The following is a 72,089-nucleotide window of genomic DNA, read 5'->3' as shown; positions in this document are numbered from 1 at the left end:
CCCCAATACCACCAACTCCCCTACCACCTCCTCCTGGTACTCCTGCCCCAAACTCAAATCCCTTAGCTACTACAACCATTTCCCTCCCATCTTACCCTGACTCAGCTACACCCCCAGTTCCTCCCTTAGCCCCTCCACTAATCCCTTCCACTATAATATCCCCCTCTACAAGCTTAGTTTCTGCTCCTTCACCAATGGTCATTCCCTCACTTCCTTCCAATTTGGAGTTAAGTCTGTCTCCATCAGATAGCAGCTCATCTTCCAGTAGCCAACAAACCTCTATTCTTTTGCAGGATAAGAATTTAGTGGAAGGGCCCTATTGTAATACCAGGTCCAAGGCTTCCAAAGCAGGAAGGTTATCTCCCCTCAGGGAGGTTCCTATGGGAGGGATGGTTGGAGGAGTTGGCTTTGTAAATGCCTCATCTGAGGTTCGGGGATTTAAGAAGGAGATAGAAAATTTGGTAGAGGACCCACTGGGCACATCCAACCAAGCAGACCAATTCCTAGGCCCTAATATCTATAGCTGGGGAGAACTGAACTCCACCATTAACATACTATTTAGCCCAGAAGAAGTCCACATGATTCAGAATGCCAGCTTGCAGTTATGGGAAAGGAAGAATAGGTAAGAACCACCTGGTGGTCCTAAACTGCCCCTCGTTGTCCCTAACCAAGAGGAGGGGAGGAAAAATATGAGAGATTACTGATCCCTAATGGTTAGGGGAATAAGGGAGTCTATCCCCCAAGGCAGTAACACCAAATTCGCATTTGATGGCACAGAAGAAAAAGATGAAACCTCGGCAACATGGCTCAACTGATTAAGAAGGAACTTCTAACTATATTTAAACATAGATCCTGATAGCCCTGTGTAGAGGAAATTATGGCTGAACAGGGGCATAATATCCTCATTGAGACTAAAATGCACAACCCTGCATCTTGCTGGTAGAATGGTGACATTGAGCTATTCATGAATGAGATATATGAGAAAGAACCATGAAGTAACAACAGTAAGCAGATGGGAAAGAATCAGAGTAGCAGCAGCAAGGAGATGAGAAGGTACATTAAAGTAGCAAATAAGTAAGTAGACGTGCAGGGAAAGTACAGTAAAGTAGCAAATAGGTAGAAAGGACATGACTGAATCAGGGTGCTAGACTGCTTGGGTCAAGGGGTGGGGAAGATGCCGTAAAAGCGCATGAACCAATCAATAAGTAACAAGTAATATGTGGATAATGCTTACTAACCAATGGTATGCTTGCTAGATTTGCATGATCATTGTAACAAACCCTATAAAAATGTATGCTTTAATGTAATAAAGAGGTCTGACAGGCATTCCTATATCTCTGTGAGGATTCTGTGAATGCTCTGTGAAGATTTCCTGCTGTCCGGATCAGGTTTTTCCCCAAGAGCCCTGAAGGCCAAGTACTGTTAAAAGTGCAATTCATCACCAAATCTTGGCTTGACATTAGGAGGAAACTAGAGAAAATAGAAGATTGGCAAGAAAAAGGAGTTAATGAGTTGCTGAGGGAAGCTCTGAAGGTACACTTAAGAAGGGAAGAAGAAAAAGCAAGGGTGAAGGCAAAGATCATGGTAGCCATAGCCAGGGAGAGCCTAGGAGCAGACAGGGATTGGTCAGGGTGGTCATCCAGACCAAGTGGGGAAAAACCTAAACCCTCATTAGGGGAATCTAAAGAGAAATCTGTGGTATCTTGGACTAATGAAACCAGTAATAATACCAGGTAATTGGGAATGCCACAGGACAAAAGGAAGTGTTACTATTGCGGAGGTGTGGGACACATCAAGAGAAATTTTAAGAAACTTTCGTTTGATAAGGCCATCGCCTGGGAACAGGAGGCCTTAGAAAAACTTCTAAAAGGTGATGATTAGGGGTGTCAAGGGCTCTATCCATTAGGGGACCCAATCAGTCATCAAGAAGAGCCCTTGGTAAATTTTGATGTAGGTCCCCAAAACGAAGAATTCGAATTCCTGGTTGATAGAGGAATAGATCAGTCCAGCTTGAAAGAACTTCCATCAGAGGTCACTATAGGAAGAAAAACCTGTGAAGTAATAGGGGCAGAAGGGAAAACCATTCAGAGCCTCCATAGCTGAAAAGGTTGAAATAAAAGGGAACTCTAGGCAGTGTGATGGTGACCTGATTTACTTACCTCATTTGGAAAGCAAATTATTAGGAAGGGACCTACAAGTCCAACTAGGGGTAAGAATTATCCTGAGGAATGAAAAGATGATAGCCCAGATTATGAGATTAACTGAAGGGGATGTGGAAGAGATCAAGCCCAAAGTGTGGGCAGAGGAAGGAAAGAGTGGCTATCTAGACATCCCACCAATACAGATACAAATGCAAGAAGGGACACTTCCCATCAGAGTGAAACAGTATCCAATATCCCCAGAGGGCAGAGGATTGGCACCAGTCATTGAACATCTACTGGCAGAAGGTATCTGCCAATATACATACCATGCATGTCTCCCAATAAGACTCCCATACTGGCAGTTAAAAAAGCAGAAGAAAAATACAGATTAGTTCAGAGAAATTAACACAAGAACCATCACCAGGCATCCTGTAGTGTCTAATCCTTATAATATCTTAAGTAGAATCCCGGAATACGCTTGGTTTACCACCATAGACTTAAAGGATGCATATTGCATGCCCTTTAGCAAAGAAATGCAGAGACTGGCTTGCCTTTGAGTGGGAACACCCGGATAAGAAAAGGAAACAATAGCTAAGGTGGACATGCCTACCCCAGGGATTTACAGAATCTCCAAATCTTTTTGGGCTGGCATTGGAAGGGTTATTGGAGCAGTTCACCCCATAGGACAAAGTACAACAGTATGTAGATGATCTACTAATACTGGGGGAGGAACAGAGCCAAGAGAGGGCAACCAGTATTAAACTCCTAAACTTTTTAGGAACAAAGGGCCTAAAGGTGTCCCGAGGCAAATTACAATTTGTTGAATCATAAGTCACCTATGTCAGCCATATAATTGGAAAAGGGTATAAAAAATTAGGCATCCTATCTATACCAGCACCTAAAACTAAAAAGTATATAAGGATACTCTTAGGCCTTTTTGGGTACTGTAAACTCTGGTTAGATAAGTATTCCCAAAGTGTCAAATTTCTCTATGATAAGTTAGTAGATCCTGAACCTGTAAGATGGACAGCTGAAGATGAGAAACAGTTAAAAGATCTAAAAGAAAAGTTATGTTCAGCACCTGTCCTAAGCCTGCCTGATCTTAAAAAGGAATTTGACTTGTTTACCAATACAGAAAGGGGAATTGCTTATGGGGTGTTAATCAAAGAGTGGGGGGGTTGCCGAAAACCAATAGCCTACCTCTCAAGGCTATTAGATCCAGTCACTAAAGGATGGCCCACCGGTCTTCAGGCAATTGCTATTCTAATAGAAGACACCCAAAAATTAACCCTGCAGGGAAAAATTAAGGTCCATACACCACACGACCTTAAAACAATCCTAAGTCAAGGAGCTCAGCAGTGGTTGACAGACACCAGAATATTAAAATATGCAATCATACTAAAGAATACCACATCCTAGAATTGGTCACCTCCAAAAGTATAAATTCAGCCCAGTTTCTCTCTGGAGAACCTTTACATGAGTTAGAACGTAACTGTCTGGAACTTATAAATTTACAGACTAAAGTAAGGGAAGATCTAGGGAGTATACCACTACCCTACGCAAAGGTATTATTTATTGATGGGTCCTTGAGAGTAATAGATGGAAAGAGGGTCTCAGGATATGCTGTTGTCACAATAACAGAAAATAAAAACATGGAAACCTTAGAGAGAGGAAAATTGCCTGCTAACTGGTCTGCCAAATGCTGTGAGACCTATGCCCTAAAAAGAGGATTAGATTTACTGGAAGGAGAACAAGGAACTATTTATACTGACACGTGGTATGCTTTTGGAATAGTCTACATGTTTGGTAAAATCTGGGAAGAGCGTGGGTACTTGAATTCGAAGGGAAAGATATAACACATAAGGAATTAATAAAGTCAGTATTAGAATCCCTACTTAAAGCAGCAGAAATAGCAGTGGTTCATATAAGTGGGCATCAAAGAGGGGACACTTTTGAGGTGAAAGGAAATCAGCTAACCAACTGAGTAGCAAAAGAAGCAGCTTTAGATACGGGGCAGCCAGTGAAAATCCTTAAGCTTGATGAAACACCTGGAGAAGAAGGGGGAAGAGAAGGACCAACATTTAGTGAGAAAGAACTAAAGGCAATACAAGAACTACAGATGCATCAAGGAAAGCAACGGGAGTGGTTGACACCTGATGGGCGCAAATTTTTAAATAAGGCTTTAGCCCGAAAGATGCTATCAGAAATACACAAATTAACCCACTGGGGAATCCAGGGATTATGTGACCACTTTCTCAGGGAGAATCTCTGTATTGGGATATATGATTTAGCAAAGGCAGTAACAAAAGGATTTTAATTTGTCAAAAAGTAAATCAGAAAGTAATGAGAAAGACCAAACCAGGGGGAAGAGAACTAGTCCTAAAACCATTCCAAAATATCCAAATAGACTTCACCGAAATGCCCCCCGTACAAAAATACAAACATTTACAAGTCAATGTAGATCATCTCACCCATTGGGTAGAGGTTTTCCCAACAGTAAAAGAAACAGCAGATGTTGTCATAAAAATAATTATAGAAGAAATGATTCCCTGGAATGGATTAGTTAATAACATAGATTCTGATAGAGGCCCACATTTCACCTCCCAAATTCTACACAGGGTCATTGAGGCACTGGGGATGAAATGGAGGTTAACATACTCCATGGCACGCCCAGAGTGCTGGAAAAGTAGAAAGAGTGAAAAAAACTTTGAAGAATATGTTAACCAAATTAACTGAAGAAACGCAGATGAATTGGCTTAGGTGTTTACCCCTTGCTCTTTTACACATCAGGACAAGGCCTCGCTCTGACATAGGAGTTTCCCCTTATGAAACGATGCCTGGGGTCCGCTTCCTAATAACCCCCTTCAGCTCAGGAGACTACTTAGAAGGAGAAGCTGCCATCCAGGAATATTTGAAAGCCATTGGGAAAACATTAGAGGGTCTCAGAAGAAAAGGATATCTTCCTCAGACCTCTCTACTCAACACAGACACTCACCAGATTAGCCCAGGGGATTAGGTTTTTATTAAATCTTGGAACAACACTCCCTTAACGCCTATATTTGAAGGTCACTTCCAGGTACAGCTCACCACACACACCGCAGTGAGAACATAGGAAAGATGATGGACTCACATCTCCAGAATAAAAGGACCAGTACCACCCCCTGATAACAGACCAAACGCTGCAGAGCGACTGCTATCCAAGACCCCAAGAACCTCAGAATAACTTTAAAAAGAAAACCAAAGGACAGTTAAGGAATTCCTATAAAAGACTGACTGGACAAGTTTTTAAAGGAAAGTTCACGTGCAAGTTGGTATTATGTTCCTACTTGTTTGATATTGTTGTTGTTTAAGTAACTTGAAGTTAAAGTCACAAAAGTTGGCAAAGTTTAGTGTTACTGTTTGCATGTCTCTCCTCATAATTGAGTAAGGTGTTAAAGAGTTTATATATTATTCTCTGAGTTTTAAGGCACTGCTTGGTTCTCTCAATTAACTTTAGCCTTCAAACCAGCACTTCTTACAAATCAGAAGGAGGTTCCAATCTTACTCTAAGAACGATTTTCCTACAGAGTATTTTCTAAGAGCTACTAAATTAACAAAAACTAGGGGTAAAATGAAGGGACTCTGGGAAAATGCTGTCCACCCTGCAGTTAGCCACAACCGTACGGAAGATCTCAGGATGTACGAGGAGGCAGGGCCCCTCCCCCTCCATTGAGTTGCTAAGTTACGTAACTGTAAAAGGAAGTGACGTAGGCACACCGCGGTTATATAAGCGGGTGCCCACAGGAAATAAACCGCATTTCGCCATTCATCATATTGGTGTGATGTGCGATTTGTCCGGGAAGGTAGTAAGTGCGCCGTGGTCCCGATCCTAACCAGGTCGCACTAGCCTGAACTACAGGCAACACCACCCTGAAGGAATTCCCATCCGCAAGAGGCAAGACTGGGTGAGACCAAAAATGGTTCATACTGGACTCTTGGGAGAGCTGATGCTGGCCCTGCTCATGAATAATCTTGTGGAGGGTGAAGAAACCACATGCACTAAGTGTTACCACCCCCTCTATGATGTGGAAAGCCTTGGATCTCTAATAAGAGTCCATACCACTAGAAACCCCATTTGTTTTAACCACTCTCAAATAACCACCTGCCAAAAGGATAGGAAAGTTTATTGGATCGCAAGAAACACTGCCTCATTTTGGCAGTGCTTACTTGGGGAGATCCCTGTAGGAGAAAGCTGGTTTTGTTTTGAGCATGAGCCAAGTTAAAGAGAACTAACAGACCTAATAAAAGCAAAGCAATTGGTTGTAGCAACTAAGAAAGTAAATGAGCTAGAGATACTCCTGGGAAAGAATCTATTCATAGATTTGGTTGAAAGAATCAGCAAAGAATTAAATATAACCAATTGTTGGGTTTGTGAGAATACCCAAATGTCAGCGATTTGGCCTTGGGAAGGAATTAGTTTAAGACCCCTGGAAATCTTAAAATGGAAACAAACAGGGCAAACACTTCAGATACCAGGACAAAGAAGGAAAAAGGAACAGTGGAACTTAAAATCTAAGGTAATCAGAGAAGAATGTATTAGGGGAACAGGAAACAGATATAAGAGTTTCATAGGGAAAATGACTTGTAAAAGGTACTTAATAATAAAAATATCAGGTACGAAGTGGATACCCTAAACCCAACCGGTACTGGTCAATTAATAAAAAGGACAGAGGATGTATTTATCATGAAGGATATGACCTACATGAATGTGCTTAAAAAAAAAAATAAACCCCTTTTGAGGAATAAAAGAATTATCAAAATATTGGGAGTTTCCTACAGAGACAAAGGAACCATTTTGGGATGCCCCTGAACATTTATTTTGGATCTGTGGAGACACAACATGCACTAATCTTCCAGGAGATTGGACAGGGAGCTGCACCTAGGAGTTATTAAGCCTGCCTTCTTCCTACTCCCAAAAGAGTTAGGATCGAAGTCAGGAATTCCCCTATACGATGATTTGAAAAGAGGTGAACAGAAAAAGATAGGCATCATTGACATGGGAAGCACTCAGAAGTGGAAAGGGAAAGTCTGGACCCCAAAGGAAATAGTCAAAGTTTACGGACCAGCAACTTGGGCACAAGAGAGATCCTGGTGATATCATACCCCAATCTATATGTTAAATAGAATCATGCGACTCCAAGTAGTATTGGGAATTATATCAAATCAAACAGCCCTCACTCTAGATCACATCACTGACCAGTTAACCCAAACCAGAGCTTTAGTCTACCAAATTCAGCTTGCGGTAGATTACCTATTAGCAGATGAGGGCGGAATCTGTGGAAAATTTAATTCATCAGAATGCTACTTGGAAATAGATGACAAAAGCAAAGTAATAAGAAATATTTCTAAGGAAATACGTAAAATAGCATATGTGGCCACCCAGGAATGGACTCCTTTGGCAGACACCAGCTGGTGGGATGACTTCTGGTCTTTTAAGACACAATGGTGGAAAAAGGCAGTCCTCCTTGTAATAAGTGCAATCACAAGCTTTTATTCTTACCCTGCTTACTCCCTTGTCTAATCAGAATAATAACCTCCACGATCCAAACCAGCATCCCAGAAACAGCTAATCAAAGAAAAACCAAAATCATTATGATGGAAAGCCAGGGGCAAGAGCATAAGTCTGCAAAAGAAATTTATAATCAGTATCAAACATTAAGAAAGTTTTATTTTCAAGAATCCGAAACTTCAAATTGATGTCAGCTAAGCCCAATCAAAAAGAAAGAAGGGGGACTGTGAAGAATAAATCCTTCAGACAAAGTTTTCCTAAAAGATATCTATTTGATCAATTATAGTGGTTAGTGTTAGATGTTCTTAAAAATGTTCTTGGTTGTCTGTTCGGTCCTTTAAGCCTTACTTTGTCTCAGTTCTTAAGTAATGTTAATTGTTAATGTTAAGTTGTTGGCCTCACCCTGCTTTGGTTTCCAATTGTCTTAGCCATATCCCCTTCCCCTCTCGTCAGGTAAGGCCTCCGCTGCTCCCCCAAAATGGCGCCTGTGACTGGGAGAGGAGTGGCGTCAGCGAAGTAAATGCAAATAAAGAGGGACGCAAAGGATGCTGGGACACTATTCAAAGTTGAAACCCCTAAAACAACAAGACCAAATAACATCTGGAACTGAAAATAGTGTTCCCAGGTCGAGAAAACCAGTGGAGAAAATGAACTGGCCATCCTGAGCTGCTTTGTCCAGTCACCATCATCACAAGGCACCCAGTCAAAGTGACATCCCCAGATAATGAGGCACTTGTGCCTTCCTTGGGATTCCCACAAGGATGGAAGCCCCAGCTCTGCCTGCAAACAAAGCTGCACCCCTCCTCCTCCGACTCAGTGACTGGGAGCAGCAGAGGCAGCAGCGCGTTTGGCCCCTCGAGCTTTCCACCCAAAGCTGATCTTTTAATAAAGGCCTTGCAAAGGAGCTGGTCTCCTGACCCATTGAGCAAAAAAAGTTGCTCGACCAAGCCAGCAGGACTGGAGACATCCTTGAGTCCTGTTCTGAGGTGACGTGATGACAAAAGGAGAAAGTAAGGTGGGGACAACTCCCATAACAATCTCCAGAGACCCTTTTGAGACCATTTCCCAAACTGCATGTCCATACTCCACTTACAGGTGTACACCTCTGCAGATGTAAATGGCTTCTGAGAAGCAGAGGAGAATTCTGGGAATTTAGATGATTATGCATGCTTTGTATGGATGAGTGATAATCTTGCAACTTTGTGTGTTTTGTATACATTAGGAGTAGCAGAGCCCCACACAACTGACACCAAAGTAATGTCTGCTTCCTAATACTAAAATTACATCATTACAAAGTTTTATTCTTCCTTACATTTCAGTGACACGACAAGCACTGTTTCCCATATCTTGCTTTCCCAGACTGGTATTCAGAAATGCATTACACTGCTTCTTCATACATAAAGTGAGTTGCCATCTCATTTTACTCTAAGAAATGGGAATAAGAAGGTTCAGATGAGCATTCAGATGTTCTCTTGGTATCATCCTGCAGAGAATCCAAGCCTCAGGCAGCAGACACAGTGAAGCTGGGAAAGCCTGTTTGTTGGGGAGCTCCAAAGTGAGAAGCTGACACTATAGCAGGAGCTGGTTCCTGAATAGTTGCCATGACCTTTGGCAGCCTCTCCATCCAATCCACCCTTGGGATCCCTTTGGAAAACTGACCAGTCAGGGCTGCCACTGTGCCTGGCACAGGCTGGGCAACTCCTGGGCAAGGTCAAAAGGATTGTGGAGACATGGGGCCACCATGGGTAGCCCTTTATACTTCATGGGTCAAGATGGTGGCAGTTCTGTAAAAGACGTGCAAAGGAGAAGAAAACCATTGTGAAAAGGGCTGAGAAGTGTCTTGGATTGAAGGACAGTTATCTGCCAATAAAGGTAGAAGCTTCTCTTTAAATGGAGAATGTAAACCCCCTCCCTCCAAATTATAAATTTGAAAATAAGGGGCTCTCAGGCAGAGATATGGGGATTAGGAATAACAGTTCTTTACTGGGAAAATTAAAACAGAAATACAGTACTACAAAAAAAAAAAAAAAATCTCAGCCATGACAGAGTCAGAATACAACCCTGTCAGTCAGGGTATTGGTAGCAGTCCGATCAAATGGTGGCTACAAGCCCCCTGCAGTGGCAGGTGTGGTTCATCTGAAGCAGTGCTCCTGTAGAAGGGTGCAGTCTTCCTCCAAAAGTCCAGGGATGATGTAGAAAGGTCTGGCTTCCCCTCTGGAATCCAGTGGAAAGAAGGTACCTTGCTGTCCAACACCTCCGTTTTTATCTAGGTAGGAAAAGTGTGGTTCCTCCCCCTGGCTGGAGCATCTCCCAATGGGATGATGCAATTTTATCATTTATACAGTGGGACTTAATGGGCCAGCAGCAGATGATATCTTCCTGGAGGGAGGATGGGTTGTGGAAAAGATAAAGATGATTGCCCCATCCTGTCTTAAAGATGGACCATTAGCAGATGGTATGTGCCAAGGAGATAAGGAATCATTACCCCACCCCACTTCAATAGATGGTGATAGAATACACATTTCTGGCCACATCAACCCAACACAATTAGCCACAGGTGTGACTGGGAGGAATAACTGATGTTCCTGTGGGTCCCAATACTCCCTCCAGCTCCACAAGAGACATGGAGAGACAAGATGGATATTTGAAACATAGGGATCAGGAGTTCTGGTGGGTCCCTACAAGGACACAGGGACAAAGGGAACAGGTGAATCCCCACCTGGTGGTGGGGGAGGGGAATCCTGAGGGGGCTGGTAAGTCCCTCATGAGGATGCAGGGTCAAGGATGACTGCTGGATCCCCATGTGGACATGGAATTTGGGGCAGAAGGGGAGGACCCCTGGGTGAGAAACAGGGCCCCTAGCCATTGAGAGGCCTCATCTCAGAGAACTTTTTGGGATGTCAAAATCATGGCAACAAGCCCCGATCTGAGGCATGAAGAAACAGAAGAACAGGATGGCTGGGTGATGGTACATGTATTTTGGTGTGTCTTTGAGCTGAACAGGGGTGTTTCTGAGCTCAGGAACTCCTGAGCATCAGCCCCAAGCCTCACCAGGACTTGACACCTTCAGCAGGCACCACATCAGGACGGGCTGGGGCAAGGAGCATCCAAGGGAGATTTAAACAGCTCTAAGAAGTCAGAGTGGCCTAGAGTGAGGCAAAGAAGAGTGCATAACCCAGGGCATGGCATGGAATGGCATGGCAGTGAGGGCACGCCATGCCAGTCGGCACAGTGATTCACCCAGGCAGGACAAGCAGCAGAGCAAGCAGGAAGGACTCCTCTCTGATCATCTGACAGCAGCCAATAGAGAGGGCAAACATTCAGTAGCTGGTAAGAAAAAACACAAAGAGATCCTTTCATCCTCAGTCTTACTAGTGTACTACTGAAAGCCTCCTCAGTTATGGTACTGACACACCATAGAGCTCAATCTTCCATAGATTCCTTACAACTCACAGTATTTTGTGATTCTGCATGTCAAAGGTGCCATGTGCGGACAGATGGCATCAGGGGTTGCAATAGGCTGGGGGGAGATATTTGATGGGGGACAAGGGCAACCCTATGGGGCTGACAGTGGTTATAAGCGGCTTGAAAGTCCGTACGCAGCTGAGGGTGGGCTTTAAGAAATGTAGGGTGCCAGCTAAATTTGGGGGGACATGGGAGACTAGGGGAGCCATATGAGAGCAAGGCAATATATGGGGGAGGTAGCAGTGACCTTCAGGCTCAGTGTATCCCCTGGCGTCACCATGTATGTCCCCCATGTCTTTGACCCCATCAAGGCTATTCCTTTTCTTACCTTCATTTTCAGGAGTGTGACTCCATAGCAGTCCATCATCAACTGATGGGCCACCAGGCCCAACTCAGCCACCAGGCCAGGTGGTGAGTACTCCCCCAATGCCACCCCCCAGCAGCTGCCACCCCAAATCTGTTTTGGTGCTATGGGGCAGGACTAAAGTTCAGAAGGAGCAGGCAGCAAAAAGCATGGAGGTGTCCCAAAATGAGTACTGGTGGGGGTCCCTAGGTGGGTAACGGAACTCAGTAGGTGGCAGGAGTGCTGAACTGGGGGTGTCCCTAGGTTGGGTAGTGGTGTGTCTGAGATTTTTCCCCCAGTGCAGGTGGCGTGGGGTGCATTAGATGCCATTCCATGGATTGTTGAGTGGGGCATCATTCTGCCCATGAAGGCATAATTCAGAAGACTACATGCTTGTGAAGTTTCTGGTGCTGAGGATGCTGGGTGTCCTGGGTTGGTGTTTTGACTGACTCCTCACCCTGCCCCCCTTGGCCATGAAGCTGTCTGCTCCCGGGGGAGGGGCCGCCTGGGCTCGGCTCTGTGGACTGGCCTTGGTTTTTTTTTTTCTTTTTTTTCTTGCGGTGGCTCGCGGGGCTCTGGCTGCTGCTGCTGCTGCTGCTGCTGGCTTTTCGCTGCTGTGGTAGTAGTTCGTTGCCTGCTCGCTGTTGTTTAAGGCTTGCTGGCTGTTTTTTCTTTCCTTTTTCTCTCTCCCTTTCTCTCTCTCCCCCTCTCCCTTCCCCCCCCCCCTCACCTCCCGAGGATCAGCACCAGCTCGCTCCGGAGGAACCCTGCGGCTGCCTCTGGACACCGGCCAGAGAAGCATCTCGTCCTTCTGGTGAAGATCGAATCGTCCACGTCTCTTTTTTTCTCCCTCGGTGAAATTTTTTTTTTGCATCTGGATCTGTGCTGGGAAGTGTTTCCCTTGTATGTGTTAATAAATAGGTTTTTTCCACTTTTCCCCCTGAGTGAAGTATTTTTTTCTTAAGTCTAGTGGGATAAAGAATTGGGGGTTTATTCCCTGGGGAGCTCTTCTGGGGTTTTTTTCCCCTAAGTTTGTCCAAACTAGGACATTTCTTATTTGGTGGCCCGTACGGGGAAGGAGAAAGTGGAAAAAACTTTAATAACATCTTGTTTTTAATTTGCTTGTATTGATATCAGTATGTTTTTTGAAGCCATGATGTCTTTTGGATTGGAAGCCTGTCTGTATGTTTGCTCTTTAGAGTTTTTTGAAATCTTAATACCCCTGTGGTCTTTGGGCCTGTTCTCTTACTCAGAGATAGCCCCAGTGTTGTCTCTAGCACGTAGTTTTTTCATGAAAGGGGTATTAACCAAAATACTCATTGGGCTAGGCTTGGTTGTTATGATCTGCCAGAAGTTTATGAAGGTGTTAGAATCCACTTCAGGGATGTACAAGTCGTGGTTTGTGTTGTGCACTCAATTCATTAGAGGAGAAGCAAGCAAAGAGGATTTCTTGCCTTTATTTTCCTTCTTCTCCCCTGAATTATTTACATCTCTGTTAGAAAATGTTCAGCTCTCCCTGAGTGTAAAGGAAACCATCTTTCTGGTATTTAATTTAGTAAGTTTTTTCTATACTGTCTGCAGTTTATACAGAATGAAAGCTGAGATTTCTAGGGATGAAGGTGTTACAACCCCTGATTTGGTAGCAAAGCAGAGTGGGAAGAATTCTGAGTGGTGTGGCAAATGGGAGGAACTGGGCCAAATTCTAAAAGAGTTTTCTGAACCTATAATCTGGGATTTTTCATCTGAACAAATTCAAGACCCAGTCAAGATTGCAAAGTACTTAAAAGAAAAGTGTCAGGACAATTCTAAGGAAAAGAAAATCACTGCAGTGAGCTGGGCTCTGGCGTACGCTTATCGAACCCTGTTAGATAGTACAGGACAACAAACAAAGGAGAGGGAACAGGGAGATAACGTAGCCACTATTCCAGTTACTCAGACTGCAGTTAACTCCTCAGGCTCCAGGACAGGGGCAAAATTAGACAGCAAGCCTCAACCTATGGCTGTGGCTACCAGTACCAGGAGTAGAAAGTGCACAAAGAAAACAGATCGGCCGGGGGAGGATGAGGATGAGGAGGATGCAGGAGAAGGACCTTCAACTCCCCCTGATGTAAAATCTGAAGCTAAAGTGACTGATGGGAGATCAGAAACTAATAATGAGTCCCTTTCTCTGAAAGATCTTCGTGGTCTAAGAAAAGACTATACAAGGCGACCTGATGAATCCATAATTAGTTGGCTAGTTCGGCTTTGGGATGCGGCTGGTGAGGCAACCATCCTGGATGGCACGGAAGCGAGACATTTGGGATCCCTGTCTCAAGATCCAGTCATCGATCAAGGTATGATGAGGGGAGCTAATCCTCAGAGCCTCTGGTCACGTGTATTGGACAGTGTGGCACAAAGATATCTCTGCGCTGATGACCTGTACATGCAGCAGACCAAATGGAAAACCATCGAGCAGGGAGTCCAACGTTTGAGAGAGATGGCGGTGACAGAAATTATTTTCTCAGATGACGTAACAACTAGAAATCCAGATCTGGTACCATGCACACCGATTATGTGGAGGAAGCTTGTGAGGCTTGGACCATCTGAATATGCCTCAGCTCTTGCAATCATGAAACGAGAAGACATATACGAGACAGTGCTTGATATGGCAAAGAAGCTTCGGGCGTACGCTGATGCTGTGCATGGCCCAACGCATGCCAGGATTGCAGCCGTAGAAACACGTTTACAGAACTTGGAGGATAAGTTGGAGGAAAACCATAAGAAGCTGAGAGAGGAAATCAAGGAGGATCTCCTCCAAATCTCAGCTGTGCAAATCGGACGTCCTGGCAGTCAACGCAGACGCTCCTCTGCTGAGGAGAGAAGGTACACCCCACGTGCGGAGTTGTGGTTTTTCTTGCGTGACTGCGGAGAAAACATGAAGAGGTGGGATGGAAAGCCCACAGCCGTTCTGGCACGACGAGTGCGTGATTTGAAGGAAGACAAGGCTCAACAAGAAGGTTCCATCAGAAAGAGAGCAGCTCCAGTCGCCCGGAATCACAGTGCCACGTATGAGGAGGATGATGACGACATGTCTGATTCACTTGAAGGAACTTCTAAGACCTATGCCCCCGTCAAAAAAGGATAAACAGGCTTAGGGAGACCCTGCCTCTAGCCAGGGTGAGGCCAGGGAAAACCGAGTGTTTTGGACCGTGTGGATTCGGTGGCCTGGCACATTGAAACCACAGAAGTATAAAGCTTTAGTGGACACTGGATCGCAATGTACTATATTTCCATCAAAATGTGTCGGAAAAGAGACCGTTTCTATTGCTGGTGTAACAGGTGGATCACAGGACTTTACCATAGTGGAAGCGGAAGTGAGTCTAACTGGAGGAGAGTGGAAGAGATACTCGATTGTGACTGGCCCAGAGGCCCCGTGTATTTTGGGAATAGATTTCCTTCGAAGCGGGTATTTTAAGGACCCAAAAGGCTTCAAGTGGGCATTTGGGATAGCGGCTGTGATGGCAGAGAGAATCCAGCAATTGAACACCCTGCCCGGACTATGTGAGAATCCAATTGCCGTGGGACTCCTGAGGGTAGAGGAGCAGAGAGTACCGATTGCCACTTCAATAGTACATCGCCGGCAATATAGGACAACTCGGGATGCTGTGATCCCGATCCATGAGATGATCCGGGAGCTGGAGCGCCAAGGGGTGGTGAGCAAAACCCACTCACCCTTCAACAGTCCCATCTGGCCTGTGCGCAAGTCTGAAGGAGAATGGAGATTGACAGTAGACTACCGTGCATTGAATGAAGTCACCCCACCGCTGAGCGCTGCCGTGCCGGACATGCTGGAGCTGCAGTACGAGCTGGAGTCCAAGGCAGCAAGGTGGTATGCCACCATTGACATCGCCAATGCGTTTTTCTCCATTCCTTTGGCAGCAGAGTGCAGGCCGCAGTTTGCTTTCACCTGGAGGGGCGTGCAGTACACCTGGAACCGACTGCCCCAGGGGTGGAAACACAGCCCCACCATCTGCCATGGGCTGATCCAGGCTGCACTGGAAAAGGGTGAGGCTCCAGAACATTTGCAGTACATCGATGACATCATTGTGTGGGGAAACACAGCAGAAGAAGTGTTTGAGAAAGGAAAGGAAATTATCCGAATTCTCCTGGAAGCCGGTTTTGCCATCAAAAAGAATAAAGTTAAGGGACCTGCTCGTGAGATACAGTTCCTAGGAGTGAAGTGGCAAGATGGAAGACGTCAGATTCCTACTGATGTTATTAATAAAATCACAGCTATGTCTCCACCTACTAACAAGAAGGAGACACAAGCTTTCTTGGGTGCTATAGGCTTTTGGAGAATGCACATCCCCGAGTACAGTCAGATTGTGAGCCCTCTTTACCAGGTTACTCGGAAGAAGAATGATTTTCATTGGGGCCCAGAACAACAACAAGCCTTCATCCAGATTAAACAAGAGATCGCCCATGCAGTAGCTCTTGGTCCCGTCAGGACGGGGCCAGATGTGAAGAATGTGCTCTATTCTGCAGCTGGAAACCACGGTCTGTCTTGGAGTCTGTGGCAGAAGGTGTCAGGTGAGACCCGAGGCCGACCCCTGGGATTCTGGAGCAGAAGTTACAGAGGGTCTGAAGGTAATTATACCCCGACAGAAAAGGAAATCCTGGCTGCTTATGAGGGAGTCCAAGCTGCTTCAGAGGTGATTGGCACAGAAGCACAACTCTTTCTGGCACCCCGGTTGCCAGTGCTGGGGTGGATGTTCAGTGGGAAGGTTCCCTCCACCCACCATGCCACCAGTGCCACATGGAGCAAGTGGATAGCCCTCATTACGCAGCGCGCCCGGATCGGGAAATTAAATCGCCCAGGGATCTTAGAAATAATTACCAACTGGCCAGAGGGAGAAAGTTTTGGTGTGACAGACGAGGAACAAGAACCAGTGACCCGGGCTGAAGAAGCACCACCTTACAACCAGCTACCGGCAGAGGAAATCCGTTATGCCCTGTTCACCGACGGTTCCTGTCGCATTGTAGGGACAAATCGGAAATGGAAAGCAGCTGTATGGAGCCCTACACGACGAGTTGCAGAAGCTACTGAAGGAGAAGGAGGGTCTAGTCAATTCGCTGAACTCAAAGCTGTCCAACTGGCTTTGAATATTGCCGAAAGAGAAAGGTGGCCAAAGCTCTATCTTTACACTGATTCCTGGATGGTAGCCAACGCTTTGTGGGGATGGCTGCAGAGATGGAAAGATACGAACTGGCAGCGCAGAGGAAGACCAATCTGGGCTGCAGAAGAGTGGAAAGACATAGCTACTCGGTTAGACAAGCTACCCGTGAAGGTTCGCCATGTGGACGCCCATGTCCCCAGAAGTAGAGCTAACGAAGAACAGCGAAATAACCATCAAGTAGATCAAGCAGCAAAAATAGGGGGGTTGGAAATAGATTTAGATTGGAAACATAAGGGAGAGTTGTTCCTGGCTCGATGGGCCCATGATGCCTCAGGCCATCAGGGGAGGGATGCTACCTACAAGTGGGCACGAGACCGAGGGGTGGATCTAACCATGGACAGCATTACTCAAGTTATTCATGATTGTGACACTTGCGCTGCCATCAAGCAGGCCAAGCGGGTGAAGCCCCTCTGGTATGGAGGACGGTGGTCCAAGTACAGGTATGGGGAGGTTTGGCAGATTGATTACATCGCACTGCCTCAGACCCGCCAGGGTAAACGTTATGTGCTGACCATGGTGGAAGCCACCACCGGATGGTTGGAGACTTACCCTGTATCTCACGCCACTGCCCGCAACACCATCCTGGGCCTGGAAAAACAGGTCCTTTGGAGGCATGGTACTCCTGAGAGGATCGAATCAGACAATGGGACTCATTTTAAGAATAACCTTGTCAACACCTGGGCTAGGGAACACGGTATTGAGTGGGTGTACCACATCCCTTACCATGCACCAGCTGCAGGTAAAGTGGAGAGGTACAATGGATTGTTAAAGACCACCTTAAAGGCATTGGGTGGGGGATCCTTTAAGAATTGGGAGCAGCATTTGGCAAAGGCCACCTGGTTAGTCAACACTCGAGGTTCCACCAACCGAGCAGGTCCTGCCCAATCTGAGTGCCTTAATACAGTAGATGGAGACAAAGTCCCAGCGGCCCATGTCAGAGGATTGCTAGGGAAGACAGTATGGATTAATCCTACCTCGAGTACAGGCAAACCCATTCGGGGGATTGCCTTTGCTCAAGGACCTGGATGTACTTGGTGGATAATGCAGAAAGATGGAACAACCCGCTGTGTACCTCAGGGAGATCTGACTGTGGGATGAGACAGAAGGAATATGTAAATGTTGAAGGTTTGAGCAAGTCAGAGGAAGTGTTCATATTGTGTTTAATGAGTGTATATCCCAATCGTGTGTCAATGATCACGATATGGGATAAGGGGTGGAATGTCCTGGGTTGGTGTTTTGACTGACTCCTCACCCTGCCCCCCTTGGCCATGAAGCTGTCTGCTCCCGGGGGAGGGGCCGCCTGGGCTCGGCTCTGTGGACTGGCCTTGGTTTTTTTTTTTTCTTTTTTTTCTTGCGGTGGCTCGCGGGGCTCTGGCTGCTGCTGCTGCTGCTGCTGCTGGCTTTTCGCTGCTGTGGTAGTAGTTCGTTGCCTGCTCGCTGTTGTTTAAGGCTTGCTGGCTGTTTTTTCTTTCCTTTTTCTCTCTCCCTTTCTCTCTCTCCCCCTCTCCCTTCCCCCCCCCCCCCTCACCTCCCGAGGATCAGCACCAGCTCGCTCCGGAGGAACCCTGCGGCTGCCTCTGGACACCGGCCAGAGAAGCATCTCGTCCTTCTGGTGAAGATCGAATCGTCCACGTCTCTTTTTTTCTCCCTCGGTGAAATTTTTTTTTTGCATCTGGATCTGTGCTGGGAAGTGTTTCCCTTGTATGTGTTAATAAATAGGTTTTTTCCACTTTTCCCCCTGAGTGAAGTATTTTTTTCTTAAGTCTAGTGGGATAAAGAATTGGGGGTTTATTCCCTGGGGAGCTCTTCTGGGGTTTTTTTCCCCTAAGTTTGTCCAAACTAGGACACTGGGATATTTGGAATGCCTGGGAGCCAAGCGGTGGGGACTAGATGCCTGCAGTCTGCAGAGCTCGGTGATGTGAGCTGACTGGGTCCTAATGGGAGCTGAAGAAGCAGCAGGGTCCAGGGCTGGGTGACAGAAGCTGGGCAGGTCTCGGACTGATGGTGGATGCTGACAACATCCAAGGCTAAATGATAGCTAGAGGGCCTGGGGCTGCAGTGGGGTCCAGAGCTGGAGCTGCGAGGTTCATGTTTCATGCCCCTTTTTCACTCATTTGTCTGACATTTTCTCTTCATATCCTCCCACAATTTCCCCCATGTTTCTCACAATTTTCTCCTTACATGTCCCAACCTTTTCCCCCTATATTTTCTAGGCCTTTTTCTTTCCTCATGTTTCTCACACTTTTCTGCTCCTGTTTCAGCCTTCTTCACATTTCCCTCCCTTTTTTTACCTCATGTTTCTTGTCCTTTTCCTCTCACATTTCTCACCTTTTAAATAACTGACAGACTGTAGAAGCAGTGGCCTGCTTGGGCCCTCCTGATCTCGATTAAAAGCTCTTCTCCCATGGGAAAGTGCATACCAAAGGATCATGTACAGCCATAAATACCTTTGACGTACAACCCAGAAAACTGGGTCAGCTTCCCTTTGGGAGAGCTTTTTGTCATTTTCTCTCACAGTTACAATTTGTTGTTTCATATTGCTGTCTTCATCTTGGGACCAGTCTTGGTCTACATGGTTTTCTCCTTGGGACAGCTTTGGTCTCTCTCCTATTCCTGTTGGGACATTGTCTTTCCCATGGGAGACCTCTTTGTCATAGTTATTTTCCTACTGGAACATGCATTTGTCATAGTCATCTTCATCTTGGGACACATCTTTGTTGTCTTCCTGCTAGGTAAATTTTTTGTTATTGTCCTCTTCCCTTCTGGACAGATTTCATCTCCCCTGTATTTGCCTTGGGACATCTCCATCATTCTCATCTTCCCCTTGGGACATGTCTTTGTCCTTGTTGTATCCCCATTATGACAGCAGCTCTTTATCACTGTTATCTTCCCACTGGACCAACTCTTTATCTCATGTATTCACCTTGAGACAGATTTTTCTTTTTGTTGTTTTCCCTTTCAGACAGTTCTTGCTCTCTTGTTTTCATTATGGGACAGGTCTTCGTCCTTCTCATGTCTTCCCTTGGCACAGCTCTTGCTAGCAATCATTTTCCCACTCTTTCTTCTCCTCAGATAAGGCAGCATGCTTGTTTGGAAAATTTGGTTCCAGAAGCTCTAGCATCCTCTGATGACTCTTGATTTTTTCAAACTCCTAGAAAATTTGTCTGGCTTTCCTGTGCAGGGACAGTCTATACTCTGCAGAGGCTGCGCTTCTCATCTTCACCTCCTGTGAAGGCTGTCTTGGACACAATGCTCAGATCTTTTCCAATCTTGTGCTGTGCCAGAACAGATCTGCTGCTGCAGGTGCACTTAATGATGCTGCTCTGTCCAGTGCCATATCCCTGCATCTCTGCCCAGTGTAGTTGAAATAGCCATGGTGTGTGCTCAAGCCCACCATTCTGCTGGCTGCCGGCCATGTCTCTGTCTACTCCCATGTATTTCTTGTGAGGGACGTCAAGCATAGGGATCTGGTTCTTGTCCTTCGCATCTGCTACAAAGGCTTTGTGGTGGTGTGGTACAGCCCTCAAACTCTGAACATTTGTGGCTGTGCCCTGCTCACTCTGAGTGCCCTCAGCAATGGGGACAAGAAGTAGGTGACTGTTGCTGACTATTGGTGATGGCCGTTCTCCTGCCTCTGGCAGAAGAAGTCAGCTGCTGGCTTCTGCTGGCAGAGGCAGCTTTTCTGTGCAGGAGTGCTGCCGCCTGTATTGCAGGCAGATGGGCCATCTCTTCCTTGTGTCAGTCTGGTGTGGGTAAGGCAGTGACACACTGTGTGCCAAGCTGTTCATTTGCAAGAGAAGCTGAGCAGAGAGGCTTCCTGACTGTGGCTCTTTCTCCTGCCTGTTCCTCCTGCCTGCCTGAACTGCCTGCAGTTCCTGGGGGTGGAAAGATCAGTCTTACCTCTCCCAGTCTCTTTATATCTTTGTGATGTTCCCAGTGTTCTGTGAGCTCTCAGAGCAGGGAAACCCTGGCACCCTGCCTCCACAGAGAGATAAAACTGGCTCTGGCTCTGGCTGCCTTGGAGCGCTACCTACGTCCGCCTGTGCTTCACCTGCATCTGCCTCAGGTCCACCTGTGCGAAAGTGGAAGCACGGGACGAAGGTGGCTGCCTTGCCCAGAGCCAGAGCCCTGAGACAGCTTCATGATGCCCAGTATGTACAAAGATACAGAAGCCAGTTTTTTAACCTTGTCTGTGTAGCTATTGAGAATAATGGACCACCACTTTGTCATCAACAGCATCTTTTTTATTAAACACACTTGAGTTTTTATGTTTCTTCTGTGTACAAGTTTTAGGATCAATTACACAGCCAGCCAGCAGGAGAGAGAAAGCAACCACATAAAACCAAGAAGAGTAGAGTGGATGGATGTTTCTAGCTCTTATCGTTCATCTCACACATATTCACCAGGATCTGTCCTAAGGAGAAGAGGTAAGTGACAAAAACCTGTCCCAAGAGAAAAAGATTATGTTCTTCTAGAAAAAAGGGGCTCTCTAATCCTGTTCCTTGAGAGGCATAGGCATTTTGCCTGCACAGCCACATACCAGTCCAAGCCTTGCCTTGCCAGATGGAAGCCTATGCCCCCAGCAAGCAGTGGGCCTTTTGTCAGCAACAGCCATTGTGCTTCAGGAGGGCATTCCAGGCTCTGGACAGGCTCTTCAGTGGCTCCGCATGGTAGCAAACGGATGGACAGAGGATTAGTGCCCTATTGCCAGATCCAGGCTAGTCCCTGGAGATATGGCTGGCCCTGCTCCAGTGAAAATCCTGAAGGAACCACATAGGCTGGTTTCGCTGTGGACATTTTGATAAACGTTCATGGTTTTGCATCCCAATTTTCTCCTATTTCCTGCCCTTCTCCCCTCATATTTGCCATACTTCCCCCCACCCTGCCCTTCTTGCACTTTCTCCATACTGTTTCCTTGCCATTTTTTCTCTCCTCAGATGTCCTCTCATTTTTCCACTCATACTTCCCACTCTTTTCCCCGATGTTTCTCACACTTTCTCCCTCATGTTTCCTGCTGTTATTCCACTCATATTTCCCACTCTCTCCCCCTCACTTTTCCTGCCTCATTAAATAGCTGGCAGATGGGGGCACAACCTGTCTTGTGTTTCTTCACGTGTACAGAGCACAGCTGCAATACTGTACTAATCCACTTTTTATTTACTAATGGTCATCTAAACATATGCCTCACCATGGAGACTCCCGCCTGCTCGGCACTGCTCCGGCCCGGACAGCCACTGTGCCTCGGGTAGGCAGGCCCCGGAGGCCCAGGAGCGGTGCCGGGACTGGCAGCGCCGGCCGGCCGGGGCTGTGGCGTGAAAGCCCGCGGGGAGCGGCAGGAGGCACGGCCTTCACGGAGCAACGGCCCTGGCCGCCATCTTCTGCCCGGCGCAGCCGCTGCGGCGCGGGCCCCGCTCCTGCCCGACCGCTGCCCCGGCTGCGCGCGTTCTGCTAGAGGCAGACGCTGCTTTCTGGCTCCGGAGGGACCGGTCTCGGCGGAGGCCGCCCCATCAACAGCCAGCCAGCCGGCAGCAGACACCGTCCCACTCCAGCAGTGCCAACAGCCGCTCTCGCTCTCTCCCGGCATGCCCGGGCTCCCCGCCCGTTCCGGCTTGGCTGCGCTCGGAGATTGGCGTTTCGATCGCGGCGGCCGGAAGCTGGACATTTGAACGGTAACGGACTCTGTAGGCTCCTCCGCTGAGGGGTCCCTGCCTCGGGACTGGGTCATACTCTGGGGGACTCCTGGCGGCAGTGCCCCAAGAAACCGGGTGGGACTCGAAGGTGACCAGTGACTCGAGACCGCAGCGCTCCCGTGTCTGCGGCCGGGCAGCCGTGACAGGTCTGTGGGATCAGCAGCCGCTCTACCTTCCCGGGGGCTGCTGCTGAGTAGCTCCCAGTGCCCCAAAGCATGACCCCAATCTGCGGTCTCCACTTGCAGGTGCTGAGAAGAGCTATCCGTGTCCTGCGGGTCGCAGAATGGCCGGAGACGACTATGAGGAAATTCTCAAGTACTATGAATTACACGGAACAGTCGGCACAGGTGGGCTCAGTCTGTGAATGCAAACAAATGTTTGTGATGAGTCCATTCACCTCGATGTTTAGCTGAGAGATTAACTGTTACTTCAGAGTCTGCGGGTCATGTTTTCTCCGTGTATTTTGCGGGGCACAGCTGTGGAAGTGTAACTGGAGGGAGCGCAGCAACTTCTTTTTTCTCTAGCAATGATGCTATATACTGTGCGTAGAGTAGTTGCTTCAGGGCAACTGAGATCTTGGTGAGAAAGCTTCTCACCATGCAGAGCTTTATACATCTCTGTTTTAAATTCCAGGTGGGTTTGCAAAGGTAAAACTCGCACAACATCGTCTCACTGGTGAAAAAGTTGCAATAAAAATCATGGACAAGCTTGCTTTACAGGTAATCCAAAAGATACTTCAGAGCTGGTAATGTGCTGTTTCTGTGGAGTTCTCAGGAGCATGGGTGTGACCTGTCACTGTGGGCTAGTGGTAGATGCTGTAGTCTTGAAAGAATTTAATGGCACCACAAATCCTGTGCCCTCATGTGGACAGGGCAATGTACTCTGGCTGTAAACTGAGGCAGTTATAGCTTTAAATATTAAATAACTAAATAAAGTATTGTAAGTCAAGTGGAGTGCTGATGAGAATAGTAGCATTGTACATCTGCATCTTTGGGTTTTACTGACCAGTGTGTGAGGAGGGCAGGTGAACAAGTGACAGAGCTGGTGCTGGTTTGAGTTTGAGCAGTTCTCATGTTCAGGCTTACTGTGATGTACAGGCTGTCAAACTACTTGTCAATTTTATACCTTGCTGTTGTGATCTTTTAGGATGATTTGCCTCGTGTTAAATTAGAAATTGATGCCATGAAGGACTTGAGTCACCAGCACATTTGCCGGTTGTATCACGTGATTGAGACACCCAAGAAAATATTCATGGTTTTAGAGGTAAGGAATGATGTTTCTGCTATGGCAAAGATCTCTGGGTTTAGCTGTAGCAGTAGGTGGTAGCAGAGTCCAAATGAGACATTTCTTAGACAATGATAAGTGTGTCCAATGTGCTGTAGTTTAAAAATGAAGCTGACAATGTGTTCTGTCTCATTCTAAAAGCCACTTTTCACTGTTTGAAGTAAGGAAATTGACTTTAATTCCCACCTCTCACTCCATAAAACAGCACCAGCAGGATATGTGGGACCTGAGAAGTGCCACCAAGTTGTCACATCTTGGGCAACTTCTGTCACCTGTGCTGGTACTGATATGGCTGTGGAGAGCATTGGGCAAGTTGGGCTCTTGGACTTTTTGGATCTGTTGCACACTGGCCTGGGACATGCCTGGGTGCTGCTGGGATTAAGCAGAGAGAGGGAAAGAGAATAGCGCCTTCTTCCTGTCCAATGCCCTTGTTCATATTTACATTTCATGACTGTATCCCAAATTTGTTCTTTTCTTCCTGCTTTCATGCAGTACTGTCCTGGAGGAGAGCTGTTTGATTACATAATTGCTAAGGACCACCTTTCTGAGGAGGAAGCTCGCATATTTTTTCGGCAGATTGTTTCGGCAATTGCTTATGTGCACAGTCAGGGATATGCCCACAGGGATGTCAAACCAGTAAGTCTGAACAGTAATCAGATTTGCATGAATAATAATGAAGACCCACTTTTATTTCTCTTAAGGGACCTGGTATGAGTTATCTTCTCTGTACTGTTCTTAGAGCTCTTTAGTTAACATTTGCTGAAAGTATTATTGATACTTATTGCTTTGTTCCTCAACTGGGCTGGACGTAGCTGTATCTGAGGAAGAAGCTTCCTCTGGAAGAGAAGCAGAATAGTGTACTTCAGTTGAGAGTGGAGCAGACACAGATTTGATTTTGACTGTTGGTTAGGCATTTTTGCTATCCCCTTTATTCCAGCTTGTACCCAGGGAGAGTTGTTATGGTTCCTCCATGTAACAGTGCAAACTGTTCTGTTCTGACAATCAAAGGAAAATGTGACTCCTGCAAAGTAAACAAATGAGGACTGGGCAGGAGGAGGGATATGCCACAAGATTGATCTTGTGGCTTTGCTGTCACCACAAGAATTAAGAATGTGTTTAAGGAATGAAAGCCTTGAGACCACTTCTCCTGAAAGGGTTAGAAGTTTGCATGTTCACAGACACTGATAACTGAGAAAAGCAAATTCTTAGGGTACAAGCATTTTACTAGACAACTCATTAAATCCTTGTCTCCAAAAAACTTCTCTCCAAGCAAAGCCTTCTATGTCCCTCTTGGAAGGATTTGGATTGTAGCTGGAGACCTGATGGATTCATAGGATTGTGAGATAACTTTGTTGGGAAGGGACTTCTAGTGACTTCTGCTTTTATCTCCTGTTTAAAACAGTGTCAGACCAAACTTCTTCATCAGTCACATCTTGGACCTCTCCCTAGGGTGAGGCACCATAATGTTACTGGAAAACCTGTTAAGCTCTTTACTTCCTTTTTTGTGAGAAAAGCTTTTTCTTAGTACCAGTTTGAATATCTCCGGGTGCTTGTTGACTTGTAATCATCCCACCACATGCTTCTGTGGAGAGGCTAGTGCTGTCTCTATGCCCCCTTTGTAGGAATTAAAAAGCTGCTATGAGGTCTCCACTGAAGCTGCAGGCTGAAAAACCATCTCTTTCTCAGCCTCTCCTCATGGAAGAAGTGCTCCAGCACCCTGGACAGGCTGGTGTCCATAATGGGGCTTTACCTCAGTTTGTTGTCCTTCCTGTGCTAGAGGGTGGGCAGAAACTGAATGTGCTGTTCTCACTGTGGTTAACAGAGGGCAAGTGGCTTCCCCCACTTTGCCAGCTCTGCTTTTCACACCATCTGGGATATCACTGGCTGCCAGAGCAGGCTGCTGCCTCACAGTTTTTGCTTTGTGTCTAGTATCCCCCTACGCCTTTCTGAGCAGATAGGAACTTGTATTCCCTATGTGGAATATAGGATATATATAACAACAGACAAAAGCTCCACAGGAGAGCTTTAGGTAAGTTATGGCTAGTAATGGCAAGAAGAAAAAGGGTAAAAGAAAATGTGGTTTCTTGAATACCTGGCATTATGTAAGAATTCATTACCACTTTCTCTTTTACTAGGAAAATTTGCTGATTGACGAGGAACATAATCTGAAGCTGATAGACTTTGGACTTTGTGCAAAGCCAAAGGTAAGGGTATCAGTTGCTCTCATAGCAGAGCTTAATCAGCTACAGTGCACACATAAAAACTGCAGGCATGAATTCAGGGTGCAGTGCAGAGCCTTGCCCTGAATTTGAGCTGTTGGTGTAGTTGTCCCACTGCTAATTGCTTGGTAGGGCCTTAATAGTGTAAGACAGTTTTACATTTTCTGGGCAAAATATCAGTTTTTCTCGTGTTACACTTGATTTTTCATCACAATATAAGGCACAAATTACCTTGTATGTAGGGTATCTACTGCCACAAAGTAAAGCTTATGTTTGTGTCCGTTTGCCCCCAATAATTTTCAATGGTTTATGTAGGATTTGTCTATGTGTGGAGATCAAATCATATAGATTTCCCTTACCTTTACAAAGCCTCTGGATCCACGTGGTTGTACTGAGTTGTTTGACAAGTTTAAATTTGATTCTACATTGCTGCTCTGTTTGTCAACTTCACATATGAGATGGGTGCTGTGAAGAAGGAATTTAATAGGAAGATCTTACTGATCCAAAGTCCTCTGATTATTTTAGCTGAGTCAAGTTAAAGCACCTTGCAGGAAATTGGAGTATTAGACCACCATTGTGGTGGTACAATGTCATCTCACTGTGACCTACTTAGAAAAAAGCCCAAGCTAAGGAATAACACATTTTTAATATGGAAGCATTTTAGTGCTGTTTATGAAACTATTGCCTTAATATTGATATAAACATTCAACCAGCCTCATGCCCAGTAGCTCTTGGATTACTGATTCCCAAGTTCCATCTGTTTTCTCTCTGGTCACAAAGGGAAGTATTCCTATCACAGGAGGAGTTGCAGAAAAGGGTGCTGGGATAACATGTGAAGGAGTAGCTTGGGACCTGAACATTTATAGGATTCTCTTGGTCTTGGACAGTTTTTGCCTGGTGAAGGCATATTTTATACCAAAGCAATACTTTAGGTGAACAGCATTGGAAAATGTAGCCTCTGAGGCCTCTAAGATGTTGCTAGAAGACACCATTTGTGTTAGAGCCAATGTTTCTTTGTCATCAGTTTTGTCCTGTTATAGGGTGGCCTTGATTATCATCTGAGCACCTGCTGTGGAAGCCCAGCTTATGCAGCACCAGAGCTGATTCAGGGCAAAGCATACATTGGCTCTGAGGTAGGCGATACAATTGTGGGTTAGGGTGGGTTTTTTCCCTGTGCATCATGTGTTTAAATGTAGTGAGATTCAGATATACTCCTTTGGTATATATCCTCTTTCTTCAATGTCACACTACCTCAGTGGCTCTCAGAAGCTCTGAGACTGAGAGCAGTCACAGCCTAGATTAGCTTCTGACCACAGATTTTGCACCTGGCTTCATCATCTCTGACTAATCCTTCACTGCCCCAGGTGTTGCTCTACAAAAAATAACTGCCTTCTACCACATTATTCCAGGCAGCAATTTGCTCTGTTAATTATCCAAGTCTTGTTGCAAATTTCTGTGCAGGCTCAGTATCTTGTGTATGCCTATGAAATCTTGTTCTTTGTACGGTGCAGTGTAGTAAAATTAAAGAGAACAAAGTGGCATTTTTCCAGTTTTGATTCTATGTACAGAGCATTGGGGTCTGTATGTACCCTTGCCAATCCATTCAAAATGCTGCATTTTCAATCTCCTGAAACTTTTTAAATTCTGTGCTCTTGGATAGAGTCAGTCTTTTGTCCTTTACCTCCTTTGTACCACTGTCCCTGGCCTCTGAGTCTTGCTTTTTTTTTTTTGTTTTCCACAAAGTCAGTGCTTTTCAGACCTCCTGTATCATTATGATTGAGGTGGAAGTTGCAGTATGAGGCACTTAAATCTTGTCATGTCTATACAGAGAAGAAACAGTGGTGCTTTAAAGCTGATTGTACTGACAGTTGCCATAATCACTAATACTTTTGAGTAAAAAATTCCTTCACGTGAATTTTATTTCCTTTTTGTAAGTGAAATCCATGTAAGTTGTAAGTAATGCAGCAATTTGGTGACTTAAGGAAAAGGGTAATGGTTTTACTAGTGCTCTGGTTTCAGTGAGTTGGAAATTGTGTGCTTTCACTTAAACTATAATTGTTCTGTCCAGAGTTAAGGAACCTACTTTCCACGAGCTGGATATGGGCTTTGCCAAAAGGAGACAATGTGATCAGTCTCTAAGCCATTTTAGACAGATGAGGTTTGTGAACTCTCACATATTTTTTAGGCAGATATTTGGAGTATGGGAGTACTGCTGTATGCTCTGCTTTGTGGCTTCCTCCCCTTTGATGATGATAACGTCATGGCTGTCTACAGGAAGATCATGGTAGGTATTGATGATACTAGAACGCATGAGGAACAGGAATCATTAAACATTATGGGAGATATTTTTTGCTTCCTGGTTTGAGAAACAAAAGGCTTATCTGCTGAATTTTGTAATGCTTTACTTCTCTTTTCATCAGTATTTTGTGGATTTGTTTCTGTTTTCCCTCAGCCTATGCAGTACTCTAGCTTGGCCTATGATACAGTAGAAAAGTGAGTTTCAGAAAAAGTTTTTCTTGCTAGTGGGCTGGACTTTTATATCTGAATGTTTATCTGTCTTCTCCATAAAAATTACTAAAAATACTCTTGAATGTCAGCCATTCTCATGTCTAGGAAAAGCGGGATTCTGCACCTGCTATTATACTTTCCTCCTCCAAAAAGAGTTGAATAAATAGTAAATAGTATAATTAAGTCATTGGTTCTTTCCCTGTAAACTCCTCTTGATGTGACTAAACAGCTGTTATTCCTCATCACACATGCACCTCTGCCAGCCACTTTTCAGCTGCCATAAAAATCTGGTTCATAAAGCTTGCTTTGAGTGGGAAGATGAACATCAGTGTAGAGTAATGGCTTTGGATTTGTCTATCTTATTCTTCTCTCCCCAAGAGTCTGTTATGGCTAAAACAACACCAAAAAACCCTCCTTGAGAGTATTCAAGGGCTACTTTGGAAGGGGACAACTGACACTGGTTTGCACAGAAGACGTTTTCAGGGTGCGTAACAGTCTGAGTTCTATAAAGGACCTGATTATTTCATCAAAGAATGTGGATTTTTAATCTGGAATTGGAGAATACTTGAGTACCTTGACAGAAGATCTCTAGGAAGCTTAGTTTGAGTTGTTGGAGAGAACTTTAAGTCATTTTAAAAAGGGAAAAAATAAGCCAAGACTATTTACAAAGTGATTATGTAAAGGTGTGTATCTTGTTTAGATAAGATGCCATCAAAATTACATGACTTCCCAACTCATATAGTTACAGAATATCTTTAGTCGGAAGAGAGGAAAAAGGATTCTCAAGTCCAACTCCTTGCTATTTGCAAGACTGCCTAAACCATATGATTAGGAGTATTGTCCAGATAATGTTAGCAAGCACTTGAAATTTCTCAGTAAAATTGCTATGAAGTGGAAGCAACTGGGTTGTCAATAGACTTCAGCTGCTTTTCCCTCTCTGTTTGTGGTGTCAAATGTGTTGTCTACCCAGAAAATAGATATTGAGAAGGTACACTGAAAACATGTCCACTTGTAAGCATGCTGTCATAGGATGACAAAACCATTTTTGGTGCTCATTACATCAGGATGCAGAACCTGGTAAATGATCCAACTGCTTAAGGCATTCACTGAGCAGAGAACTCAGATGTGAAATGAAGACCTTAATTAAGAATATAGAAAATTATTTGTGTAGTTAACATTGTCCAGCATGTACAAGAACGATTGTCCTGTGTAGGGCAAATTTGGGAGAAAACCTCCAAAGGTCCCCCCCTGCCCCTCCCCAGGAAGCAAACCCAAACCACCCCTCCCCTAACCAGCTCACGAAAAAATTTCCTCAGAGAAAAGTGGAAAAAACCTGTTTATCCAACAGGAAAAGCACAAATAAAATGAAAAATACCGAACAACAAAACCTCTTGATGCCCTGAAGGGAGAACAAACTCAGGAAGTCTTGTGTGGGCGGTAGCTCGGCTCAGTCTGTCCTCAGTCCCTCCAGTGCTGGAAAATGCCACAGGCCAGGCCCCGATGGCCACAGGTGCAAGCTCCTGCTGCTTCCCCTGGATCCCCAGTCCAGAGCATGTTCAATTAATTCCAGGAAAAGAAGGAAAAAAAGCTTTCCAGGGGACTTCTCTGATTCAGTTAGTCAAAAACTAACTAAAAGCAAAGGAGAGCTCTCCTGCAGCGACACAGTCCAGGAGGCAAAGCAATGAAACTCCTATCTCTGTTATGGAAACAGCTGGTGCTGACATTCCACCGCTTCTCCTTCCCCCCCCACCCCCCACTCTCAAATCCAACTTGAAAGGTACAAAACTTGTTTTTGGGCTCAGCAGACAAATGGGGATACAATTCAACATCACAAAGTCACCCTGGGACTACTATGAACTGAGTTTGGAGCGATACAGTGTCTGCCAATGGAATGCATTGAAATGAGCTGAAACAACAAATGAGGTTTTAAAGCTTAGTCTGGAAGCAGTCAAAAACTAATCATTTTGTCAGTGTTAAGATGCATACTTGCTGTTTCCCCTCTGAATTTGTTTTAATTTTGTGTGGTTGTGAATTGAAAATTGTTTCAAATTAGGACACCCACTATTGTGGAATTTAGTTTCACACATTTTAAATCCAGAAATTTATTGTAATCTCATCTCAAACCTGTTGCTTTATGTCAAATCTGCTGCTTGAATCTAATTAAAATCATATGGCTTACATGCAGTGTTAATTCCCTGGAATATTCCACATCTCTTCATTTGTGAATCAGAGGCTTGACTTTTGGACTGGAAAAATTGAGCTGTGGTCTAACTACTCGTATAACCTTAAGTACCTGGCAGATATCACAACCTATTTACCATCCATATTGTCCACAGTACAATAGATGAGAATTGCTCTTAGTTCTTTAGTGATACACTAAGAACAAAATGTAGATTACCTGTATTATTTAGTTTCATCATAACGCTGTGTTGTGAAACAGCTTACTATTCCTAAATAACTTAATAGGAGTGTCTGTAAAGATGTAATTTAAAGTCTTTAATGTGTGATGTCAATGCAATACATACTGTGCTTAGAAACACAGCTGCATATAATACCAACTGTTTTGTTATTAAGGCATTTGTAGAAAGAAAACTGCCATTACAAAATGATAGTTATGTTACTTGACAATGACTTTTTACTAATTTTTATTTTTGTCTCAATATTCATTCAGAAATAAATGATTCTCAGTGGTGAATTTGGTTTGGTTTCTATCTATTGTTACACCTCACATCTGGGAGTTGTTTTTATTTTCTTCTAATCAAAAATTAAAGAAAAACAACAGTAAATAATTGTATTTGAAAAAATCTCACTTGCTACATCTGTAACCTTTCTCCTGTCTACTGTATGAGATTGTAAGTTTAGCATTGGATGTAACCTGTTCAAAAAACAATATCCTAATACTGAGGATGGTGTACTTTTAGTGTCTGAAAAATAGTGAATTCATGGAATCTTCACATTGCGAAATGCTAATATCAGTCCTTCTAGCACTTCTAGAACTTCAGTACTGAGTTGATATGATAAACCAAAGCAATGGAGAAAGAAGCAGGTTAGCTGCAAAAGTGGATGGAGATGGAAGTGTCACACGAGTGAAGTAGATATAAACTGTAGCTGGTGATTCAAACATGGCATTTTCCTACTAATGCTACTGCATTAAGATTTTAGTACTGCCATGACATTTATGCAAGTCATTCTTTAAACTAAGTTCACATCATCTTGCTCTTCTTTTTTTTTCACAAAGCACAGAGGTCACTATTGTCCAAGCAATTTAGTATCTCCTTTTGAAGTTCAGTGTTAGTTCTAAATCCCCTTCTTTTTTTTGCAGAGAGGAAAATACAGTACTCCGAACTGGCTCTCTCCTACCAGTACTATGCTCCTTGACCAAATGTTGCAGGTAAAGGTATTGTTTCTATTTAATAGATAAGTAAAGTACTGTTGTATTTGTTCAAAACATTACATCAATGAAATATTTAAAAAACATTCTATGTTTAAAAAGCAGTTTAATCTTACAAATTTATGAAGAAAAGATTACCATTGCCTTCAGCCAAAACATCTTAGGGAAACACATATTTGATTACAAAAATAATTAACGAAGTTTACAGGATTTAACGAAGTCTTCAAACTGCATGTGTTTGGTTGTTCTTCATGTGCTATAAAAACAAGCTTTTTTCTAGCCTAAATATACTTTTGGGCTACACCTAAGGAATCTAGCCCATGCTGTGTATCCCTGGGAGACCTATTGTAAGTGTAGGTTCTGTATTTGCTCTTAGCAACTAAGATCTTTGAGTGTGAGCTTCTTTTTGGTAAAGCTCTGAAACTGTATTGGTTTCTGGTTTTGTCCCTAACCACCCAAACCTTCTGTGTAGACGATCAATTGTTTCTTCACTTTTTCTCCACAATTTGATTATCACTTTAATTTTTATGGCCCACCAGGTCGACCCAAAGAAGCGGATTACAGTCCAACAATTGTTAAGTCACCCTTGGCTCATGCAAGGTTTTCCTGATGCTGTTCAGTGGCAAAGTAAATACCCAGTAAGTACTCTGGTCAGATAGATATTAAATAATTTCATGTAATATTTGCTGGCTTAGTACCATCCTCATAGCGTGTGGTATGAAATTATTTGTTACAAGATAAACTTTGAGATGGTTGTGTTTATTTTCTGATTCTTTTATTACATATTACTTGCTCTTAATTTCTCTTGAGTAGAAAGTTCAGATGTGTTTTCATCATATTCTGCAGCTGAATCTGCAGAGTAACTGAATTCTCATCAAAAAGTGAAGTACTTTCATATATGAATGACCAGCTCCTTCTCTAGGCTGCTTGATCACTGCTTTGTTTAATGTGCAAAACACAAATATTCTGAAGGGCATGCTAGATGTGGTTATGGTTTATCTTGTATGTTTTCCTCGATTAAAATTTGAATAAAATTTCAAATTTCATTGAAAGATTATTCATCATGTCTCTCTGTCACTTGTTTTACTTGTATGAGAGATGAAGGCAGTATGGAGAGGAAAAAACTAAAATAATCTGTCTGTCAGCAGAAAGTGCTGAGAAAGTTCCTGCATGTTGACGGCCAATGCTTCCCATTGCCACTAGATGCCACTGCTACCCTAGGTAAAGAACACTTTGTGATCGCACCATGAGTGCAAGCTGGCTTTGGTAGATGTGGGCATGGCTTGTAGCCTTGGATGCTTATAGGCAGAGGAAAGCATAGCTTCCATTCTAATAAAAATCTTACCTGCTTTTGGTTGGCTTATTTGAATTTATTAGCTCTAGGATCCAGGCTATGAAGTTGTTGAAGTTGCATGACTTTTTCAGTCTGTTCCTATAATGTTTAGCTGTGATGCTAAACATTTGAAATACAAGGTGTAAAATCATCATTGACTCAGTCCACTGGGTTTCCACAAAGTGTCACTGTGAGATATGGATTATGGGGCAAATGGAAAACCTCTCATTTCAATATCCACTCTGTTCTTACAGCTGGGACGTCTTGATGAAGACTGTGTAACGGAGCTTTCTGTATTTCATGGGCAGAGCAGGGAGACTACATTGCAATTAATAACAGAGGTAAGAAGTTCATGTCAGTAATTTATAGTAATTCAATACTGTAATAGAGTAAATAAATGTACTGTGTTATCAGACCAGTACTTATATATTCCAAAGTATGACGTTTTACATACATTTAAGATTTAAGGAGCCCTTGCAGAGCTCTAGCTGCAACTCTAGCTAGAACTCTACTGCAACTACAAGCTACTGGAAGTTCAAATTTGCTTGGTTTTTTTTTCTCCTTTAATAGTGATCTTCAAGTTTCCTAAATCTTACTGTTATTTTCTGCTGTGGTAAAATCCTTCTGAACCTGAAAATCAGAATAGACTTGTAGAGATTTATAGTCGAACAACAGATACCATTTGCTGCGTTAACTCTTCTTTGAAATGGTTCAATAAAGAGTAGGAAAGGAAAAAATTGTAAAAATATCAGACCAACACCCAGGCAGTCTACAAAATACAGGGCCTTTTTGAGTTACTATTCACAGATTTTTAAAAACAGTGCGTATGTTTAGTCATTTTTGACTACAAATGACAGAAGTTGTACTGAATAATTTGAAAAGCATTGTACAAATGTTAGCAATCACATTCGCGGGCTGTTGAAAAGAGTTAAAGCGTGATGTGTACTCCAGGTTTTACCTGAATCTGAGAGTTCTTCATTAAAACTGAATTTTCTGCTTCTTTTTAGCAGTGACAATAGTTTTGGGATTTTTAAAACACTTGGGTTTTCCACATAACTGTAGCAGAAACAGACTTATAAAATGTGTGTGATACTTAAAACAGATTTGTGGAGTTAATTCTCCTTGTCTTATAGCAAATAATCAGAATAATATCATAATAATAATAATAAGGGGAAAGTCCTTCCAAATACGTTTGTGACATTTGCATAGTCCATTACTGGAAGACTTTTTGTAAGTTATTCAAACTAACTGTGCTATGCTGCAAACCTGTCAGAAGGGGTGTCTGTGTTCCTCACACACTCAGAGTTACTGAAAATCATGCAAAAAGTTGGCACTTGGGAAATAATGGGCAGGAGTTACTTCCAAAAAATTATACTCCGGCTGAAGTATTGGATAAATCAAATTATTATATTTGCATGCACTTCAGTATATAGCTCTTTACTCCAGCATGTCCATGCTACTGCATGAACTACAAACTAACTTGCAAAGAACAACCAACAGAGTGCCTTTTTCTTGATCTCAGGCATGTAATGCAAATTACTTGAAGTCTGAAATTACTCTTAATGTGTAATTCGGGTTGCATATCAGGTAGAAAAACTTGTGGAGACATAGATATACTCAGAAGGCTGAACTTTGCAACTTGAAACTTGCAGTGTTTCCAAAGAGGAGATTAAAATACTTTTTCTTTCTTTCTTCCTGACCCCACAGTGGAAATATGACCACATGTCAGCAACATACCTCTTGCTTCTATCCAAGAAGACTCGTGGCAAGCGTGTTCGTTTACGGTTTCCATGTCTGACAGAGCATGCCAGCACCATGATGTCAACAGGCCTTGAGGTAAACTTGAGTTCAGCAGAACAGCATCTTGCTTAAAATACTCCTCTGCGCTGACAGAGCTCTGCCTGGAGAAACATTCTGGTGCTCTAAACATCAGAAAGAGAGCAGGAGCCTGAGTTTAGCTCAACTGGTTGGAGCATGGTGCTAATAACACCAAGGTAGTTTTGATCCTCATAATGGCCCATTCACTTAAGAGTTGGACTTGGTGATCTTTGAGGGTCCCTTCCAACTCAGAATATTCTGTGAAGTACACAGTCAGCCAAAGTCTTGGGCATATTACACAGTTCAGTCTTCTCATTAACATGATTTAGCAAGCTGGGCTGCTTCTATGCATTGGCTTTACTGTAATAGCCATCTGGGAGGATTTGAGGCATCAAGTGCTGCACAGAATCCCTCCTTGTTAATAGGATCAAATCCCATGTTTTTTAGCTTGGGTGATTCCAGATCTTGTTCTGTGATGACTAACTGCATTCTATGTTTGTCTGGGTTTTTTCTGCCTTGAGGGTTGCATTTGGTAAGGAAAATCTTTTGATATATCACTTGGGCAGTATTCTCTGAGATGACGTAGGCACTATGGGAGCTGGTGATCAAATTGGAGTCATCCCTTTCCCATCTGTTTTACTTGAGAACATAATCCTAGAGAGGAATCTGTTTACTTTAAGTAAAGGAAATGTTTTTCTGATGATTTGGATTCTATAGGAGTTTTGTATATCTTAGGGGAATTTCTATTTCTTGCCTAAAACCTAGGTCGCCATCATGGGAACTTCCATTATTAGGAATTTAGAAAGAAATTAGATTTAGACTTTAATTGCAGTCTTTTCTGATGAAATCATACTTCTAATTGTGCAGTGGAATCTCAACTGAATCTTTATTTTCAGTCTGAAAAAACTGTGATGTGCAAAGATGTGCCACACTGCAATAAAGTGCCCTGGGCATTTGTATTCATGGAATTTACAGATACAACTTGACTGTTTGAAGAATCTGTGTTAGAAAAGTTTAGTATAAATAGTCATGGAATGAAGCAGGTGTTTGATACAGTGTTCCTAATCCAAAAGATCTTATTTTTGTTGTACATAAAAATTATTGGATGTGTAAATGCTTGGTAGACCCTAGCCTAGTGAAGTTTCAAATGGAGCAAGGAAATGTTTTAAGTGTATAGCTGTACATACATTATGCCTTCCCAGCGGTAAGTAATTTCACTAAAACTTGAGCTGTGATCTTCTAGAAAATGAGTAAATAAGGATTTTAAAACCAACAGGAAAAAAATAAGGCACAACAAATAAGGTCTCAGACCTAGCCTAGAGCTGGACAAGTCTCTCAAGAAGTGCAGCCTGTCTGTATTGGACAAGGAAATAAAATTTTGCTATTAAACCAAATGGAAACTCCTAGCTAGCTGTGCTTAGGTGAGCTGGTGAGGAGTAGTCTTAAATGTGCAAGCTAAAGAATTTAGAAGAGCTGGTAAAGAAGTGGCAAATTACTTGCAAAAAACCTTACGAGCAAGTTATAGAGGGAATTGGAAGTATTGAAGAGTTTTAAACTATTGCTCTATAGTCAAGCATTATATGGTATTTTTACCCTGCTTCAGAATTTGCTTGTCTATAATGTTCCTGAATGTGATCAGAATACAGCAAAGGATGGCTTTTTTCTTTTCGTTACATCCCTTGTAGCAGTTGAGGCCTGATGCCCAACTGGAGGATACGGAATTCACACTGTCAACTCCAGTGACAAGAAAAGTGGCATCAAAGAAGCATGAAAACAAAGAGAATTTTGAGACAGTGTCAGCTTTAAGAAATGAAATGCCCTTTGCACTTCCTGCTTCTAAGACTCCTTTTGCAAAGAGTCAGATAGAGACACAGGAACAAGCTGTTCCCCTTAGGGGACCTGCTTTCAAAGGTATGTAGAATGTAACTAATGAAATCTTAGAACATATGTGTTACTTGGGAATCAATGAAGCTCAAATGTGAGCACAATATTTTCTCATCCAATGCATCAATTACTGGAACACTTTAATTTTTTACACTATTCAACACGCAGGTTCTTCTAGTACATCTGGTGGGGTGCTTCAAGAGTTTTAACCATCCATCAAGGCATGTTACTTATGTGTTTCTTACAGGAGTCGCTGCTGCTCACAATTATCATGTGTGAGCCCCTTTCAGTACACCCTAACATGTAGCCAATCACTGTGTTTGTTAAAGCTTGCACCTAGTTCCATTTTTCCATGAAGGCTGAGATTGAAGGTTCATCAATTATTTTTCCTTTGTGATTACACCTTGAATGAAAATAAAAGCATACTTTTAGTTAAATCTGCTTTAATTCTGCTTCTAAGAGAAATCTAACTTCTGGATTTCTTATGGTTGCATATCAGCATTTTCACATGGGCAGTCCAGTATAGCAGTGAAAATGCTTCTGTTAACAACATGTAGGTCTTGTAGCTATGCAATAGACCACAGAAATCTGTCTAAATTATGTCAGCTTTTTTGAGTTACCAGAATTTTCAGTCATCATCCTGTCTAGTCATGTATATATCCCATATGTACATTACCATTTCTTTCAATTATTACCAAAAAAGTTTTGGTGTTGATGCTGTAAATGTTAACTCTGTCCTTCAAATACCAAAGGCTCCTTGCAATACGAAACTCTTTCATTTCAGTTGCTAAGGAGAATTGTTCAGGAACTGTAAGTCTTTGCAGACTGATTTGAAGAATAAGGGATTTTGAACATACTGCTATTTAATGAGATCATTCATAAAGAATAGCAATACAAGTACTGGTTTATGAGTTTGCCTTAAGATTTTACCTCATAACTTGTAATGTCTGACATTTGTATCTGCCTAGAAACAAATGAGATACTATCCAAAATGGGAAATATACAAACATTTCTGGCTCATTTATTTAGTGACATTTCTGAGGATAAAACAAAAAACCTAATTCTTTGATGTGTTGAAAGATCTTTGATTCAGGAAATAGAAAAGTGAAGTATCCACTTGAAATTTTGAGGTTGTTTATCTGGAGCCAAGTGCAATTCTGTAGAGAGCTGGAACTTTGAACATTAAAGTTCAGTTTAATTGTGACAACTTACTTACTGACTGCTTCACTTGCTGCTTTCTCCTGCACCTTTAAAACCATGCTCTGCAGAAGTGACTTTTTAGGCTGTGTAGCATGTACGTTGTGTATTATCCATGACTATATAAACTTACACCCTTCATATAGGAGAAACGAATCACTGAAGAATACAACTACTCAATGCAGCGAATTGCCCAGTGTTTTTCGTGGACCAGTAGCAGAGCAAGAAAGCAATTTTAATTCTCAAATTTCTAGTATTGAACTGCAGTGGTTACTCTTAAGGTTTGATTTATAGAGCCTTGGGGAAATCAGTCACAGTTTTAATTTGTAGAGTAGAGGCAGCATTAAAAACATATTTTATAATTCCCAAATATAGATCTGAGATAGAAAAGGGGGTCTGATGTTAGAGCTAAGTTATTAATAATAAGAAATTGTCACTGAAGGAAAAAATTTGTTTTATGCAAAAACATACCTGGTTTGGCTTGGACATTTTCTTTCAGAGAGTCAGTTCACTGCAGTCACCCCAATTGAGATACCTACTAACCCAACAAATGCAGATGAATTGGCAGCAGCTGAGATTCTTCCTGGAAGAAGGTAAGTGTCCAGTTATTTTTGTACATTCCTGATTTAGAGCAGGACTGCCTTAATCTATGTGCTGCCTGGGAAGCCCTGTTACAACAGCAAGTTGATGTTCCTATTCTCTTGGTAAAAACCATTCTAAAACCTTTTTACAGTCACTAGGAAGCAATGAAGGCAGAGAAAAAGTTTTTAAATTATGTAACTCAATATGATCTATTTTTCATAATGTAGGAGCCTTCTTATTCCAGGTCTCCAAAGAACTGGAATTTCTAGATACATCTCTCCAAGAGACTTTCAAACAGAAACTCCTATAATACATTGCACTTGATTTAGTTTTCTTTGTTCTGCCATGTCTGGTAATATTTTAGTGACATCTTTGAAATAATTAGTTTTTTAATACTGAGTGAAAAATAACTGATTAATTTGTTCATGTAACAGGTGTCAGTCAGTGGAATTAGATCTCAACCTTGCACATGTGGATAGCAGCCAAAAGAAGAGAAAAGCCAAAATATTTGGAAGTCTTGAAAGAGGCCTAGATAAAGTGATCACAATGCTTACACCAAGCAAGAAGAAACAATGCACTAGAGACTGTCCAAGAAAACTTAAGGTATGGTTGCTGCAGAGGTCTTGCATAAGAACAAGTATTATTATAACATTAAGTAATTATATTAATTATGCATGAATTATCTTACCGTAATTATGGTTGAAAATATCCAGTAGCTTCAGAAACGGTTTTGTGAAAGCTTCTGTGACCTCTCTTGCCTAAATTCTACAGTAAAGTTCTCTTACAGTATCCCTGATAACAAGACAGTGCCCTAGTTATCACATTCAGTTATCTGTTAGTCTGGGTTCAGGCAAGAGATCCAGGGAGGGGTTTGGCCTTTATTGATGTTTATAGCCCATCTAAACAAAATGTGAAGGAAGCAGCATGGTTTTAAAGGAGCCCTACTGGCGAGTTTTTAATCATGTTTTTTAATCACTAAAAAGCTGACTTCTTTCTACTGAAGAAAAGGTACAGAGTATACACAGGTTGATGGCCTGTTGTGAAAGGTGGCTGAATAACAAGACACGGTTAACAACTTGGGCTGTGCTGAACTGAGAGGCTGAAATGGACTTAGTTGTGGCTTCAGAACCATCCATCTACAATAGATGCCACTGAGCAGGAGACACCTTGAGCCCTTGTGACCCACAAAAACAGTGCTCCAATTCAACTTCCACAGTCCAACATTCAGACCAAAGACACATATGATGATTTAAAATTTTTAGATGTCCACAGGCAAAGTTACCTGTGAGGTTAAGATCTCTGGTGCTCTGGGCAACTTTGTCAGGTTACCTTAAATGAGCAAAGCAGCTAATGGTTGCTAAAAGGTTATTTATTGCAGAAGCATATCAGTTTCAAAAGGCACAGTCACAGACATCAAAGTCCATTCTAAGTTTTGGTATAAAGTCCCAAACAGAAGTAGAAGCTCTAGTAGTAGACCTCTTGTCAAAGGTCTCGGGAGGCTGATGGTGCTGCAGCAGCTCCTCTCTTCTTGGGTGTTGACTGATGGCGTTAAGCAAAAGCAAAAAGAAAAGCACTCACAGGAAAAGCAGAAAAACCAAAAGTCTTGGCAAAAAAGCAGTAGCAAAAGCAAAAAGCCAGTAGCAAAAGCACTAGCTCTCCCTAATTCATGCTCTTATATAGAATCTGCCCAACAAACTAAGATACAAACTAAGACCACCACTCCTTAACCTGTTAGAATTCCAGTTTCTTAACACGCCAGGTTACATATAAACTATGCATACAACATATCTTGTTTGACCTGGAAAAAATCTAAGCAGTATTCTTACTATAGCTCTATTATGTCTAAGCACTGTCTAAAATTACATTCCTGGAGCCTCCACTGAAAAGATTAGTAAGTTTTCCAACCTTCACTAGAACTCGCACTTCTACTCTGGCATTTGAACCTTTTACTTACTAAAAGCACTAGAGCTCATACTAAAACTGACTTACTGACTCACTTACTTATTCTAAAACTTAAACTTATACCTCTACCTTATGTATGAGTGGCTTAATATACTTCAATGCGTCCAAAGGTTTTAATTCAATCCCTGCACTCTGATTTCTCTTCTAAGAATTCAGAGACCCCCGACTCACTGACTCCAACAGTTAGCCTAAAAAGAAACATTGGGTACACTTGCAGTGGGCAACTTTCTGTTAAAGGGCACAGAGACACTCACCTGGCAGCCTGAGAAAGAGTCACAAGAAGTTTGCTGCCTACCGGGTACTAGGATCCATGGTGTTGGTGAGAGGATATCCCAACTTCTCAAGAGCATGGAGAGATACTTTATCATGTGGGTAACAAATGATGCTGTAAGCCAAACCACAGACAGGATCAAGGAAGACTATTAACATCTGGTGAGGCAAGTAAAAACACTGGTGCCAAGTCATCCTCTCATAGTTAGAGAAAAGGGGACAGCCAGAAGCAAATGCATAGTGCAGACTTTAGACTGAAGGACTCAGCAGTGGGATTCAGAATGGCGATGCTTGTGCCATTGCTTCCTCCTTGATTAGGTCATGCCAACTAGTGCAGTGACAGATGTTTCTTGGATGCCTCTCAGGATGAGGATCAAGGGTAAACCACGCTGAGTGTGTGTATGGTTGTTGTGTTTGCTCTTACATCCCGTCTGTGCAACCCAATTGCTTGATTACCTCTAGGAAATGCCTGGACACAAACATGTACAGCACAGGGAATAAACAAGAATTAGAAATCTCTATGTGGTCACAGGGCCATGATCTCAATGCAATGACAGAACATGGTGGGATAGCTCATGTGACTGAAATGTTGTCAGGGATGGCCAAGTCAGTGTGATGAGGTAGTGGAGTTGCTCATTATATGAGAGACCATATTGACTGCAACGTATTGAGCTCTTCCCAGGGTCAGGTGAATGAGTTGAGAGTTTATACGTGAGAATTTAAGGGAAAGCTTAAAATAGGTGACACTGTTGCAGGTTTACTATAATCCACCCGAACAGGAGGAAGAAATTGATGAGCCTTTCTGTGGACAGATGGAAGGTGGCCTCATGATCACTGGTCCTGGTTCTCATGGGGGACTTCAACCACCCTGATATTTGTTGGAGGGGCAACACAGCACAGCACTCACAGTCCAGGAAGTTCCTGCAAATACTTGAAGATAACTTTTTGACACAAGTGTTGGAAGAGCCAACAAGGCAAGGTGTGTTACTGGACTTTGTACTAACAAACCAGGAGGGACTCAGTGAAGATATGAAGGTTATACTGACCTTCAGTGCAGTGACCATAAGATAATGGAACATGGGATCGCTGTGGTGGAAGCAGAGTCATAACATGGCTATAACCCTAAACTTCTAGAGAGTTAACTTCAACTTCTTCAAAGATCTACTTAGAGGAATCTCATGGGGTGGGGCTCTTGAGAAGGGAGTCCAAGAGAGGAGGTCAGTATGCAGGCATGCCTTCCTCCAAACTCAAATCCTGCATATCCCTGTGATAAAAAAGTCAGGCACAGGGAGCAGGAGAGCTGCATGAATGACCAGGAAGCTTCTGGCAAAACTCAAATAGAAGAAAGAAATTTATGAGATATGGAAAAAGGGACAGGCCATGTAGGAAGAAGAGGAACACTGTCAGAATATGCAGGAATGCAACCAGGGAGGTTAAGGCCTGCTTGAAATTGAGCCTGACAAAAGATATCAATGAAAACAAGAAGGTATTCTACAAGTATATCAGCAGCAAAAGTAAGATTAGGGAAAATGTGGGAATGCTGTTGAATCAGATGGGTGTCCTGGTAATGGGACACACAGAAAAGGCAGAATTACTGAATGCCTTCTTTGCCTCAGTCTTGAAGCTGGGGATCTGGCTGATCTACTTGGAGGCTGTGATGTTACTCAAGTGGAACTTGACAGGCTGGAAAGTTGGGCAGAAAAAAACCCGAGGAGGTTCAACAAGAGCACCTACAGGTCCTGCACATGGGAAGGAATAATCAAGTACCAAAACAAATTGGGACTGACCTACAGGACACCAGCTCTGGGAAGAAGGACCTAGGGATGCTAGTGGGTGACAAGTTGACTGTGAGCTGAGAGAATGTCCTGGAGGCCAGGAGGGCCAGTGGGATTCTGGAGTGCATCAGGAAGAGTACGGCCAACAGGTCAGGGAGGGTATCCTGCCCCTCTGTGCTGCCCAGGTGGGACCCATCTGGAATGCTGTGTTCAATTCTGGGCTCCAGAGGTCAAGAAAGACAAGGAGTTACTGTAGAGGGTCCAGTGAAAGCCATAAAGATGATGAAGAGGCTGGAGCATCTCGTATGAGGAGAGTCTGGAAGCTAAGCCTGTTTAGTCTAAAGAGGAGAAGACTAACAGGGGATCTCATCAATACATATAAATACCTCAAAGGGGTGTGAAAGGATGGGGCCAGACTCCGTTCAGTGGTGCCCAGTGATAGGATGAGGAGCAATGGCCTAAAACAAACCACATCAAGTTCAACCTCAACATGAGGAAGAGCTTCTTTACACTGAGGGCTGCAGTGCACAAGCTGCCCAGGGTGGTCATGTAATCTCCCTCTCTGGAGACATTCCTGTGAAACCTGCTTTAGGAGACCCCGCCTTGGCAAGGGGATTGGATTCCATGATCTACAGAGGTCCCTTCCAACCAATTCTGTATACATCACTCAAATGCAACTTATATACTTTGGAAGCTATACAAGAAAAAAATTGTACTTGAATCTATAGGCAACATGTTTGAAAAATATAATTATCCTGAAAGAGGGCAAGTTGTTTACCAAGGCATGAGCAGTTGTATACAAGCCAGTGAAGTGTCTCTTCAGCTGACTGGCTGCTGGAATACCTTCTACACACTGAGAACTGTCTGTCACTCATGCACATTTAGGACAAGATGCTGGATTACTAACCTGTACAGCCAATCAAACAGGAGGCTAGACTGTGCAAATAGTCCAGAAACCTGACCAACCGGAAGTTAGATATTCTTTCTCTAAATGCTTTAGCCTCCTGCCTCAGTTTCTCTTGTCTATAGTATATTCAAAATTCCTGAGGCATGTGTAGAGACACTAGGTTACAGTACAGCAAGGTACTATTACAGCAGTTATGTCAGAGAGTTGTGTTCCTAGTAAGGACCACAAGAAGCACTCTTCTACTGACTTTGCATCCCCAACCTCTATTAATTTTTCAAGCTTTTTTTCAGTCTTGTCTTCTCTTGGCTGCTTCTGTGACTGAATCCAGATAGGACATGTTAGTCTGTTAATTGTCATACACTTCCTCCCTGTACCTCTGGCCATCTGCTTGTTGTTCAAGAGGTCATTTAATGCTATATGTTTTTTAATGTTATATGAAATACTAGATGTGATTAAAACCGCCCTATAACAGTAAATTGAAAAGTAGTAAGTAATCTCTTTGCTTTATACATTAAAAGTTGCAACGTGCTATGCCTGTTCCGTGTTATCAGAAGCCCTTTGTCTCAGCTTTAGGCCATTTCCCAGTTCTGGACCATTCAGCAGGGTGATAGTTTTGGTTGTTGGAGCATTTGTGACCATGGCTAGCTATTCTGAAACTTTCTTAGTGAAAATTTTTTGCAATGTCTTCAGTTTTAGGAGAAAGATTTCTATTTTTTTATTCCTTGAATTGGTTTAACAAGCTGACTACTTTTAGGCACACTGTAACATTACCACCACTCATCTGCTGAATCCAGACGAACTGTTGAATGAACTAATCATTGTTCTTTCAAAGAAGCATGTCGAGTATGTTCAGAAGGGGTAAGTGTAAAATATGACGAGTTCAATTTGTATTTGTCTAAATGGTTGTTAGTCCAGTCTTTAAAAAGCAAAGTATTTAAACTGTTTCTTAGTTTCTTGATGTATTGTAAAATAATCTTTATAGAAAGTGTACAACACTAAATGAATAAAATGTGTGCAATAAAATCTGCCCACACAGTGCAAAACTATGTTAAGTCTGTTCTAGAAGAGCTCTTTCACCAACAGGTATAGACCAATAGTAGTAGGGTGACGCTTAGGAAAAATTCACATCAGCCTGTCTCATGAGAAATTTTAAATACCAAAAGTTGTTTTAGTTATAGTCGCATGACCAAATGGGACAATTTTGGAAAATAGTGTAGATACATTTTAACTCTCATTCTTGGCAGTTAAAAGACATTAGCCTTTAGGCAAGAGGTCAGTACATTTTAAAAGGTGTGCAAAAGCCACACACCTTCTCGTGGATTATTTGAATTCGTACCGTTTACTAGCTTCACTAAGCTAGTGATTGATTAGATTGGTTCTTACTTTTGGTCAAACTGAAAGACTATTTTCTGACTTCCCAATACATGAAATAACCATTGTGCTCACTTTTCAATATGCATTTTCTCAAGTTCTTGAGTATTTCAGTGATGGGTATTGGTAGAACATCAGAGTATACATCAACCTCTGATGCATTTCCAAACTCATAATATGGAAGGATGCTGGATTGCACAGCAGCACCTGCTCCCATTGTAATAATTCAAACTCTGCATTCAGTTTTTCCTATTTCCACATGAGCTGAGCTGCAGCCAACAGAGAGAAGAGTGTTTTTGTGTAGGAAAAACATGGGAACTTTCCATCATTCCAGCTCTGAGGATGGGGGCCTTTGGTTAACAGGTTCTTGTGGGAGGGTAGGGGATTGGTGCTGCATATTGGACCTGGGACATAATAATAAATATGGTGCCCTGAAACTACAGTATTCACAAAGCTCTCAGGTGACTAATTTGTGGACTGTTTAACAATATTCTGAACAGCAATGGGATATTTTATTTAAAGTGCTTCTATTAATTTAAAATAACATTACAAAACAAATATGAAATGGTGCAATAATTGTTCTGTTTTCCCTTCTGTTTTACAGTTATACCCTGAAATGTCAAACACGGTCAGATTTTGGTAAAGTAACTATGGAGTTTAAGTTAGAAGTATGTCAGCTCACTAAGCCTGAAGCAGTGGGTATCCGGCGACAACGGCTTAAAGGTGATGCCTGGGTCTACAAAAGGCTGATAGAAGACATCTTATCTAGCTGCCAAGTGTGAGTGGCAGAGTCTTTTATCATGATGTTTTAGAAAGGTATTTTCAGAGAAGCGCTTCTTTCTCACAGTCACAGCTATATGTGAAAAATCTGTCATCTTGAGTTTTTAACCATCCCTCTTTGTACATATTTCTTCTGTGTGTTTCCTTTAATATTACATTTGTAATAAATGTACTGCAACTTTTCTGAAGTGAAATTCTCTAAGCCATTCACTTGCTTACATACTTTTCACATATCTGGGTTAAAAACGTAGTGGTTTTATGTGCTGAAGCTTATTGTGGGATGTCTTCAGTTATCAAGTGCATGGTGCACAGTAATAGTCATTTGCATAATTCTCTTCCTGTCTCTGCTTAAGTAGGATTTATTGAGATCATTAACTAAGTCACAGCTGTGGTTCTCAGAGTTGCACTATATGCTCAGTGTTGTACAAAATAGGATGGGCTTCAATAAATGTGAAGTCAAGAGTGCTAGGATTTAAACTGATCCCATATAAAGCATTGTGCTGTCTCATTATGAAACCTCAGTGATGCTTAACAAGCCTGTGCTCTTTCTGATGCTCTTGTGTTAACGTGATAATAGGAGGATCTCTGAAGAACACTACCACCTTTGAAGTGCTCTGAATGGAGAAGGCATTTTTCACCCATCTGTCTACAGGGAATTCAGTGACACCTTTAAGAGAACTTAAGCACCAGATATAAGGCTTGAATATGCAGAACTAAGTAAGAACATCTATGAGTTGGTTGGGAAGTTGCTATCATACCTTATAAACAGATGCATATCTCCCTGTGCTTGTTCTGGGTGTTGTGTGGAGTGTTTATTTCTGCCTTTAGTTGGACTACGGCAGAAACCACACCAGGGTAAGCCCAAGCAGCAGCAGTGGGAAGACACATGTTGAAGCCTTTCTCTATGCGATGATATTTAGTAATACCAAGACAAGTTGAAAATGTGCTGAAGCTTTTTCCTAAACAGGAGTTAACTGCCACATGCTGCATGTAAGCCCCATGTTACTGCCCCTTAACTAAAGCCTGAGGCACATCCACCCAAGGGTTGGGTGGGTGAGAGAGCTGAGCATTGCTGGAAGCTTGCAGTGACAGACATGAGATCTAGCTGCTAATGAAAGCTGTCTGCTTGGTCTTTTGTGACCATTACCTCAGGAGCTGGAGGCTTATTTTGTCTGTATCAAGATAGAAGCATCCATCAATTTTGTTTTCAATGCCGGGTTGTCCAGTTGCTGCTTTGTAACAGGTAAAGGAAGGGGAACATTTTTATCAGATTTCAAGAAAAAGAAATTTTGGTAAGGAAAGAGAACTAAGAGAGAACTGCTGCTCCTTGAAATATTTCTGATCAAGAACATTTTAGGTGCAGAAGGGACTAGTAGGAAAAACAGGACAACGTGAACAATGACTCAAACCCACCTGAGAGATGGTAAGAGAGGTAGTAATGTGAGCCAGGGGTGGTTGGTCACATTAATTGATCAGACGGCATGGAACATGATTATGTTCACTTTGGAAAGGTAATCTAATCATGGACTTTGTCAAATGGGATACTAAGAAAAAGTGGGAAAGTCAGAAATTAAAATAGAGGGATGGAAATCTGACAGGCAGTTCAGCAAGAAGACTAGGACTTGATGGTTATGATTCCCTTCATCTTGACACATTTTATGATTCTAGCCTGTGACAGGAAGACAGCACAATCCTGTCCGTCACAGCAAGTGCAGGGTATCTGGGGAAACTCCATCAAACAGAACTTTGCACTTGGTGAGGCTGGAATCTTGAGGGTCTGGGGTGCTGAGAGTGTAATGGTGCCAGCTGACGAGGCAATGCAGAGGACTTAGCCTGGTGTTGGCTATGTCTCCAACCCAAGTGTGTATGCATTCCCCAGCAAACAAGAAACTGGACCAACAGGAAAGCAGGAGGTTTTAGGTCTGGGCAAAGGTTTCACATGGGCAGAGGATGGGTGCTGGTTTTGAGGGTGACAAAGAAGCCTGGAGTGTGCCCGTGGGCCAGTGTGCAAGTGCTGCATACTTGCAGTGAGCAGCACTGAACCAGATGGTGAGCAGGGACCCGTATGGGGTCAGTGGATCAGAATCTAGAATAGGTTCTGGGGTACCCTTGACTGCCTGTGCTCCAGTAGGCAACTATGCTCTTGACGTCCATTAACTGCTAGTACTGAAGGGTGAATGGTGATGCCCATACAGCACAGGAGATCTCATATGTAGTCTGTGACTGGCACATGAATTAAAGACTTGTGCCTAAAGCTAGCCTATTTTTCTAACAAATTGGTACTTAAAGCTTCATATCACTTAAATACTTTCAGTATTCCCAGCTGCAACATGACACTCCTGTTTGGTTTCTGTATGCTGAAATTTGAGTCTGCTAAATATCAGCTATCATTTTGAAATCACCTAAACTGTTGGTGGAGCAGCTGATGGTTGTAGCTGATGTGTATCTGGGGTGCTGAAGTATCATGTGATTTCTGATTTTCCTTGCTTTCTTGTTTCAATATAAACTTCTCCCCAAGAATTTGATCTGGAATCTTCTGCCTGGAATTTGATCAGAATGAAGTAAGGTAGAAAATGGAAGGGCTGATAGAAGGAGGCAATTGATAGCAGTTTCACTAATGAATAGAATAACGTGCTTTAAATCACCAGTCACAGTCATAAAGCCCAAGGGCTGATGATTTGAAACATTTACTTGCTTTTGCATTCCTTGAGATTTAAATTCAGGAATGACTATGGAAGTATCCTGTCCTACCCAAACTGTCACTGCTCAAAAGCACATTCTCTGTAACTATCTTCTCCCTATGGTGACAAAACTGATGTTGTCAACAGACAAGAAGTAATCAGGATGCCTTGTTCATTCTTTCTAAGCTAAAGATCACTAATTGGATTCAGGTTGTTTTACAAGCTCTGATGTGTGGAAAAAGGTTCTTCATAAGGTACCATCCTGACTTGTTTTTACTAATATTCCTTGCTGTGAATGCATAACATTTGGTGATAGGAATTAGAAAACAGGCAAGAAACAGGAATCATATGTGCCTTTTTTTTAAAACCAAACTGCTGCTACTATATCACTAATTTTTTTTACTAACATTGCTGGTAATCTGTTTCACCTGACCTCAGGTAGAACTCCAAGACAAAACCAAGGATTAACAGATAAAGGAGCTATGTGGCTGAGAAGAAGCATGGGTTGTGCACCAAGCTTGTGGAAGCCTTTAAGCAGACAAGCACAGGGCCAGGTTTGTTTTGCTTCCCTGTATTCACTCAGCTAGGTTGTATAGCGTCATGGATGTCTGTCAGTCTTGAAAGCATGCTTGCTTTGCTATTCCTAAGGACCTGTACTAATGTCAATCCCTTGGAATTTCTTTTGGAATCTAAACTCAATCTATGTTCATTATTTGTCCAGGTTTGGGCTGGGATCAAATTCATTTCTTCCTAGGAGCTGGTACAATGCCATGTTTTGGGTTTAGGAGGAAAACTTTAGTAATACACATTTTAGCTGTTGCTGGACAGTGCTTAACCTAAGTCAGGGATTTCTCAGCTTCTCATGCTCTAACAGCAAGCAGTCCAGGGGGCACAAGCATTTGGGAGGGGGCACAGCCCAGATAGCCAAACCCAACTGATCCAAGGGATATCTCTAAACCATAGGGTGTCATCATCAGCATTTAACACGGTGGGGATGTCATGGTTTGATGATGTCCAAACACCAGGCATCGATGAAAGCCACTCAATCACCCTCCCTTGCTGCAGCTGGAAGGAGAGAAAATTTAATGAAGGGCTCATGAGTTGAGATAAAGACCAGGAGAAAACAGTCAAAGGGCAAAACAGGCTCAATTTAGAAATATTAAGTGAATTTATTACTAACAAAATCAGAGTAGGAAAATGAGAAATAAAATAAGCCCTTAAAATAACTTTTTCCCCCTCAACACTTCCCTCCTTCCCACTGACAGTGAAGGGAGGCAAGGGAGTGGGCATTTTGGTCAGTTTTGGTCACACAAGGTTTTTCTTCTGCTTGGTTAAGAGAGAGAAGTCATTCCCCTCTGAGACCATGGTGTCCCTTCCCATGGGAGGCAGTTCTCTGAGAACTTCTCCAGTGACATTCCAATCTCACAAGCAGCAGTCCTCCCAAAACTGCTGCTGTGGGGTGCAGTCCTCCAAGGAAAGGCTGCTCCAGGTTGGAAGCAGGGGCCCCCTCTCTCCACCAGGTCTCCCACTAACTGCATCACGTCCTCCTGCAGGCATTTACCTGCTCTGGCGTGGGCACCTCCCTCATGGGCTGCAGGTGCATCTCTGCATCCTCTGTGGATCCCCATGGGCTGCGGAGGCACAGCTTCTTCACCATGGTCATGACCATAGCCTGCAAGGAATATCAGCACTTCCTTCCCCTCCTCCACTGACCTTGGTGTCTCCATGTTGTTTCTCTCACACATTCTCACCTCCTCTTCTCTAGCTGGAATTAAAACTGTGCCACCACCTTTTGTTTTTATTTCTTCTTAAATAGATTGTCACAGAGGCATTACCATCATCTCTAGTTGGCCCAGCTTTGGCCAGCAGCATGTCCATTCTCAGAGCCATCAGGGATTGTTTCTGCCAGACATGCTGGAAGCTTCTAGCAGCTTCTCACAGAAGCCATCTCTGTGGCCCCCATGCTATTAAGCCAGGCCATACAAAACCAACATAGGGGAGAAAGAAGAAAAGAGGGACAGCATTTGTCTTCTTGAATTGTGATTAGGCGTAGAGTCTTGGTGTCATGTTATTGGCTGAGCACATTCATGCTCATGGAAAGTGGGGAAATAATTCCTTGATAAACTTTGCTTGTGTGCTTTTTCTATGCCTATTAAACTTGATCTCAAGCAAAGGATTTTAACTTTTACCCTTCCATTTCTTTCCTCCATCTCACTGAAAGTGAGTGAGCAAGTGGCTGGGGCTGAGTTGTCAACTGTGATAAAACCATGACAATTGTACATGAACATTGTCTTGATGTTACTATTATGCTTGAGTCTTATGTCTTGATGATGCTACCATTTGTCCAAGTATATGATTATTACAATTTACCAATGTATGATTTGTTAAGACTGAATTCATCGAACTTTGGGGCCTTATCTTGACTCTCCATTTCATTGTCCCAGTGCTGAAGTGATCTTTTAAAAGCAGGTGGTCCCTGTTCTTGTAAGTGCCTATATGGATTTCATGCAATAGCCACACTCTTTGTTCTTTATCTACGAGAACTACTACTCCTAGTAGTTTACACTATGGATATTCATGTTCTTTCTGCTGTACATGTTCTCAGTTCCTCCTTTGTGTTCCTATCTGGTAATTTTCTGTTTTTAGTTCATCATGATAAGAAAGATACTTGTCTTGTTGATGAGACAGTATCAGTGGGAACTGAGATAAGTCTAGAGGTGAGAGTTAGATTCAGCTGTACAAGGGGATTCTTGACCTTGGCACTGGCCATGCAGCAGCCCCCAACCCCATCCAAACCTAGAAGCCCTTGGCAGCCAACCAGCAAGGAGGGGGCAATGCCAAGCATCAAGGGAGATTTAAATGGCTCTAGGGAGTGTAAATGATTCCAAACCAGGAGACCAGGAGTGAGCAAACAGGGACATGCCATGTCAGTTTCTATGGACAAGATGAGCAGGAGCAGCTAGTCTCCAGCTCTCTGGAAGCAATCAGTAGAGGCAGAAAACAGACCAAGTGGTTGGTGAAGAGCACAGAGACCTTTTCAGCACCAGTCTTTATAGTGTATCCTCTCTCAGCTATAGTTTTGGCATGCCACTGTAGCTGCTGAAGTCACTGAACCATGTCAGAGGCCTTCAGCCAGACCTGCTGATGCTACATACAACTCTCCAGGTCTCAGGAGTGCTAGATGCCTCTCTGTGAGGCTGAGGCTGGCAATCATTCCTTTTTCAGGTGTTGTCGATGTGCTGCGTCACCAGATGAAGAAACGAGGGGAAGTGAATACACAGAATCTCAATTCAAAAGAATAAGAGATTGATGAATTCTCAGAGGTGCTACAGTCCCAAGAGTCTTTAACTTCTGTGGTAGTAGAGATCCAGATGGATTCAGAATGCTGTCACATAGTTAGTCAATGGTCTGTTGAACAGGAGAGCTGGTCTCTGCCAATTCTAGGAGAAAAGTTCCTCCTCCTGAAGACATAATGACCAGTAGGACTGGCACTTTGTACAACATGTAGGAAGGCCTGGAACCAGAAAGACAGTCAACTGATGAGGTGGATGAAGGTACTTCTGCGATGGAGTGGGGCCAACTAGGCCAACATAATTGTGTTACACCCTCATTTGTTAAGAGGGAAAGAATAGTTCTCATGTCTCCCTGCTAAGGGGAACAGAGGATTTGATATGTAGCCTGGACTCAGTTTACACGGAAGTCTACTATTTTCGAGAAAATCAAGTACGGAAAATTACTGGAAAACTCTCCAGTCTGCTAAGGCTGTCTGATTGATTATTATCTGTTACTGGTTCTTCAAGTCAGCAGTGATGAGATAGTAAAGAGAAGTCTGAGTGTAAAAGGAATTTTAGGACCTAGAGATGATTGGTTGAAGGATCAGGACCACAGGTAATATTTTCCACTGTCCTTCCAGTACCAAGGAATAATATTCAAAGAAACAATATTCAAAGGAACAGGCAGATCCATCAGATCAGCACTGGGCTTTGGGGCTAATGTAATTCGAATTTTTGACCATGGGATGATCTATACAACACCTGATCTGCTAACACCTGGTGGGATGCATCTCTCAGAGGGGAAAAACATTTCTAGCATAGGAGCTAGGAGGACTCGTTAATAGAGCTTTAAACTAGTTTGGAAGGGGGAAGGACTAAAACCAGGCTGGGTAGTGAGAGGCAGTGGGGTGATGCACCAAAACTTGAGGAACTGAGCACTGGTGGGAGATGTTGGCTACTACAGACCAGAGCTGAAGTGTTTCTGTTCCAACACACAGCATGAGGATCAAACGAGAGGAGCTTGAATCCTTGGCCCACTTCCAGTGATTTGACATCAGTGGTATAAGTGAAACCTTACTGGGACGAGTCCTGTGATTGAAGTGCCCTATTGAACAGTTACAAACTCCAGGAAGAGCAGGCAGGGCAGATGAGGCAGAGGGAGGCATTGTTTGTAACAGAAGGGTTAGAATGTAGAGAGGTCACAAGTGGCAGTAGCACAGTCGAGAGCCTCTGTGTAAGACTCGAGGGGCAGTGGAAGGATACAGATGTCTCTGTAGGACTCTACTGTAGATCTCCCAGCCCAAATGATAACATCAGTGGAACTAAGGGATGTGTCCAAGTCGACTGCCCTTGTCCTTCTGGGATACTTCAGCCTATTAGAAAACAACTGGGAGCATCACACAGTTGGTACAATCCAGGCTGGAAAGATTACTAAAACACCTGGATGACAACTTCATATACAAGTGCTAGGAGAACTGACAGGGAAAGATGCCCTCCTTGATTTGCTGTTTGTTAATAGAGAGGGTTGCATGAATGACAAGATTACTGGCTATCTTTGCTATTGCAGCCACAAAGTGATTGAGTTTAAAATCTCTGTTACAAGGAGGAGACGTGTCAGAAAATTTTCACCCTTAGACATGAGTAGAGCAGACTTTAGGCTGCTCAAGGAAATAGTGATCACAAGCCTTGGGAAAATTCTTCCAAAGCTGCTGGGGTCCATTAGAGTGGGTCACATTTTAGGCATCATCTCCTAAGGGCACAGGAAGAGGCTATTCCAAAATGCTGAAAGTCAAACAGATGAAACAGAAGGCTGGCTTGGTTGAGCAGGGATCTTCTTTTGGAGGTGATGCAGAAAAGGAAGGTGTATGCCCAGCAGGAGAAGATTGGGTGATATGTTGAGAACGCAGAGATGGTGCTCTGCAGGGACAAAATTTTTGCAGCCAAAATTTAACTAGAGTTGAAACTTGCCAGAACTGGGTGGAGATGGTTGGAGTGGATGATAAAAAGCGGGTTTTAAAATATATCGGCAAAAAGCACTGCAGAAATTACATTGGCCCATTCCAGAATAAGGGTGGTCACCTCCAAATAGGGAGTCTGACAAGACAGGGATATTTATTGTTTTCCTCATGTCTCTTCAGCATGTTCTAAGTGAGTCCCAGTGCCCTGAGCTGAATGACCATGGCTTGAGAATGATAAACTCACAGTTGATTCTGAAGTTGTAGGGATCTGCTGCACCAGCTGGATCCCTATAAATCTATGGGACCTGATGGGATTCATCTGAGAATACTGAAAGAGCTGGCTGATGTCATTGTGAAGCTTCTCTCAATATTTGAATGGTCTTGCATATCTGGAGAGGTCCCAGTTAAGTGGAAGCTGTCATAAAGTGCATGAAGGATGATCCTGCAGTTCCTGATAAGGTTATGGAGAAGATTATTCTGGGAGGTATTGAAAAACATATGAAGGAGGATACAGGCATAGGTCACCATAGCCAGCGTGGTTTCAGGAGAGTTAAGTCCTTCTGCTTATTAAATCTGATTCCTTTGTTTGACAAGGTATCCCACCTAGATGATCAAGAGAAGCCAGTGGAAATAACCTTTTTGGATTTCAGTAAAGCTTCTGATACTGCATAAAGAGACAAAGATCACAATTTCCTCAAACACTAAAATCACTGAAGACTGTGCTACTGTAGCGAGCTGTGCAACTGCTCATCTGTGATTCACCAAAACCCACTCCTGCAGTTCCCTTCCCTGCCATTCCCCTTCCCCATTTCTACCCTACCCCAGATATGCCTCCTGGATTTCTGGAATTGGGACTGTGAGTTAAGCCACCTAATGGCAACTTGAGATAAGACAAAGGTGACACTATTTTCCATTTATCTCATGCCTAAGGAAAGGTAAACAAGTCTTTGGGAGACTGTATCCACAAGGAAAGTGCAGTCAGCAGCTATGATGACAATCAGCTCTGACGAGTCTTGCAGGGGGGTACCATAACCCACTGATTAAAGACAAGAAACCCACTGAAATAAAAGAAGAGAAAGACTGAGCATGGAAATAATTACCATTTGAAGAGAAAGAATAATTTACTCAATAAAATAAGAGAACTGTGTAATAAATGAGCATTAATTTCCTTTTTGCTAAAATGCATAAATGATGAGAAGTTTTGAGCAACCTCAGAACTCCTACCGCTAAGAAGCCCACTCTTTCTCTGCCCCCTGCTCTCTTTACTACTTTTTATTTCTTTTATCTCTCTACCTCACATTTACTGTTAAATAAAATCCATACTATTGACTGGTGTTGCTTGCACCTTAATTCAAGTAGAGACATCTCTTTCTCATAATCAGATGGTAACATTCTGCCTCTCACAGGGTTTTTCTAGACAATTCAGCCCACAGCTGCATACAGTGGGTGAGCAGATGGCTAGTGGGTCAGGCACAAAGTGAATGGTGCAACATCAGGCTGGAAACAGGCCACCAGTATGGTTCTTGTAGGGTTCCATCTTTTGCCCAGTTTTCTTCAATAAACAACTTGTATGCAAGATTCAAAGGAATGCAAAGTAAGTTTGCAGATGAGTCCATTTACAGGCTCCCCAGGAAAGTGGTCACAGCAACAAGCCTGACAGAATTAAAGAAGCATTTAGACAACACTCTCAGGCACATGGTGTGATTCTTGGGACTGTCCTGTGCAGGGCCAGGAGTTGGACTTTGATAATCCTAGTGGATCCCTTCCAATTTATAATATTCTATGGATCTGTGGCATTTTGTCCAGAAAAGGGCAATGAAGCTGGGGAGAAGTCCGGATAAGAAATCTGATGAGGAGCAGCTGGAGGGGTTCAGCCTGGAGGAAAAGACCTTTGGTGGAGACCTTCTCATTTTCTACAGCTCCCAGACAGAAGGTTATAGCAAGGTGGTGGTTGAGCTCTTCTCCCAGTCAGCTAACTGCAGGATCAGAGGAAATGTCCTCAAGTGGCAACAGGGGAGTTCTGGACGGATATTAGAGAAAATTTTTTCACTGAAGGGCCTGACGCAGGCTGTCCAGGACAGTTCTGAAGTCACCATCCCTGGAAGTGTTCCAAAGGTATGTGGATATGTCATCTGGGGACATGGGTTAGTGGTGAACACAGTGTTGCTGCATTAACCCTTTTATTTATTTGCTCTTAGAGGTCTTTTCCAACCTTAATGATTCTGTAATTTTGTGATCTCTTACTTACTATGCAAATTTCCCTAGTGCCTTCTGCAGTTTGTGTTTAGGCCACTAATAAATATACTTAGCAAAAGTAGTCCGAGACCAAGTACTAAAGAACCAGTAGAAGTTCTACCCTCTTCAGAAGACGATCTTTCATTTTTAACTCCCTTATCTCAGTAATTCATGGATTAACCTCTGTCCTTCTGTCAATCACGTTTACTATCTATTGCAGTATAAAGTACCTTTTGCCTTTTTGCTACAGATTACTAAGAAAACCAGTATGCAAAGAAGGACTGGAGTAATTTTGATATCTTAACAAACTATGTGGCATGTTGATTTTATTTTGAGGAACAGACAACAGGGAACCCTTCCTGCTTTACCCCTACAGCTCACCAGTTCACGTGTTTAAATTAGTTTCCATTCAAAGCTTGATGTGCAGATCTTTTTTAAAGACTGTGCTTTAAAATTTTAACAAGAAATATATATTTCATAGAGATTCTCACTCTTGTTGTTTTTCTTTGTCTCTTCAGAACTTGTGTAGCTGGATGGCTTTGCAGAAGAGTAGACGGGTAGATAGTTCAGGTGCAAGGGCCAGAGGAACTCAAATGAAAAACTGCAGCTGGTTTGCTTTAAGGTGGAAATATCTGCGTAATCTGAGTAGACAAACACAGAATTACACTTTCAGAAGGGAAAATCAAAATACACTTGCGTATTGAAGTTAAGCTAATTATTGAGCCCATAGAGCAAGTTTTGGTGTAGATGCAATGCAAAATAAAACCACACAGACTTGGCTATCCAGGCTTGGTCAGGGTTGAGGCTATTAGTCTGATTGCTTACCTTTCTTTTACTAAATTAAATTCAATAGACTAACTAAGGGAATTACAATACTGGCATCTTTAATTTATGAAAGCAGCAAGTTGAAAAAACAACTGGAATGCCATATGGAAAGCTCTTCCAATATCTAAATGCAGCCCATTTTTGAGGGGAGAGGTGGATAATAAAATTGTAGTTGTTTCATTATAATATATTTGATAGTAGCTGCTGGTCCCTAAAGCTTTAAGTTCCGAGTGTTTGAGAGGTATAATAACAAACAGGCTTCAAAAAAGTTGTGCTTTAAACCTTCCTGTCCTCAAAGCCTGCTGAATGGGAGATGTTTACCATGACCTCAGAACACCTCTTTACATTCACATCTGATAGATGCCACCCACCCTACATGGCACACCCCACCTTTCTGCAGGTGCAGGCATTAGATGGAGCTGCATGGCACACTGATCTGCTAATGATGGTGCAAGAATAAACACACCACTGACAGGTCTCTAGCTGGGGCTGACAGGTGAGGGGGCATTTACACACAGGATATATTCCTTTACATTTCTGAGCACAGGAGCACGAGGAAGATTGTGAAGGAGTGAAGGTGGCTGCACTGCTCAGAGCATCAGGTCATGGGACAGTATTTCCCCCCAGATTGACCTACAGCTCCTACCTGCAGCACAGGGAGTCAGAAGGGGTGAGCTCCAAATTCCTAGTGTTTCTCTGGAATCCAGATACAGACCTGGTGAGCGAAGCAGGCAAAACAGTTGTCCTGTTCCTTATGAAAACTGCCTAGCACACCCAGCACAGCAGCTGGCTCTCCGAGATCCCAAGTACCTTCTGGATTGTAAAAGCCCTCCAGGCTCACCTGAAGGCTGTCTTTGGCTTGTTGAATGGGTACATTTTGATCAGTAAGATCTTAGTGTTTAAGTAGGCTTGAATAAAGCAACTCAGTAAAAATCTTTGTGAAAACATGTTTTGCAGTGGTTAAAACTTAAAGCTCAATCACTAAGCTAAAATCTGGAAACCTAGAGAGTAAACTAACTTTCCCTACATCAGGGATATTGGATAGACCATAGAGGTGTATTTTCAATATTCTATGGTGGGAAGGAGGGATGGCTACGTTTCAATAGCAGTGTTGTAGTTTGTTAACAAAGTATGCAGCATCATTCACCCAGGCACTTGTCAGGTTAGAAAAATGTATCTGGCAGACTTTTATTTTTATCAGTCAACTCTGGTTAAACCATGTAGACTTGGACACTCCATGAACTGTTTCTTTAGCTTAATATGAAGCCTATGCTCCACTAGAGAAAATAAACTCATCTACTGCCATTTTTTGGTTTTATCATATTAGTGTTTTGGCAAAGAATTTATTCAGTTTACTGTATTTAGTTATTTATGTACTACTAACTAGCTTTGCTACATTCCCTAGAGAAAGCTCCATTAAAACTCTTAATGTGACACCACATATTTTTAGATGACTAGAAAATAGTTGCAATTTTAATTTAAATTGAAATGACTGTGTAATGGCTGGACAAATCACTCTCCAGTCCCTAGAGCTCTTAATTGTAATTCTCCATTGTTTCTATGCATAAATTTTCTTTTTAAATGCTCATTTTGAAATACTATTTTTTCTCAACGTACTATATTCATTTAACAGTTTTTTTAATGGTTAACAACTTCATAATTAAACTTAAATTTAATGTTAATGTTAAATATAAAAGGTGGAAATTATATGCCTAATCAAGTGTTGGGAAAATAAACTGTGTTTGTATCTTGAGATGACAATAATTTAAGGACCTTTTCTTTGAGGAAGGAAAGGAAAGAGGAAAGATATCCTACTGGGAGTAATGGGCAGATTTCATTGTGTTTCTGCAGCAGAGAAGCAATAATCATAATGAGCAGTTCTTCTTTAGCCCTTACTACTGCTTTGAGTCATCATCACAAGAAAATAACCCTTTACTTCTCAAAGAGAAATCAAGTAGTTTGTATATTGCATCAACAACATTCTGATTTGTTTTGGGCTGGACAGAACCGGGGCAGCTCTTACCTCCTGGGAGCTGGCAGCTGTCCCAGTCCAAGACCTTCATGGAAAGCTGTCATGAAGTCTTACCTCATCTTCCAAAGTCCATCTAAGACATACAGCTGTGAAACCCTTAGCATTAGCTCTTGGGGTGTTTGCTATCATCATTGGTCACAGACCTGGAGATGCAGACTGTGGTCTTTCTCTACTCTCAATACTACTTTTTTACAATAACAAATTTTCCTTTCACATAGCCTGCATCACAGCTTTGTGGCCCTTCTTATCTGTATCACTGTCTTTGTCCTCCTCCCTGCCTGTTCCACCAATTCCTCCTTCCTTCTGAAACTCTTGTACCTTCTCAGTTCATGACAGCTCTTCAGTCCTTTATCTCCCACTCAGAGCCTTCCTGTGAAGGATGCTCTTGGCTTGCCTTCTTCAACTGCTCATTACATTCCAAAGTCTCTCCAGGTTTTTGGCTGCTTCTCACAGATTTCAGTTTTCTCAGTCTCCCTTTCCTGTCCACTCTGCTCATCCAGGTTTGAATCTTCCAAAGTGATTGCCATTTTTCCTGAAGACAGTACTAAAAAGGTGAGGTAATCACCATCCTTTCTAGGACAAAATTCTCCCTTTTATCTGCTGGTAAAAAGAGAAAAATCTGTCTTGGACAAACTGTTGGCTTCACCATCAAGATGCTGAACCTTCAGAATACATCACAATCACGAGGAAGAACTATGAGTCATAACAAACTCTATAAAGCAAACTAAATATCCCAAGATGTCCTACAGGAGACAATTTTTGTATCACATCGTTAATGCCAAGCAATATTCATAGAATTAAAAAAACATTTGGGTTCGAAGGGACCTTTAATGGCCGTCTAATCCAACCCTGCCCTGCAATGAGCAAGGACATCTTCAAAAGCTTTATTTTGTTATATATGCCACCATGCTTATAAAACCATGTGTGAACACCGGTCTATCCCATATCAGGAAGGAGCTTACTCATACATGTGGAAAAAGAGATGTTCATTTCAGGGGCTTTGGACAAAATTACCTTTAATATCCCTTCACCAGCGAAAGAATTGCCCATGTTTGAACTCAGAGAAGGTCCCCATCAGTACACTCGTTGGGCTCAGGAAACACCAGGGAAGTTTTAAGGGGTTTCATGAGAAACAGTACAGGAAGCAAGAACAGCGACTGACATGATTAGGTAAAGTTTAAAAAAGAAAAAAAAGCAATAAATTTTTTCCCAAGAAGATAAATTATTCAGATTCACCTTATAAAATGGTGTTAACAATTGTGAAAATCAAATTTTCATTTGCAATTTGAAATTCTCCATCAGACCCAGTTGTCTTGAAAACCCATAGCTATCTGGGAATGGAGGAAGCAGAGGAAAATATTAATCCTTGCTCCAGTGTTTATTTTCAGGGTTTCAGCTTCACAAGCCAGCTGGGAAAAAGTAACTGAGTTGCTGGATGTGTTGTTCTCGAGTACTGGCAAAGGGAAATTTAGCCAGGATAAAGCAGAGTTCCTAAATGGGAAACAGTAAAGTGTCTTCTTTCTATTGGCAGCAGCATCTTCATTTTGAAACATGGAGATTTGCACTCAAATCTTCTAAACTCTATACCACTGTGCAGAAAACTTTACAGCCTCCTCATGCAAATGTTCGGGGTAATACAGGTTTTCTTTTAATTAAAAGCTCAGCAGCTAGGAACTCATCCATTTTTAATTAATTGTGTAGTAATAGATTTTTGATTTTGTTTAATTTGTGGGATAGAAGAGAGTTTTAGCATCAGGATTTCAATTGCTTAGATAAAATCCTGCTCAGTATACACCTACAGAAAAAAAAGAAAACTGTAAAGCAAAAACCAACAGAACAACTGTGATGTGTGAATTCTGAAAGAACGACTGTCAGCCTGTATGTTTCTAGATGAATCTGTTTATATCATAATCCTTTAAACACAGACTGTGACCTAGACTAAGTAGGCCTAGACTTCTCTGGAAAGCTCAGACAAAGAGGGGATCTCTCCAAAGCTTTTGATTCAACAGGAGTCCTTGACTCAATTATAATGTAATCATTGCAATAGATGAGTTATTACTGTTATAAGTTGATATTTAGATATTTTTAGATAGTTTTATGTAGGTATCAGCAATACTTTCATAATGTACTAGCAATAAATTTAATTATAATCATCCCCACATTAACTGTGTCCCACTTCACATGCATAGCTGAGAGCCTCCCTCAGCCACAGCACCACCACATAGACATACTCAATTTTACAGAAATAGTCCTGTTACAGATGATTTTGGTTCCATGTTGTCACAGTACGACTTGGGTTTGCCAACCTTAATATATTTAATTTCTTTTAGAGACAGGACCCAGGAGTAGAGACAAGGCAGGCTCAAAACTTAAAAAGGTACAAGAAAAAGTTTATTAGTAACACAAAAAAATTCAGAATAAGATTCCTAGATTGTTCCCTCCTCCCCTTCATTCCACATTTCTTACCAACAAACAGACATAGAACACTTCAGTCAGTTATACATCCAAATAATCAGTTCAGTTTACTTAAGACTGAAAAGTCCCTTTTTTTAGTTATGGCTTAGGGGGTGTCTTCACCTTCACAAGCCACATCCGCCCGGGAAAATATTGCAGATTATGACTCTCCTCTCATTTTTTCACAGTCCTTCAAGAGCTGTGCTATGGGTTATGTTACAGCATTGGGGTACTACTTTTAAAGGCAGGCTGCTGAAAAACAAAATTGTCTTCATCTCCTTCACTATCAAATGTCTCTGTTCATATTCCAGTCCCAGAACAGAGAGAGCTCCATTTCCCCAAGGCAAAAAGTCTTCTTTTCAAGCATCCAAACCTCCCCAAGTATATTTCACAGTTTTAAGGAATTTTAGTGAAGTCACAATCCCCTTAGCCCACAAAAAAGGTTTTCAGCTACTTATCAGTGGCCTCTTTTCAATCTCTTCCCATCAGGAACTTTATCTTCATTCCACTGACCTCTGTAGTCTCCATGCTTTATTTCTTCTCATTCAGGAAAGCTCAGGAGATCAAGGATCTTATCCAGGCATAAAGAAGTTAAAGTTGTACCCAGATCATGAAGAAACAACATGGGCAGCTGGAGGGCTCTTCTGCCACGTGAAGAGGCGAGCCAAGCCGAGCCAGCAGGGCCGGGGCCATGTGGCCAGTGCTGGAGCCATGAGGCCGGTGCTGGAGCCATGTGGCCGGTGCTGGAGCCATGTGGCCAGGGCCGTGCGGAGCCAGGGGGCCCCCAAGCTAGGGGCTCCCCGCAGAGCCGGTGCCCGCGCCCCACATTGAGCCTGGAGCCGGACCGGGGACTGGTGCCCCAGCCAGAGGCCACCGTATCCCCGAAGGCCGGAAACCGAAAGAGAGGCAGCCAACCAGATCCACTGTGATTTGTGAAAGCGAAGTAACTTTTCATTGGTTTCCAGAGCTGTCCATCACCAAATCAACTCTCTGATTGGTGCCAGCAGCTCACAGGGGAGGCTCCCAGAGACGGGAGAGCCCCTCCCACTCCCCAGCCTCATGGAGCCTGCCCTGAGGTGAATCCACCCCTCCCCCCAAGCATGTGAAACCAACACACATGTGAATAAAAAGGAAAGCACACTGCACTAAGGGGGGACCTGACAGGATGATAGGGATCCCAACCTACTGCAGCACAGGATGAACAATCTCAGATGCAGAGCTCCAAAGGGCAGCAGTGAGGCACAGATCCAGAGTAGGATGCTAGACCCAGGGACAGTAGTGAGGACGCTCCTCCTGGAGCTCATGGCACAGAAGGGATGTTGGGGCTTTCTCCTCCCTCAGGGGCTGGCAAGTGTTTTCGGAAAAACAGGAGAAGAAGCCCGTGTGCTGCAGCTGAAAGCAAGCTTCTGTTTTAATGTTCATGCATCCTTGTCAGCTTGCAAGGAAAAGTGCTGGGGAGAGTCTTGGTGGGTAAAGTACCTGAGGCTCTGAGGTATCTGAGGTATCTGAAGCTAGGGAGAAGCTGCAGAGAGAAGTGACCCTGAAGTGAAGCACTGCAAAGGGGCCAGCAGCCCCTCTGGCAGTGACTGTGCTTTGAGCCAACCTGATCACAAAGCTGCATATCCAGATGGCAAGGGCTTTATGGATGTGTGAATTTTAAGTTTTGAGAAGAGAACTGTGAATGCACTTAAGGTGCAGCGTGGGTGATTTCTGTACCACAAACCCTGGAATCCTTGTTTCCTAATACTGTGAGTTCACAGACATCCAGCCATGCTGAATGGCATGGGCTGCAACCAGCTGAGCTTCCATAAGGCTTTGGGATCAGGGCTCAGGCTCATGGATGACCCCTCCCTGGAAGAGGTCAAGACCAGGTTGCATGGAGCAAGCTCATCTAATAGAGGTTGTCCCTGCTTATGACAGGAACATTTGAAAAAATTATCTTTAATGTTCTTTTCAACACAAACAATTCTGTGATTCTCTGATTAACCTTGGTTTACCCCTGTATTTGATGAGTCAGGGAATGGTGAGCATTACCTGCATGCTCATTGCTGGGCCTCCAGTAGGATGGGAAGTGACCAAGCAACATGGCAAGCTGTGGCAAAAGGCTGTGCAGGTTACTACACTCCTCTGGTACGAAGCACTCACTCCTTGGCAGGGGTTTTCCCTGTGACCTCTTAGGGACCAAGCCTGTCCTGCACAGGTAAAGAGCTGTCCGTACACCTGATTTGGGTGCTTGGTTTGCTGGTCTCCCTTCCCCATGAAAAGTCAGTCAAGAGTCATCACAAATCATTCTCCTTGACTTTTTTTCAGGGCCACGGCAGATGTTTTGTTCAACCTGAAGCAAAAAGTGTCTTCACTTCCACAGATCTCCCTTGGAAAGGAGCTTCTGCAGTAGCAGGAGGAGAGAGTTTCAGTGTAACTACAGGGGGTGATTTTTTTTTAAAAAAGTAATAAAAGCATAACATTTAAAGGAAGCCTACTTTGCAGCAGTCTTCAGACCTGTCGACTCTGGAGATGGCTTTGATGAGGGTTTAGTGTGCAGCAGTTCCCTGTTTTGAAGATACTGCTGTGACAGGGACCAACATATCACAACCTGCTGGGGATGGTGTCTCAGTCACTTAGCTTGTTTTCAAGTTTTTTGCTCTTCCTTTTTAATCTCTTTTCCTGGGATTTATTTGGCAGCTACTTTATATACTCAAAGACTGGTGTAGTATTTCTGCCCCTCTTTCATGTTTCTGAGTTGGAAATCTTGCTAAAAATGAGATGCTGACATTCATGAACTGTAAATCATTACTTAATGGGAGAATATTTAATTAAAACCTTAGTAAATTAACAGCTATCTTACTATACTCCACCATGGACCTTCCATCCTGGGATGATCCTATCACAATCAGACTGACTGAATAGGCTTGTATGGCTGCTCTTACTCTTTTCCTTTCCTTGAGAGAAATTATTCTATTCTTCATGTGTATGGTTTCACTTAGCAAAGGTTATAGAAAAAAAGCTAATTTCCTCTGAAAAAGACATACCCAAGAACTTTTACAACCCACACATGCACACACATACTCACACACTCACCTCTTCCACCAAGATGTAACAAGAATGGCCACTGAGATTTTGATGTATCAAACGGATTTGATTAAACTTGCTTTCAAGGATTGTATAAGGTAAATTCATTAAATCAATTAAATAGGGCTCAGGTGGTCATGGGCAGGTCACAATGGTTTCTGGGTTGCTGCTGGCATGGCAAGGTTTATTAAAATGATAAAGTTAAAAGAGGAGACGGTCCTGCTACTATGTACAGAACAGAAAGGGGAAAAAAAAAGGTTAATCAAAAAGTCATAATCATACAAATGAACCTAAATGATTTTTCTGTTCTGATACAGATAACTATGCATCAGGAGGTGTGCATTTCACTTACTGCCATTACCACATGCTGCTGCTGGAATCTTTCAAAAGCAGACCAAAAAGCCCTTGCAAAAGAGGCTTCAGCTTGGAATGGCACCCTACACTGGTAGAGGACATATCAAATCTGCATTCATGGGTGGCTGTAGATATTTATAAAGAATTCTGCATTTTTTACCCAGTCAGCAATCCTCATAAAAATAAAACATAATAGATTTAAGATCAAATAAGCTAGATTTGGAAGACTGCAATCTTCTAAGTTTCTGGTACATGTAGAAAGGAGGAGCCAGTTAATCACAGTCAAAAGGTTAAGCCTTGTGTCTGAATCCCTGACAATACCAATGTGAATTTTTTTAGATAGAGATTAAATTAATTTGGCTGTAATGGAATAGAAAGAGAAAAGAAAAGGCTCACACCTAACAAGCCTAGAGTGCACAGTTATGGGTAGAGATGTCCTTGGCTTTTAAAACTGTTCTAGAAGAGGGATATAATTATCTGGTAAAAGCTATTGGTTATCATTTTCTATTAGTTCTATAGGACACTTCCATTATGGAAGGTCACTTTTATCCAGTATTACTGTATTGCATTTTGTACAACAATGTACTCATAGGATGTGACATTTGCTATTCTGCAAAATAAATTACAGATTTTGTCCTGTGGAAGCAACTAAAAAAGGCAAGAGAGTAGACAGTTACCTTGCAGCATATGCCATGTCTAGGGGCAGGCAAAGACCCCAAGAGTACAGGGTGGAGTCTGAGCACTCATGTGCACAGCCAATGCCATCTGACTTGCTGATGCATGTTTTATCTCTTGAGGAGGCCATGGCTCTGTGGTTGTTAAATACCAATTTCCAAGCACTGTAGCAACTTTGTCCTGTTTTATAGCAGTGGTAACACAAGGCAAAAACATTTGAGTTTATTTTGATGAAACTTGGCATTTGATTGGCTGATTGCTTATGTGAAGAAATAGTTTCTTAGAATAGCTGTGATGAATCACCAGTGGCATGCATATGCTGCAGGCACCTTGAAGGCAAATGTGTGGTGTGACTTAGCTCCATCTCATGTCTGATTTCCATGAGTTGCACAGATTCCACACCACAGTCCCACTTTGCAGAACTGAGGACTTGTCAGGAGCTTTCAACTTTCTAATCCTTATCTCCTGGAAAAGCACTAAAAATATTTATCAGTAATAAGCAGGAAGCTGAAAGACTTTCCCATACCTATTCATGTGTCCTTTCCTAGAAATAGTAAAAGTAAATAAGTAAAAAGAAGAAATGTCATCTTGCTTGAAAGCCTAAATTGAATAATTGCTAGGAAGTGCTCACAGATATCTCATTATTTTTGAAGAGGCAGTTTCTCACCTTCAGCCTTCTTTATCATGTCTGTGTCTCTCACCCCTGCCATGTTTGAGCCTGGATATCTCTGCAGCTGTGGGGCCCATGCCTTTTCTAAGCCCATGCCTTTTGTGAGCCATTGCACAACATCACCATGCTTCACACAGTAGATACTAATTGCTGACTTACAACAGATAAATAAAAACTTGCATTAATAGTTGAAAGTAGAGTATTAAGCCTGTTCTTTACTCAGGAGTGATTGATGGCTTCTATTACACGCCATTAGATATTTTATTCTTGTTAAATGAAGAGCAGCCAACTTTGTCAAGTATTTTTAGTTCCCCCGGTCTTATTGGCTCCATCTATTTTCAGGGATGTTCTGTAAATGGCCACATATGGCTTTGTGTCTGTAGGAGTGATGACTGTACAGCTGGCTTTCATTGCCCACCAATTTACCAGAGCCCCCTTTATTGTGAGTCTGACAGCACCAGGGAGCTTTGTAGAACTAACAAAATATATCTATTTTCTAATTGTCTATTTATCCCCTTCCATGGATTGGTGGGCCTCTCATCTGAAAGCAAAGGGGGGACAGTCTTGAACAATGATCCCTGTCAGGGCAGTTGCTCACTTTAAATTAGGGTCTCATTGCTAAATAACTAATTTAGTCCTGCTATCAGACTGAAAAAGTGTGTATTCAGTGCAAAGTGCCAACTGGGGAATTGATTATGTCTCCTCTTACTGTGCATGATAAAAGTGCCAGGCCGGCAGGCGGTAGGTGAGCTCCCCAGAGGCCAACAGCCTCTCAGCATGGAGGATCCATGCCAGACAGCCAGGAGGGACTCCATGAGGTGGCCAGGCTCTGAGAGTCTTGGCATGAGCCTCAGGTGCTCGGGATCCCCACTTCCTATGTTAGGGTGAGAGAGGGTCACTGCTACTGTCTTTGACCTGAAGTTGGGCAGGAGGGAGATGGAGAACAGAGGTGGCTTGGGAACCAGAACAGAGAGAGGCCATGGGGGCTGGTGGCCCCAGGGCTGATGCCAGATTTTGTCCCCTTGAAGCAACTTGCCCAGTGTCCCTGTCCACTGCAAGACTTTTTCCCATCAACAGCCCAGGAGAACAACTGCAGCAATTCTCATTACCTGCAATCTCTCCAGTGTGCCCAGGCTGCACTTGTCCATCAGGTTCATTCCTATCACAGTAGTGTGGACCAGGACTTGCCACCACAGATGAGTAGAGCACCAAGGAACCTTTTCCCAGCTATAGGACATGTCTGGACTTGCTCCAGAGCATTCTAGAGGATGGGGTGTCCCTCCAAAAGATGTCTGCTGAGAGACTGAGTGAAAGGGTGTGCAAATAGCAGAGGGTTTAAGATCTGTTCCTAATCAATTTGTATCAAGGGATGGAACACCTTGATCACCTATTCACATTCAGGGACAAACCTCAGAAAACATTTGTCTGGATCTGTGACTTGAAATTTACCTTAGAGAGCTATGTTTAAGGATGCATAGAAATTATACAATGGATGTGAATATGGGTTAATTTTAAAGCTGAAATGACATTACTGGTGTGAGCATGGTGGTCACAATCATCACAGCAACAAGGCAGCTAAAGGATACAAGAAGCAAAGGATCCTGAATTTTACATTTAGGCCGGGCTGTGCAGAGTGTGCAGAGGCCTAGCACCTGAACTGCAAGACCTGAGCTTGTCTCTCTGAACTGGTGAAAACTTGGAATAACACAATGACAGTACTTGGCGTTTTGCATTTCTTCTCTAAATATCTAAGGTATTTGAAGAGGAAGATTGCTAGTGGTAAGCAGAGAAAATGCTTATTGTTCTCTGTTCCTCCTGTCATTCTCCTAGCAGGAGTAGTCAAAGCAGGGTGGCTCTGCTGGGGTCACTGCTGGTGTCCTTCTCCCAGATCAACACTGTTAGTGGTGATGTCAGCTCCTGAATAGGCAGCTGCAGAATCCTCCCTCAAGCAGCCCCCAAAAATCACTGCTGAATTTTTTTTTAAGCCATGAAAAAAAAAAAATAGGAAAAAAGAAAAAAAAAAAGGCATAACCAAAACCAAAACAAAACCACAAGGGAAAAAAAAAAAAAAAAGGAAAAAGAAACCTTTGCCTGAGCGCCAAGTGAACCGCCAGGAACCCAGTGGAACCTCAGAACACCCTGCTCTGAGCCGTGAGGGAGCCAGAGCCTGGGTGGGCAGCTTTTTAAAAAAGCCAACTCCCCTTCCCTGAGATTCCCAACTGCGGGGTCTTAAAGATACAGTAAGAATTAAATGTGCAGGCATCAGATGATTTTTGGGATACTTTATCATTATGAATCACTCCAAGACGGCACTACAAACTGCAAGGTCTGTGGGTGAGAACACACACAGGGACACCTTCCAGACATGAACCATCTCTCCAGACAGGACTACACATTAGGGGAAGCTGTTATTGTTATAACAGGGGAAACTGTTATATAACTGTTATAATAGCGTTAGCCACAACTGTTATTGTGGCTCTGTTGGGAAAAAATTAGATGGACTTTTGCAAAGGGAAGAACAGATCTCTGTAGCTGCCAAGACTTCCTGTTGATAATTTTAAATCAGGTATATAATTTAATCTAGCTAGTCAGACATTTCATTCCTTCTGAGTTTTTTCAAATGCATCATTAATGTTCTGGACATTTGAATAGCACAAATGTTTCTGAAGCCTTGTTGATACCAGGATGCTAGAACGTTCTCTCAAGCCTAACACAGATTCAGAATTTGCCCCTACTGGCTACCCAACGAAAACAAAACTTGAAATCTCACTGTAATATTTTCCATCAACTAAGCCTGAGACTCTGCATTCATTTACTTTTTTATCTTAAACAACAAAAAATATTGGAGTTTATGGTCCTTTCATTGTGGTGGCTGAGGCAAAAGCCACAGCAGCTTTACAGCCTGGAAGATTTAAATTTGTTTCTCCCCATTCAGCTCTTCTTAGGCTGCCTCCCCTTAGCTCTCCAAAGGTGAATCCAAGAAAAGAATTTAAACTGTGACTTTTTTTATACATCCTCTATAGATACTATAGATTCCACAGCTGCTGTCTTCCGATTTATTCGGGCAGTGTCCTTTATGAGATGATTGCAGGTATATGTAGAAGTATTGAAGCAGAATTCCCTGAAAGCAGGGAACTCTGCCACAGCTAGGTTCCAAAGTTGTGGAGCAGGCAGTTTCCCCAACAGGTGCCCATCACTGAGTTCCTGCTCCTGAGGCAGCACCCGCAGGTGAGGAGCAGAAGCAGCAGCAGCTCTGACCTAGAGCCCAGAGACAACAGCCGTCCATTTGCTTAATCCCTTCAACAATGGCAACACAGGTGTTTTCAGCAACAGAGGGAGGAAACAGTGATACACTGTCTGCTTTCCTCAGGCTCATCCCTAAAGTGTCAGATAAGCACCTTCCATTATGCTTGCTTGTGGGGATGGTTCTCTTCCCAAAGCAAGGATTGTTTTTTCACTTGAATATGTAATAGTCACCTCCACCTGGGTGACAGGCACCTCCCATGACTCTCCGGGACAACATGACAACAGCAGAGCTGCAATTTTAATAGACTCCAAGTAGTTTTCACAGAGCAAAGCCTTAAAAACTCCCCAAGGAGAGATCATCAAGCAGAATGGTCCCACGAGCTGAGTTTATTAGCAGGCAGAACAGAGAGGTTGATGAGCCCGTGTGGCTGAGCAGACAAGCTGTCAGACAAGACTCCTAATCCAATCAGTTACCTGTCAGAGGGGACTGATCTCTGGTTTCTGGCTGCAGCACCTCTGGGGAGCACTGTGCTGTGGCCCCTCACACTGCCTGCCCCCACAGCTAGTGCCAGGGATGCTGGGCATTCCCATGCTGTGGAGAAGTAAGCACAGTTAAAACCACACTTGGAACCTTCCACCCGTGTGAAAGACACCGCTGGGCTGTACAGGTTAGAGTATGCTCAGGTTCCTTCATAAACCCTTGCAGAAGCACCATTAAAGATTTTAGTGATTTTTCTTGTCTTTTCACCTTGAAGCAGCTTGGTGGGGGGCACATGTTTAAAATAGCATGATTGTTGCGTGGCTAACAGTACAGCTGCTCTGGATGGCAGGGACTGAGGGCTGTGGGAGGTTTTACTGGTGTAGAAGACTGCAGCACAGCAGGTACATGTGAGCAGTGAGGTGAAAAAGCTCCTCCAGATGCTGAGACACCCAGTACCAGGCTGTCTTAGGGTAGAGAAGCTCCCCATGCCTCTCCAGTGTCAACCAGGGTAGCTTGCTGTGCACTTCAAAACCACTCACTGCACGGTGTGTGCAGAGTGGGAAGAGCAGGATGGGTGGGCAGGGTGGGCTGTGCCAGAGCAGCAAATGGAGACCCATTCTGAGAGGACAGGGTGCAGACTTTGAATGAAAAGAGGTGACCCCTTGCCAGTCCAAGAGCTGTAGAGTGAATAGCATCATAAAATTGAACAAAATTAAGAAAATATTTACAAAAAACCATAAGATTTGTCTAGAAAATATTACATAGCTTGGAAAAAAACATTGTTTTCCTTAAAATGAAATCTAACTTTTCCTTAAAAGAAATGCAAAGCCTACATCACATTACACAATTTCTGTCCAATTAAAAATCGAATGTCTGATTTTGTTAATTTTCTGAAAAGATCAGAAGTCCTGTATATGTCAAAAGTGGTTGCTCAGTACTTTCTGGATGATAATTTCCAACACTTTGGTTCCTGGACCTTTAAAGAAAAAGACAAGTGATTATATTTTATGCCTATATGTGTTTATGGTTCTAGCAAATTTAAACAGGATTAATGACTCTCTCTTCTCCTGCAGAACTCGCCAGGAACGTGCAGTGGTATTTTTTTCTTCTAGTGGCTAGAACCACCTTTTAATCAAGGAAACAATTTTTAACTGCACTAATATTTGCATTTACACCAAAAATATTTTTTCTATTTGAACTCCTCTGGAAAGCAACATTGCCAGGCTTTTTCAGAGGTTTGTGATGTGATGCAATGCAATGGGCTTATGACAAGAACATAGTTTGCCTGACATTTCTTTCTGATGGCTGTAAAGAAGCTTGTCACAGTCTCTGCAAAAATAGAAAGCAACTTATTGAGGTTTGTTCTTTTTCTGATCCCCTGTATTATATCCAAGGGTATCCTGTACTAGAATTGGGTGGCTGTTCAAGTACATGTTTAAGTAATGAAGTTGACTAATATGGCAATATAAATCTGGGAAAAGAGTAACATGTATCAGATTAACAGTACTTCTGATTAAATGAAATGGCAACAGCAAATGGCAACCAGCACTACGAGAGGCATAATCCAACATACAGACTTTATAAGAAGTTCGACTGAACTCGAGTGAAAACTTAACTCTGAAAAGTGCTGCATATATCTAAAACCTCTAATTTGCTGTAGAAGTCTGGGGTATTCTTCTTGTAATTCCAAAATTCAGAGAGAGTGGACCTGTAATGTGTTCCTTTAGATACTCCCTGTTTTTTCTGTTTGTGCCTACCCCTCACAGAGAAAACTTGGGTAAGCAAACAGGCAGTCTTTGACAGAAACTCCAAGATTTTGCTCCTCTCACATTTGTGTACATTAGATTTCATTAATTTTGTTGAAATTTTAGACTGGCGCAGGTGGTGCATGGGGAACTGTACAGGATGTTATCATGCTTTAATTCTCCCCAGCCACCAAGAAAGTACTCCACAGCTGCTTGCTCAGACCCCCCATCACATTCCCAGTGGGGAGCATGGGGAGAAAGAAACAGTGAACTTTGTGAGTTAAAAATAATTTAGTAATCAAAACAAAATAAAATATAACACTAATAACACTACTTATAATAATTATAATAATAGTAACAAAAAGGAGAGACAACAAGGGAGGACTAAAGCCCAAGAGAAACAAATGATGCCAAATAAAATTGTTGACCTCATACTAGCTGATGTCCAGAGTGTCCCCAGAGCAGTAATCACTGTAACAACACTGTTCTCATACTGAAGAGAGGTGCATCTTGCATATGTATGGAAATTTGCCAAGCTTGTCTTTGATTTCCTGAAAGAGATGCTGCTGCAGCCAGTGTGGCAGTGATACAGTGCTCTCCAGGTCACCTGGCCAGCTGCTGCAGGCAGGACTCACAGACACTGCTGCTGTGGGGGTCAAGGGTTCTGAGCTGCCCCAAACAGCATGGGCAGTGCTGATGTGCAGTGCT

At 42.9% G+C, this 72,089-nt stretch overlaps 1 protein-coding gene across 2 annotated transcripts; it reads left to right on the top strand.

Annotated features, from left to right (window-relative positions):
• The first annotated feature begins 22,168 nt into the window (after positions 1-22,168).
• MELK (maternal embryonic leucine zipper kinase) lies at positions 22,169-63,613 on the top strand. Of its 2 annotated transcripts, XM_056513025.1 has the most exons (19): positions 22,169-22,382; positions 22,649-22,750; positions 23,037-23,122; positions 23,550-23,666; positions 24,180-24,323; positions 25,823-25,891; positions 26,947-27,039; positions 28,092-28,190; positions 31,737-31,805; positions 32,345-32,443; positions 33,393-33,479; positions 34,846-34,974; positions 36,645-36,867; positions 38,537-38,630; positions 39,054-39,222; positions 44,288-44,391; positions 45,509-45,682; positions 48,808-48,919; positions 63,452-63,613. In XM_056513025.1, the coding sequence occupies exons 2-19, from the start codon at positions 22,687-22,689 to the stop codon at positions 63,590-63,592; spliced, it is 2,073 nt and encodes a 690-aa protein (XP_056369000.1). In that variant the 5' UTR covers positions 22,169-22,382; positions 22,649-22,686; the 3' UTR covers positions 63,593-63,613. The 2 variants fall into 2 exon arrangements, with proteins under 2 accessions (XP_056369000.1, XP_056368999.1); XM_056513024.1 differs by lacking the exons at positions 48,808-48,919; positions 63,452-63,613 and having other exon boundaries at positions 22,368-22,549; positions 36,642-36,867; positions 45,509-46,362.
• Positions 63,614-72,089: the final 8,476 nt, after the last annotated feature.

This window comes from Oenanthe melanoleuca, chromosome Z, assembly GCF_029582105.1.
Source record: "Oenanthe melanoleuca isolate GR-GAL-2019-014 chromosome Z, OMel1.0, whole genome shotgun sequence".
In the NCBI taxonomy this organism is placed as follows: domain Eukaryota; kingdom Metazoa; phylum Chordata; class Aves; order Passeriformes; family Muscicapidae; genus Oenanthe; species Oenanthe melanoleuca.
The sequence above is the reverse complement of the archived record's forward strand: the minus strand, read 5'-3'. Positions and strand labels throughout refer to the sequence as shown.

Excerpts from the sequence above, each read along its gene's own strand:
- MELK (XM_056513025.1), top strand. The coding sequence starts at position 22,687 with ATGGCCGGAGACGACTATGAGGAAATTCTCAAGTACTATGAATTACAC. Across the intron at positions 31,806-32,344 it reads TCCTTGACCAAATGTTGCAG|GTCGACCCAAAGAAGCGGAT; the intron begins GTAAAGGTATTG and ends ATGGCCCACCAG. Across the intron at positions 45,683-48,807 it reads ATCTTATCTAGCTGCCAAGT|AACTCCAAGACAAAACCAAG; the intron begins GTGAGTGGCAGA and ends GACCTCAGGTAG.